This window comes from Onychomys torridus, chromosome 8 (genome assembly GCF_903995425.1).
Source record: "Onychomys torridus chromosome 8, mOncTor1.1, whole genome shotgun sequence".
Lineage (NCBI taxonomy): Eukaryota > Metazoa > Chordata > Mammalia > Rodentia > Cricetidae > Onychomys > Onychomys torridus.
Genome location: NC_050450.1, coordinates 19,036,860 through 19,098,823, shown reverse-complemented (window position 1 = coordinate 19,098,823; position 61,964 = coordinate 19,036,860). Strand labels below are relative to the sequence as shown.

At 52.3% G+C, this 61,964-nt stretch overlaps 5 protein-coding genes across 7 annotated transcripts; 2 read left to right on the top strand and 3 right to left on the bottom strand.

Moving 5' to 3' along the window:
* The first annotated feature begins 16,970 nt into the window (after positions 1-16,970).
* On the top strand, positions 16,971-22,725 carry LOC118590000 (mesothelin-like). 2 transcript variants are annotated; one of them, XM_036197780.1, is made up of 16 exons: positions 16,971-17,233; positions 17,500-17,543; positions 17,868-17,917; positions 18,207-18,327; positions 19,225-19,310; positions 19,510-19,639; positions 19,732-19,925; positions 20,155-20,245; positions 20,319-20,418; positions 20,675-20,853; positions 20,956-21,111; positions 21,192-21,334; positions 21,416-21,543; positions 21,823-21,917; positions 22,249-22,435; positions 22,506-22,725. In XM_036197780.1, the coding sequence occupies exons 1-16, from the start codon at positions 17,146-17,148 to the stop codon at positions 22,592-22,594; spliced, it is 1,881 nt and encodes a 626-aa protein (XP_036053673.1). In that variant the 5' UTR covers positions 16,971-17,145; the 3' UTR covers positions 22,595-22,725. The 2 variants fall into 2 exon arrangements, with proteins under 2 accessions (XP_036053673.1, XP_036053671.1); XM_036197778.1 differs by having other exon boundaries at positions 17,146-17,233; positions 18,195-18,327.
* Positions 22,726-23,477: 752 nt separating this feature from the next.
* LOC118588350 (mesothelin-like protein) lies at positions 23,478-34,714 on the bottom strand. Its single transcript, XM_036194612.1, has 15 exons — positions 34,672-34,714; positions 33,719-33,839; positions 32,315-32,435; positions 28,775-28,860; positions 28,502-28,628; positions 28,234-28,424; positions 27,785-27,875; positions 27,439-27,584; positions 26,806-26,989; positions 26,579-26,734; positions 26,368-26,495; positions 25,156-25,286; positions 24,929-25,023; positions 24,316-24,565; positions 23,478-23,692 (listed from the first exon to the last, which is right to left on the bottom strand). Exons 1-15 carry the CDS (start codon positions 34,712-34,714, stop codon positions 23,478-23,480), a joined length of 2,085 nt encoding a protein of 694 aa, XP_036050505.1.
* Positions 34,715-39,973: 5,259 nt separating this feature from the next.
* Rpusd1 (RNA pseudouridine synthase domain containing 1) lies at positions 39,974-44,269 on the bottom strand. The gene is given in 7 exon segments (XM_036196768.1): positions 39,974-40,752; positions 40,754-41,061; positions 42,737-42,838; positions 42,981-43,083; positions 43,262-43,385; positions 43,517-43,727; positions 44,097-44,269. Coding segments are annotated over 6 exon segments (921 nt in total). The 5' UTR covers positions 43,699-43,727; positions 44,097-44,269; the 3' UTR covers positions 39,974-40,650.
* A 69-nt stretch (positions 44,270-44,338) lies between these two features.
* Positions 44,339-53,002, top strand: Chtf18 (chromosome transmission fidelity factor 18). The gene is made up of 22 exons (XM_036196767.1): positions 44,339-44,703; positions 44,832-45,011; positions 45,106-45,253; positions 45,404-45,572; positions 45,966-46,058; positions 46,148-46,197; positions 46,319-46,457; positions 47,260-47,469; positions 47,946-48,043; positions 48,276-48,399; positions 48,485-48,633; positions 48,734-48,827; positions 49,135-49,233; positions 49,302-49,432; positions 49,830-49,977; positions 50,769-50,993; positions 51,076-51,225; positions 51,319-51,449; positions 52,021-52,165; positions 52,251-52,382; positions 52,618-52,675; positions 52,764-53,002. Exons 1-22 carry the CDS (start codon positions 44,613-44,615, stop codon positions 52,898-52,900), a joined length of 2,901 nt encoding a protein of 966 aa, XP_036052660.1. The 5' UTR covers positions 44,339-44,612; the 3' UTR covers positions 52,901-53,002.
* On the bottom strand, positions 52,943-54,918 carry Gng13 (G protein subunit gamma 13). Of its 2 annotated transcripts, none has more exons than XM_036196770.1 (3): positions 54,815-54,918; positions 53,249-53,380; positions 52,943-53,121 (listed from the first exon to the last, which is right to left on the bottom strand). In XM_036196770.1, the coding sequence occupies exons 2-3, from the start codon at positions 53,344-53,346 to the stop codon at positions 53,016-53,018; spliced, it is 204 nt and encodes a 67-aa protein (XP_036052663.1). In that variant the 5' UTR covers positions 53,347-53,380; positions 54,815-54,918; the 3' UTR covers positions 52,943-53,015. The 2 variants fall into 2 exon arrangements, with proteins under 2 accessions (XP_036052663.1, XP_036052662.1); XM_036196769.1 differs by lacking the exon at positions 54,815-54,918 and adding an exon at positions 54,498-54,605.
* Positions 54,919-61,964: the final 7,046 nt, after the last annotated feature.

The window sequence follows — 61,964 nt, the reverse complement described above, 5'->3', positions numbered from 1 at the left end:
ATGGCTTACCAGTACCTTACATCTTTCTTGTCATGGCAGCAGCTGGCGGTGTCTCCCTGCCCCAGCCTTCACTTTCCAGAATTTTCCTCCTCCTTGTCCCGCCTACCCTATCCTTCCTGCCTGGATACTGGCCAATCAGCACTTTATTTATTTCAACCAATCAGATCAACACATTTGACATGCAGAACATCCCACAGCACTTCCCCTTTTCTTTTTTTCAAAAAGCAAGGTTTTAACTTTTACATAGTAAAATTTCAGATAACAAAACAATTATCAAGCAAGAATTACAGTTATAATATTAAAGAAGATATCCTATCTATCTTATATTTGTGAGTCTAAGGTTTTATATCAAACTTATCTTTCATCGTAACTGAGAAAATGATAACTATCTAGTCTTCAACCACATCAAAGACCTCAGAAGGATATAATATTACCTGAGAACCGGGAGAAGGATGCAAGCAACTTTCGGGAGTCTTGTAGGGTAGACAGAGAGAGCTGGCAGCCTGGACAGTTTATAAGTAATATAAGTCTCTGTGTGCTTACTTGGTTGGGTCTAAGTGACTGTGGGACTGGCGGGTGAGAGAGATTTGTGCTGACTGTGGGCCGGGCGAGAAAACTCAAACTACACTCCTGGGTTTCTTGAGCGGCCCGCTCACATTCTTGAGCAGGGCACAGTAGCTCACAAACGACGCCTTTCCTGGATGATGCTCTATGAATGCTGTGGAAAGGAATGAGGTAGCTGGGGGTTGTGTGCAGCTCATCCCTACTGCAGAACTTCGAGGGCAGAGAGTGCTTGGGTTCCTCTTATCATTGTGTCTTCTGCACACCCTGAGCAGGCTGTGTGGGTCACTGGGAGAGGCACAGGGGCACCTCTGGAACCCACGGTAGATGATGCATCTTAAGCCTGCCGGGAGAGTTGCGACCTTTCCTTTGGACAGTGGACAGTAGGCAGGAGGCCCTGTGGAGGTTTCAGTCACGCTGTCAACCCCATCTACTACCACATGGTCCACCCCTCTCCCCTGTCCCTGAAGGGGTGTAGCCTGAGCACTGCTGAGAGTATGTAGCAATATATGTGTCTCTGTAGGAACAAGCAAGTCACAGGAGGGTTCCATACTGTCCCCTCACTGGTCTCCCCACATCTGGACACTGTTTCTCTACCTGGATTGTTACTAGGTAGCATGGGCCCTTCATTCACCCCTTAACCTCTCAAGGTTCTCTTTGCTGGGACTCAAGGCCTCAATCATCTGAGCCTCAGTATTATCAGGGCAGGATGGGAAAGTGGAGGGAGGGAGAAGGGGAGCCCCACTCTTCTTGTTGATCGAGACTCCCCCCGCCTTGGTCCACATGTCTGCTCTTGGGCCCTGAGAGTACAGAAGAGGTGAGACAATGGAGGTCCTATTCAGTATACAATAACCAGATGGGAAGCATTTCTTGTGACCCCAAAAAGTCAACACAGCACTCATCCTTGAAAAAGGGGCTGGTCACCATGGGGCTGGCACTGTCAGGAACTCCTCAGTAGAAAAGAAGACCCCAGAGTATTTCTCAGCCCAGAGGCCACCCGAGGACCACTGCAGGCCACTAGGACATTCCTGCCACTTTTGGGAGGACAGTATTGAGAGACCAAAGTAGATATCAGTATCCAGGCTCAGAGTGTGTTCTGCCTCTGAACGCCTGCTGCTGGCTGAAGTCTCTCATGAACCTCCGGGGGATCCTTAGATTAGCTCAGATGCATCCAAACCAACAAGCAGAAGCTTAGCTTGCCTACATCCTCAGATGGGCCCAGAGATCACCTGCCGAAGAAGAAGTCTGACCATGAGAAAAACCAATGAGCAAAATAAATGACCTCAAAGTCATTTTACGTCATCAAAGAGAAGAGAGCACTTGTGCCCAGCCTGGTAGCACACACACTTTGCAGAAGGTCTTCCATGCCTGTGGGCAGAGCTTATGGGTCCCCAACCAGAGGGGAAAAAGAGTCAACAATACCTCACTACTGTGGGCAGAAGCTGGGAGGCTGAGTTGTGTGTCCCTTCTACATGTCAGAAGATCCCATTATTCTTTGCACTTGTATATGTGCAATCTATTTATTTAGTTAGGTTTTTTTTTTTTTTTTGAAACAGGGTTTCTCTGTGCAGCCCTGGCTGTCCTTGAATTCACTCTGTAGACTAGGCTGGCCTCGAACTCACAGAGATACACCTGCCTCTGCCTCTTGAGTGTTGGGATTAAAGGTGTGCACCACCACTGCCCAGTCATAAGTGTGCAAATTTTATTTAAAAGTTCTGTGTCTACCAGGGCCAAACCTGGCCCATAAACCCATCAGCTGTTCAGTCTTCTGTGAAGAGCTACCTGGTACCTTGGCTCTGGTCCTGTTACATACTGGGCTTTTAACTCTTCAGATGATGAGAACATCTTCCCCTATTTGATGCGTGCTACCATAGCCGATTTGTCTACCGAATAACCACATTGGTGAGATTTCAACATGTCGTTTCTGCTGGGGGCTTTCTGTTCTTTCTCTATTCCTTCTCTCCTATTAATTCCCAAGCTTTATCATGCATGCCTTACAGCCCCACACCTGCAGTGGGCTGAGGCTTGAACCCGGGACCTTTTACATGCTAGGCATGATCTCTCCACTGAGGTACCCACCTTCAATGCAGTTGGTACCTGCTTTGCTTAAAATGTGAACCAGGGTCTTGCTTTATTTTTTTTCCATAATTCATCAGATTCTACAACACTGTTTGTCCAATAGGACTGTCGCTCCACAGCTTTGGAGGGTCCTCTTTCTCCTGGATGATGTTTCCACATAGACATGATATATATATGTGTGTGTGTGTGTGTGTGTGTGTGTGTGTGTGTGTGTATATATATATATATATATATATATATATATATATATATATATATATATATATAATATTAATCTCTAGTTGGTCCCATTGTTCCTGTCTTAATCACTGTAGTTTTGTCTTTTAGTATCTGGTAGCTTGCTCTTCTTTTTAGAATATGAATGGAATATTATTAGTGTGTGTGTGTAAGTGTGCGCTAGTGCACATACCTGGGGAGGCCAGAAGATGGTGTTGGATCTCCTGGAGCTGGTGGAGTTATAGGTGGTTGTGAGCCACCTGATGTGGGTGTTGGGAACTGAACTCAGGTCCTCTGGAAGAGCAGCAAGTGCTCTTAACCACGGAGCTCCAGGCATGCTTTTTACTGTGATAAAATATATTTAGTACAAAACCAACTGTTTTGAACATTTTTTGGTGCATTGTTTGGTGATATTAAGTACTTTCATTATGTCATGTGACCACTCCACCATCCATTTCCAGAAAATTGTCATTATCCCACTAGGAGACTCTGGACCCAGTAACCAACAGCCCCCCATCATTATCCTCTAGGCTCTAGTGACTTCTGCTATATTTGTTGCTCTGGATTATCCATTCTATTTAACTAGGACCATGTGATATTTGTGCCTCTGTGACTGGCGACTTTCTCTGAGCACAATGTTTCTAAGGCCATCCACACTGTAGCAGGTATAAGAACGCCAGACATCCTCAGGGCTCAGTCATGGCCTTTTGTAGGCTGTAGTCTGTTTATCCATAGTGATAGGCACTCAGATTGTTTCCAGATTCCCTGGGATACAATTCATATGCTGTATAATCCACTCTTTCAGAGTGCTCAACTCAGTGTTAGTAGTTATGTTGATATTTTCAAATAAGCATCTCCATCTGTCTGTCACCTATCTATCTATCTATCTATCTATCTATCTATCTATCTATCTATCATCTACATCTGGCTAACTCTCATTTGTTTGCTTGAGACAGAGACTCACCATGTAGCCCTGGCTAGCCTGAAATCACTATGTAACTCAGACTGTGCTTAAACTCACAAAGATCGAAGCTGGAAAGATGGTTCAGTGGTTGAGAGACCTTGCTGTTCTGCCAGGTATTCCAATTCGCAATACCCACATGGCAGCTCACAACTGTCTGTAACTCCAAGATCTGACACCCTTACACTGACATACATGAAGACAAAACATCAGTGCACATAAATTTATATTAAAAAAACAAAAACAAAAAACAAACAAAACAACTCACAAAGCTCCTCCTGCCTCTACCTCCCACGTGCTGGGATTAGGGAGGGTGCACCACCACACTCAGCCCCTTCTTCCTACTCCTGAGGCAGCACCTTAGACCATTGATTTCAGACTTCCCTTTTATTCTTTTTGAGATAAGATCTCCTGTAGACCAGCCTGGCCTTGAACTTCTTATGCTGTTGAAGCTTGTTGTCTCTACCTCCCAACTGCTAGATTCGAGGTGTACACCACCATGACCAACTATTTTTAAAGCCTTTATTACTTTATTTCTTGTGTGTGTGTGTGTGTGTGTGTGTGTGTGTGTGTGTGTGTGAGAGTATGTGCAGAGGATAACTTTTAGCAGTTGGTTCTTTCCTTCTACCAAATGGTTACAGTGCCTTAACCCACTGAGTTATCTCGATGGCCCTAATTCTTTTATTAAAAAATATTTTTTAGGGCTGGAGAGATGGCTCAGAGGTTAAGAGCACTGACTGCTCTTCCAGAGGTCCTGAGTTCAATTCCCAGCACCCACATGGTGGCTCACAAGCATCTGTAATGAGATCTGGCACCCTCTTTTGTGTACATAATAAAAAATATTTTTAAAGCCAGGTGTGGTGGTACACATCTCTAACTGAGAGGCAGAGGTAGCTGTATCTCTATGAGTTCAAGGCCAGTCTTGTCTATGCGGCAAGTTTCAGGCCACAGCTACATACTAAGACCCTATCTCAAAAACAAAAAGCAAAACAAAATGAAAAACCTATTTCCCCCTACTCTTATTAATGTAATTGGTAAATAAATAATTGCATATATTTAAGGTACACAGCATGAGGTTTGTTTCTTTATTTATTAGTTTTTGAGGCAGGGTCTCTTTATATAATCCTGGCTTTCCTGAAACTCATTCTGTAGACCAGGCTGGCTTCAAACTCACAGAGATCCATCTGCCTCTGCCTCCCAAGTACTAGGACTAAAGGCATGTGCACCACTATACCAGATCACAATGCTCATTTACATATTTACCTTTGAATAATATTTTTATATTTATTTATTTATTTGTGTTTTTTTTGATACAGGGCCTCTTAGTGTAGCCCTGGCTGTCCTGAAACTCCCTTTGTAGATCAGACTGGCCTCAAACTCAAAGATTCACCTGTTTCTGCTTCTTGAGTGCTGGGATTAAAGGCATGAGTCACTACATCTGGCTTGACTAATATTTTCAAAGGTTTATTTTAAATCATGTGCATGTGCATATAGTGCTTGTGGAGGTCAGAGGTGTTGGGCTACCCTGGGGCTGGGGTTGCAGGTGCTTGTGAGTCACTCAACATGAATGCTTAGTCCTGAATCCAGGTCCTCTGCAAGAGCAGTGTGTGCTCCTAACCTTTGAGCCATCTCTCCAGGCCCTTGAATAAATGTATATATTTTTTAAAGATTTATTTATTTATTATGTATACAGTGTTCTGTCTGCACATATCCCTGCAGGCTAGAAGAGGGCACCAGACCTCATTACAGATGGTTGTGAGCCACCATGTGGTTGCTGGGAATTGAACTTAGGACCTTTGGAAGAGCAAGCAGTGCTCTTAACCTCTGAGCCATCTCTCCAACACCTTGAATAAATATATATATTTTTAAATATTTTATTTATTTATTATGTACACTGAAGAGGGTGCCAGATCTCATTATAGATGGTTGTGAGCCACCATGTGGGTGCTGGGAATTGAACTCAGGACCTCTGGAAGAGCAGTCAGTGCTCTTAACCTCTGAGCCATCTCTCTCCAGCCCCCGAATAATTTTTTTTTTCTGGAGCTGAGGATCGAACCCAGGTCCTTGCTTGCTAGGCAGTCGCTCTACCACTGAGTTAAATCCCCAACCTCTATTTCTTTATTTCATATGTGTGAATGCTTTGCCCACATGTGTACCATTTGCATGCCAGGTGCTCACAGAGGTTAGGAGAGGGGTGTTGGATCCCCTGGAACTGGAGTTACAGATGGTTGTGAGCCACCATGTGGGTGCTGGGAATCGAACCCAGAACTTCTGCAAGAACAAGCAGTTCTCCAAACTGCTGAGCCATCTCTCCAGCCCCCGTAAATATTTTTAAGATATATATTTTTTTAATGGATGGTCTAGCTGGCTGGGAGGGCCTTAGGTCATGTGAAAGCTAGGTGCCCTAATGTGACTGTGTAATCTCAGTTTTCCTCTATTGGGGTGGGAGGTGGAGACAGGAGGAAGTTACGGGCCAACTGCTCTGGCACACAAAGCTGCAACCAACAAAGAGACCCTGTTTCCAGCAAAGCAGAAGGTGGAGACCCATACCTGAGGTTGTTTCCTGGTATCCTCGGCATGCGATCATTCACACCTGTGAGCACACATCACCCACAAGATAAACTGGCGGATGCATATTAAGTGTAGGTATTTATGGGGTTCATGTAGCCTTTCAATTTCAGTCTACAGTGTGCATGGGCCAGCTCAGAGTCTGGCCTGTCACCTCGGACGCTGATCATTGTTTGTGTTGAGAGCAGTTACAGGCAGTTTTGAAATGCAGTTAACCGTTGTCAATCATAGTTACGCAGAGTGCTCAGACCCTTCCAAGTCATTCCTCTGCCACCCACCACCCTCTCCTTCTGGCCCATCCCTCCCCTGCCCCCCTCCCCCAACTCTTCCTAGTCATCCCTGCTTTAGCTGTAGAAAACAACTCTTATTTGTTGAGATGAAATCTAATCCCCGTCTCCTTCTTCCTCCTTCCCTCTCCCAGTACCCACATTTGTCTCAAACTCCAGGGCTCGGGTAAACTTCCTGTCTCAGTCTCCCAAGAAGCTGGGATTATAATAAGTACATGGTATCAATTTACATCAAACAACTTAAAAATTTTTAGGTTATTATTTTTAATTATGTGTATGTGTCTGTGTGGGAGTTATTTACACATGATTTCAGGTTCTTGATGAGGCCAGAGACATGGGATCCCCTGTAGTTGGAGTTACAGGTGGTTGTGAGCCCTCTGATGTGGGTACTAGGAGACAGACTTAGGTTCTCTAGAAGATAAGTGTGGCTCTTAGCTACTAAACTACCTCTCCAGCCTTCTACAAACTTCCTCCTCCTCCTCCTCCTGCTCCTCCTCCTCCTCCTTCATTGTTGTTGTTGTTGTTGTTTTTCAAGACAGGGTTCTCTCTGTAGCCCTGGCTGTCCTGGAACTCACTCTGCAGACCAGGCTGCCTCGAACTCAGAGATCTGCCTGCCTCTGCCTCCTGAGTGCTGAATTAAAGGCGTGCACCACCACCGCCCACTCCTCTAACAATTTTCTATGGGTCATGGCTGTTTGTTTATTTCTATGTGATGCTGGGGACAGAGCTCCAGGCCCCACTCATGCTAGGTAAATGCTTTACCATGAGCCTCACTCCTACCCCAAGCCAGATTGAGTGGCATGTACTTTCCATGCAGAGAAATTCACCACTGTCACTTCAGTGAGGATGTGTTTCATTGTCATTCAGTGAGAAATGTCATACTTCCTGTGGAACGTTTTCTGAGACACTGTAGCCCCAGGATGGTTTAGAACTCACAGCAGCCTGTTACTTCAGCCTCCAAAGTGCCGAGATTACAGGCCTGCATCATAACTCCCTGAGGTAACTTCTCTGATTTTTGGATCATTAAATTCAAATGTTGAATTCCAAACATTTGGGATTTTTCTAGCTGGATTACTGACTTCTAATCCTGTTGTAGTCAGAGAACATGCTCTATAATTTGTTTTCTCTTTTTCTTTCTCCTTCCTTCCTTCCTTCCTTCCTTCCTTCCTTCCTTCCTTCCTTCCGCTCTTTCTTTCTTTCTTTCTTTCTTTCTTTCTTTCTTTCTTTCTTTCTTTCTTTCTTTCTTTCTTTCTTTCTTTCTTGTCTTTTGAGACAGGAATTCTCTGTTTAACAGCCCTGGCTGCCCTGGAACTCGTTTTTTAGACTAGGCTGGCCTCAAACTCACAGAGATCCATGATCCATGTGCTGGGATTAAAGGCGTGCACCACCACTGCCCAGCCACACTCTATGATTTCAATCCTTTTAAAGTATAGACTTATGTAGAGTTCTGAATGTGGTCTGTGGTGGCGAGATCAAGTGTGTGGGCTGTGCTCAGAGCAGTGTGTTTTGCCTCAGTCAGCTGTGCCCTTCTGTACCTGCTGGTAAAGGTCATCCCATGTTTTTGCTTGAGACAAGTTCTCCTTATGTAGCCCAGGCTGGTCTCAGATGTCCAGTCCTCCTGCCTCTGCTCCTGAGCCCAGAGACTACAGAACTGGACTACTGCACCCAGCCTTCTTTTACCTTTAAGCCCTGTCCTTAGATTTGAACCCTGTCCTTTATTGACAATGCATAGGTAAGCCGCCCCCCCCCCACCCCCCAATCCTGCCAGTTGATGTGTGGGTTAAAGTTTTCTTTTGGTATCTTTTGAGACAGTATCTTTTTATGTGGCCCAGGCTGGTCTCCAACTTATGATCCTTCTCTTTCAGCTTCTTGACTGGGATATCAATTTTGTTTTTTAGTTTTTGATGGTGAGGACCCAACTCATGTGCTTGAGCATGCTAAGCACACCCTTTCCCACTGAACAGCATCCTCAGCCCCCAAACATGCATGAGTGTTTGGCCTGCAGGTATGTTCCATGCACATTGTATATGCCTGTTTGTAAGCAGGGTGCAGAAAAGGGTGTTGGATCCCCCAGAACTGGGGAAATGGACAGCTGTGAGCACCACATGCATGCTAGGATTTGAACCCAGGTCCTCCGAAAGAAGAGCAAGTGCTGTTAACCACTGTACCATCTCTTCAGTCCCCTCACCCAAAAAGGATAATATTGGTGACGAATAAAAACTGTCCCTGAATATTCTTTAATTGGCACACAGTTGTGTCACCAATAAGGCTTCGCGACTCTGCTCCCACAACCATGGAGTGGAGCTGAGGGATGGGCTCTCTGTTTTTCTTGGCTGCCTGATGCCCACTGCAGGTCATGCAGAAACACAGCTTGCTGAGGCCGCATGTTCTCCATTGTGACATTCATGTTCTTTTATTCCTGAGGCTCATCACGTGTGAAGGGGAACCTGGCTTTTTGGTGGACCAGACTGGCAGCATCAGTCAGCCGTGAACACTTGCCCAGCAAACAGCAGACCCCAGGGTTCCAACCATAGAGACACAAAACAAACACAAATCAGATGGCCAAGTACTGCGTTTAGGGTAATGATGCCACAGCTGCTATCATCACAGGAAATGTTCCCAGTCCACCGGAAAGCTAGTCAGAAAAATTAGAAAGTTTAAAAATAGAACATATTACCCTAGCAGAATATCTTCACAGAAATAAAAATTAAAAAAAAAAAAAAAGAAAGAAAGAAAGAAAACAAGGCTTCAACCCAATGACATTCATTTGTAAGTCAAGCGAGAAGTCAAGCTGGATTGCAACATTTGAGGAAGTAGGTTCAGAAGAGATAGTTTTGTTTATGAATGTTTATGAAAGAGCAGCTGTTCTGAGAGAGAAGGATGTTGGGAACAACTTCAATAGTGTGTTAGAGGGAGCTGGGGAGCTGACTTGGAGAAGGTTCTGACAAGCATGTGGACCTGAGTTTGATCCCCAGAATCCAAGCAATCCCAGCCTTGGGGAGGCAGAGACAGCCAGCTGAAACAGTGAGCTCCAGGACAGTGAGAAAACCTGTCTAAAACAAAACAAACTAAACAAAAACCAAAAAAGGCGGGGTCGGCAAGACGGCTCAGCAGTTCAAGGAGTGCATGAAGCCTGATAAGGTGAATGCGATCCCTAAGAACTGGTGGCTGAAGGAGAAAGCTATCAAACAAGGTGTCCTCATTCACACGTGTGCTGTAGACCACACACACACACACACACACACACACACACACACACACACACACGAAGTGTAATTAAAAAAAAAAAATCACAGGTAGCCTAATAGCACATGCCATTAATCTCAGGCAGAGGCAGACAAGTGCTTCTCTGTGAATTCAAGGCCAGCCTGGTCTACAAAGTGAGTTCCAGGGCTGCACAGAGAAACCCTGCCTCAAAAAAACAAACAAACCAACACCCATCCTCCCAAAAGAAAGCAAGATGGAGGGCACTTGAGGTACTGCAAGGCACGTTAGGTTTTTTCTGGTACCCACATATCTACACATATATGTAAACACACACACACACACACACATACACACACACACACACAGAGTCAACTATAAAATAAGTAGGTCAGGTGTAGAGTCCACGTCTATAATCCCAGCACTCAGGAGGCTGAGGTATGAGGGTCACAAGTTTAAGGCCAGGCTGAGGGCTACAATCAGACACCGTTTCCAGAAACAAACACAAGGTAAACTCAAGGATGAGATCTGAAGTGATCTTTCTTGGCTCATAGGAATCCACTGATGTCATGAGACCATGCAGCCCATTTCCTAGGGAGTCATGGTCTCTGGGCTGAGCTGGGAGGTGACAGGGAAGGAGCCTGTCTCTAGAGTCTGGTGAGGGACATTCCCAGGGTTGTAAATGGTTCAGCGGAACCTGAGAGGGGTCTACGGCTGCGTTTTGGCTGATGTAGGAAAAAGTGTGTGGGAAGAGAGAAGAATGTGCCTGGCAGTGGTGGCGCACGCCTTTAATCCCAGCTCTCGGGAGGCAGAGCCAGGCGGATCTCTGTGAATTTGAGGCCAGCCTGGTCTACAGAGTGAGTTCCAGGATAGGCTCCAAAGCTACCCAGAGAAACCCTGCCTCAAAAAACAAGAGAGAGAGAGAGAGAGAGAGAGAGAGAGAGAGAGAGAGAGAGGGAGGAGGACTGCAAAGGACAACAGAGCTCCTTTGTTGCTCACCCTGTTAATTTTCAGCAGGTCCCCTCCCTATGGGAAGTGTTTAAGTTCCTCTGAATTGTTGAAGTCAACTGCATTTCACTTTCACCACTTCTGAGACCCTTTGTCAGAAGTAGATACTGAATAATAGCCTGCCTTGCCCTCCTAGGGAGCAGCTCAGGGCTTCACAAAGGGCCAGGTGTGCTATGGTTCTGCCATCAAGAGGAGGGACTCTCCCAACAGGAAGGACCTTCCCAGCTGTGTTATCCAACACTGAGGGGACTTGGTTACCGACAACTTCAGAATCAATGTTCCTTTTCTTTCTCGCCTTACTATGTAGTTCAGGCTGGCGTTAAACTCAGGGCAATTCTCCTGCCTCCTGCCTCCTGGTGCTGGGATTTCAAGTGTGAGCCACCACACCCAGCTTACAATGTTCCTCAATGAATTTAACATAAAATTACAAGAGAAAGTTGTACTTCCATGAGAAGCATGTACTAATTGTGGGAATTCCTTCTCTAGGGAGATGTAAACAATGTTTACTCCTTATTGATAAGGCCTAAAGGGACCCTGGCTGGCCAGGGCATGGTGGACATGGCTCTGACAGGCCTTGCCTTTCTCTGCATTCCTTCTGCCTTGATAAAAATCATTAGATTACATTCCTAAAGCTAGCTACCAAGGTCTATTCCCTTATTTGTCCACTTCCTTCTCCCGAGACTGGCTACCAAGGTCCAGCTCTCAAAGAATTGAAGTCCAGCAATCAATTGGCTCCTTTGGCTCACCTAATTACACGCCCAATCAAAATTAAACACCTCATCCTGACACAGGTTTCCGCTGTACCTTTATAAACCGCTGTGTGCTGCATCTGTGTCCTCTATCCAGAGGCATCCTTTGTCCCACTCTGGGATAATACCTCTTACCCCTCTCGCCCATTCCCTTCTCTTTCTCCCTGTCTCCTGTCTTTGTCCCTTATCCCTCTGTCCCTCTGGGGCAAATAAATCTCCTTTGTGCTGAGAACTTGGCCTTGGGCCTCTCAACCACAAACCACAAACCAAAATACCACTCTACTGTAGTTTATACTATAGGAACCAAGAACCATAAGTTTATTAGGTTCTCTCTCTTTCTCTCTCTGCCTTTGTCCCTCTGTCTCTGTTTCTCTATCTCTCTGTCTCTCTCTTTCTTTTTCTGAGGCAGGGTTTATTTGTTTAGCCCTGCTGTCCTGGAACTCAGAGATCCATCTGCTTCTGCCTCCCGAGTGCTGGGACAGCTTTCTTAAAGAGTATGGATGAGAGCTTAGGGCCGGAGCGTGGGTCACCCCAGAGCAGCTGCACTGGAGGTCTACACCCAGCATGGGTGACAGCTCCCTCATGGATGGAGTTGGTGTGTCATGCTCCCTCTGCAACCCATATTACTCTGAGGCCACATGCAGTTGGAGCAGGTTGCAAGTGAGTGGAGGAGCAGCTGGATACTCAGGTGGGGCTCCAATGACACCTCTCACACTGTCCTTCTATGAGTGAATGTCAACAGTACAGAAGCAGTTATGACTGCTCTCTGCAAGCAGGCACAGCTAATTTGATAACAATGGCAGATGCTTTATTCCTTAGAGGTGTTCTACACATCATGGAAGCATGTACCATGGAAGTGTGTACAGTGGAAGTATGTAGTTTGGGAGCATATGCCTTGGAAACATGTACCATGGAAGCATATAATGTGCTTGCCATCATTTCAGCAACCCACACTGCTGGAATTACAAAGAACATACTTTATGTCCATCCTATGTGGTCAAGGTTGACTTCTATTCCCATGCACACTTGTGACAGGCACTTCATTTAGGTTCAAACTAATTGCTCAATGCAGACACAAAAGGGCGTTTTCACATTTCAAAGTCCATTCGCCAACATGGACCGGGGAGAGATGCAGTCAAGTGATGAAGCATGTAAACTCCCATCATAGATCAGTAAGAACAAATGGGACATTTGTAATAAATTTTGATGGCAAGAAACAATAACCTCCTCTTTATTATTATTACATTTATCTATTTACTGTGCATATGTGTGCCAGCACGTGCATGTAACCTTGTGGAATCAGGGTCTATTTTTCCTCCATGTGATCCTGGGGGTTAAACTCTAGTTACCAGGTTTGGTGACAGATACCCTTACCCAAGGCATCATCTCTTTGATCTAAGCAACACCTTTTGACACCAGAGAATACTTGTAATCCCAGCACTTAAGAGGTGGAGGCAGGAGAATCAGAAGTTCAAGGTCATCTTTGGCTATTCCTTAAACTTGAGGCCAGTCTATGTTATTTGAGGTTCTGTCTCAAAAAATAAAAACAATAAAAACAAGGAGCCAAGTGTGACTGAGCACACCTTTAGTCCCAGCACTTGGGAGGCAGAGGCAGGTGAATCTCTGAGTATGAGGCCAGCCTGGTCTACAGAGTGAGTTCCAGGCCAGTCAGGGCTGTGTTAGACCCTGTCTCAAAAAACAAGCGTCAGCAAGGTAGCTCAGCAGGGAAAAGTTTGATGACTGGCAAGCTGAGTTTGATCCCAGGGGCCCACACGGTAGAAGGAGAGAACTGACTCTCAAATATGACTGTAATTTTAGAAAAATTAAAACAAAACAATAAGACAGCCAATAAAACTTATACTATATTTTGAATTTTACCAGTAAAAGGTATGGACATTATTTCTCACCTTATGACACATACTTGGTCTGGCATTTTTTAGTTGTTACATCTCTGTTGATTTTGTAAGCTGACTCTTCTTCCTGGCAGTCTTGTTGAATTCTGGGCAGATTAGGGTTGGGTCCAAGTGCGTAGAATAGAAAACCACTCCTGGAAAAAGGTCAGAGGTGGGAGCTGTGTAAACTCACTTCTGCCAACAGGTTTTTGTACCTAAGTTTGTGTGTGTGTGTGTGTGTGTGTGTGTGTGTGTGTGTGTGTACGCACGCATGCGCGCGCTGGGGAATCCAGGGCCTCCTGTGAGCATGCTGTACCAGTGGGCTACAGTCTAATTCTTTGTGTAGGTATTAAAAGTGGGCACAGACTCCATGCTGGGATTGGCATAGGAAGAGTTGAAGGGGGTCTTTTAGTTTTGAGGTCCCTCCGCTAAGTGGGGACTGAAGGCTGAGAAGGACACTGTGGCATGCATGGTGGCTCTGCCTCTGGATGCCCACCAGGCATGTTGAGTCTAGTCATCTCAGCTCCATGGATCTAGTGGGTCTGACCCTGCACTGGGTCTGGGTGTCAAAGCCTCTCACCTGCCTACTGCTTGGCCACCATGATGTCCAGAGCATGGCTTGAATCTGGAAGCATCTGAAAGGAGCTATGGCCTGGCTGTTTTTATCTCCCTGCTCCTAGAGATGAGCCATACTCGGAGGCCATACTCTGTCTTGCCCTGAAGCTCTGGCATGTGCTTTCTCAGTGTTGGCCCCCATACCCCTGAAAATGGGGCAGTAAGAAGAAAGCCCAAACCTGGCTGTCCCCCGAAGGTGAAGGCTGAGAGTAACCCTCTTTCCCCATGTAATTCAGGCCTGGCCCAAGGCTGTTGTAGCTCTATACAGGATCTGCACCCACACATTCCCAGGGCATGAGAAGCTTCTCTCCCAGATGCCTGTGCCAAGACTCATTTGTTCCGGACAGCCAGAGAGGTTGCACAATCTGTCCACACTTACATCCTAGATGAGGAACTAAGTCAGAGGAGACCAGCCCATTAGTGTTACCATGGGTAGGCCAACCACTGGGGACCCTAGGAGCCTGGGGGCTGTGGTGGGTGCTTGGACTCCACACTCAGGCAAACCGAGCTGTAAGCAGAGATAAGGCTCAGCCATCTCCCTCCTGGTCAGCTGCCTTTCCCTCTCTATGTACACAGACCATTGGCATTTGCCAGGAATGTAGACTGGCCCACACCCTGTGGCCCCAGCACACCACAGCACACTCTGCCTAACTCCATTCCAGCCTTTGGAGACCTGATAAAGGGTGGCTCTTCCTACTTTCCCTCCCTGCTAGGACCTGGAAGTCTTGGGCCTACAATGGGGCTGTATTGACTGTATATTTGTGGTAAGAACCAAAACTGCCCCCAGCCAGATTTTTTTCCTGCCAGGGGTGTGGCAGTCATGGAGCTCCAGAGTGAGGAGGGTCAGGCAGCATGCAGGCCACACACACAAGGGTCATGGGGATGCCTACCAGTATGAACAAGTCTCCTGTGAGTGACTCCTGGTCCATTTCCCATTAAGCAGCCTGCTGCTGGTTACCTGGGATGGGAACTCCAGTTCAGCTGTGGGCTCTCATAGCAGGGACCCTTAAGGGGCTCACAATGGCTTTAAGGTGGTCACAGTGAGGGGGAAGCCTATGCTAACTCAGAGGTCAGGAGCTACACATATCCAAAGTGCATTGTGGGTAGGGTGAACCTTCAGCTGCATCAATGCCACTTGGCCTCTCCGGCCCAGCTGGACAAGGGTCAGGACAGGAACATCCCAGGTTCTGGGAACTCTCAGGAGAGGGGCCAGACAACCTCGCCCACCATGGGTGTCCTTCCCTGCTGCACAAGGAGGGGGTGGCCTTCTGCCCCTGACATGCTGTGCAGCCCCAGCTGGCCTCAGAACATCTCTGTTTTAGGCAGAGCCAGGCAGCCCTGTGTTGAAGACCCACCTCTGGTTTTTGGTCTCACCCACCCTCACCTAAGTCTGACCTTTGCAAGGAATGTGGTCTGACTTCATTTCCTTTCATTCAGGGATAGACCTGGACTGGGCAGGAGGGAGGGAGGCTGTACAGGGGGCTGTGGAGATAGCTGGGCAGGTTGTCCTTCGACCCCTCACCTGCCTAGCGGGAGGGAGTTGGAGGGAGGATGGTCACTGCCTTGCCATAGACTCAGCCACTTCATCTCATACTCCATTCTGGGAGCTGCTCAGAGCCACCTGGGGAATAAGGAGTGATGTTGCCTGGCAACAAGGGAAAGCCAGGGTCAGCTTTTTCCATGGGTAGGTCCCATCTTAGAGTCCTGGACAGGATCTGAGCAAGGCCTCGCATACAGTTGGTGCTCAGCAGATGTGTGTGGGATAAATGAACAATGGATGCTGTTGATGCTGATTGTGGATGGTGAGGGGTAGGATGCATCTAAATGGCTCTCCTGTGTTCCCCCATCCTTGGGACCCCATAACACAATGCCAGTGGAACAATTGTGGGTATTTCTGTTTCACACTGAGATCCTATGTGACTGTAGGACAGTAGCCCCCATCTGTCCCTCTTAGGATGTGGGTGTGAAAGATGCAGATTCCAGGGCCCACAGCTGCCTGCAGAGCCTAGGCTCTTAAGGAGTCTCTACTAGGAATGATAGGCAGGCCCTGACTCACATAGGGCTAGGCTGTAAGCTGCATCATCTCCTGGGTTGAGGGGGGGCACTGAGACATGTTTCTTGTCAGAGCTCACCCACTCTACACATCATCTTCTGGTCCATAGAGTGTTCTACCTGCTCTGGAACATCTTAGCTACAGGAGCCTCCGACCTGTGAGACCTGGGGTGCCTTAGACATTCCCTACTGCTGGGCTGGCCAGGTAACAAACATGGGAGCATGAGGCAAAGTTGGCTAGGATCCAGCCCCACACATGTCCAGGAAGACACTTCTCCAAGGAACAGCTCCCACTCACCTGTCCACAGGGGCCCTGAACCTCACCCCAGAGGAGGCATGTGGATCCTCTGGTGCCCACTTATCCATCTGCTGTCCTAACCATGTCAGGACTTGGAAAGCGTTCGGAGAAGCATGAAACCCTAAGGGACTGATATGGGAGAGACATTGCCTTCCCCTACAGCACTGTCTGTCTGATGGGGCCCTGTATTTGTGCAAATCACAGATACCTCCAGCCCTATGCCCCAGGGAAAGGGTGGCTCAACATAACTCCCAGCCTGAACCGCTCAGTCCCCCAATACAAATGGGGACACCAGTGACATCCTGAGTGGGAGACAGCCTTGCCTCCTGGTAATAATCTTACAGTTCTTCCCTGCTCTGTGGGGATAGAGGATGGGCTCAGCTGCCCACTGGACCATAGTCAAGGTGCCCAGCTGACTCAGACACAGTGCCCCTCCCTATGAGAGGGCTGGTTTTCCTAGGGGCGGGCCTGGCAAGCGGTCAGTGTGGAGAGCCTGCCTGATAGACACTATTGCAGGTGGTTGGACACTAGATAGACAGTAGGAGGCTGGACAGGTGCTTTCCCAGGCCCAGAGGCCCCTCATTGTCCCCAAACAGTGGTGTGGGGTGAAGGTTGGAACAGTTGGGAACCTCAGAGCCATTGTTATCCACAGACCATGGCCTCGCCAACAGTTCGACTCCTGCTAGGGTCCTGTGGGAGCCCCATCTGCTGCCGATGCCTTCTACTGTTTCTCCTTAGTCTCGGTGAGTATGGGGTGCACTAATCACCCTAGAGAGGTAAGGGAGCCCAGGAAAAGGCTCTACCTGCCCCAGACTTTCTCCTTGGGCCATTGCTAGGTGGCCTGAGTTCCAGGAGGATTAGGGGCTGGGAGTACAGGCTGTATGACTTAGTGGGGTGCAGGGGCCTTAACTCTCTCTTTCTCCACCCCGTGGGGGTGTGCAGAGGGCTGGGATCAGAGAGCCCAGTTTTGCCCTGGCCTCGCCTCTAGCTGTGTACCCTCTGCCCACAGGGTGGATGCCACTTTTGCAGGTCCAGGCTACAAAGATGGGCCAGGTGAGGTGCCCTGGAGGACCCAGAAGGATTTTCTAGTCTTGGGGCTGTGGGCTACGTTGTCTCTACTCTACACATGGATACATACATCTCTGAGTACCAGTTTTCAAAGGTGGCTGTTGGTCAAAGGGCTGCTAAGCCTAGAGAGTAGCAGACTCTTGGCTACAGCTGGGCCCTGAAAGGAGCTGAGTTGGGAAGCAGAGAGACCCTTGGGAGTTAAGTCACAGGCCCCCCGAAGTAGCCAGACTCAGGTAGTACCTGGACCTCGAAAGAGTCGAGGAAGCGCCTATGTGCTTGGGGAAATGTCAGCCATGCCTTGTCCCCTAGGAGGCTGCACTCCTCCGTGCTGAACTGACCAGCACCCCTGACTTTGCCAGGTGGGTTCAGCAGCTTTTGGGGGGCTCAGGAGGCCTTGTGGGCTGAATAAGCAGGTGCCAGGTTCCCAAATTTTCATAGCTCAATGTCCTCTGTGTCTTGTCTGATCTCTCTACCTACCTCCCTCCCCACCTGGCTGGCTCAGGGCTGGGGGAAGGATCCTGCTCTGTGCCCTCCAGGCTGTTTCTTGTCTCAGGGAGGGCCTCCAGGGTCCTGAAGGGAGGGGCCTCTGGGCAGGGAAGCACTTCAAGAGGGACAGAGTTGGGTGCAGACTCCCAGCCCTGTCCACAGTCTCCCTGCCGGCCTCTTTCTTGACCTCACTTGTGGTGACATATCTGGCCTGAGCATCAAGCGCGCCCAGGAGCTGGCTATGGCTGTGAGGCGGAAGAACATCACCCTCCAAGTGAATCAGGTCGGTCCCCAACATGGTCTTTCGGTGGGGTGAGGGAGACGCACCATGGCTGGGAAGTTGGTGACTAGTTTCTATGATACCACCGCCCCCCTTCAACTCAGGATCTCATCTTGGCTCACTGGCTCCTCTCAGAGCTCCTCTGTGGGAGCCCGTTTTCAGGTTCCTTTACCCAGCAGGTCCGCATAGAGGATGATTGGGGCCACGGGCCTGAGTGCAGGTATCTGGAATGGTCTGCACTTGGCTGTGCTGGGTGAGGAGGTCTTTTGCTCCACCCCTTGGCATCTCTATAAATACCCTGGGGCAGAGCCAGTCGGGCTGTTGGAATAGGTTCCAGGCCCTCTCGAGGCTCTCCTTTATTTTCTATCTGTTTATCTCCGCACTATAAATCCTTCTATCTAATATTTCCTGATGCTCAAGAAAACTCTGGGGAGCTGTGGGGTTGGTGGGTAAACGTCCCCCACTCCTCTTGCCGCCTAAGTTGACCACTGGGTGTGTCTCTACTAGGCTGAAGACCTCTGGGTGTCTGAATGCCTTCCCCCCTCCTCTGCCCCCCCAGGGAGGGGCTGCTACCCTTTCTCAAATCTGAGATGACCTTGCTGTCCTTCTGTTGGAGACCTTACCTCCCTCATCTTTCTCTGTCCTCAAAACATGGTCAATGGTGGCATGACTCAGGATGGGGGAGAGGAAGGTCGGTCTGGCTAGTCTATATGGATTCAAGACCAAGGCAAGCCTGTCCCTGGCTCTCTAGGCAGTGGGATGTTCATGCCACAGGCTGTGTGAACAGAGTCAGGGTACAGTGTGTGGCCTGTAGGGTGGAATAGAACTGGGCTGCCCCAGGCCATCCTTGAAGGCTGTGGCTGAGAACATTCTGAGCTTCATGTCCCGGTCTCCTGGCAGCTGCGCTGTCTGGCTCGTCGCCTTCCTAAGTACCTCACCAATGAGGAACTGGATGCTCTCCCACTGGACCTGCTGCTCTTCCTTAAGTAGGTCTCAAGTTGGGGACTTGGTCTCACTTCCCATATCCTCAACCCTCACCTTGCCCTGGACAACAATTTATAGTCTCTGGGTGGCTTTGCCAGGGAGGCAGGCAATGGAGTGTGTGTGTGTGTGTGTGTGTGTGTGTGTGTGTGTGTGTGTGTGTGTGTTTACATACACAGTAATCCACATATCCCCTCTCCGTAGCCCAGCCATGTTTCCGGGGCAACAGGCCTGTGCCCACTTCTTCTCCCTCATCTCTAAAGCCAATGTAGATTTGCTCCCACAGAGATCTCTGGAGCGCCAGAGGCTGCTGCCTGCAGCTCTGGAATGCCAGGTATGGAATGCTGCCATCTGCTAGAGGCAGAGACAAAGCATGGAGTGGGCTCGGTGGTTTCCCTAAGGTACTGAGGCCGGCTGTGTGTGCAGGGCATGCATAACTTTCAAGTGAGCGAGGCAGATGTTCAGGCTCTCGGAGGCCTGGTCTGTGACCTGCCTGGGAAATTTGTGACCAAATCTTCGGAAGTCCTTCTTCCCTGGCTGGCGGGCTGCCGAGGACCCCTGGACCAGGGCCAGGAAGAGGCAGTCAGGGAAGCTCTGAGAAGTGGACGATCCCCGTATGGGTGAGTAGGAATGGCTTAGCATATGGGCAGATATGTGTGAGGATATCCATCACCACAATGGGTTTCCTAGGGCTGCATATCCCCTGCTGGATCCTGTCAGGTCTTGTTCCCTAGGAGGCTGCACTCCTTGATCTGTCAGCAGAGACACTGTCTGACCCAGTTTCTGTCTCCTGATCTCTGTCTGGGGCCACCTTCTGAGTCCCTGAGCTGGGCCCCTGTTTCTGGACAGCCCCCCATTAAAGTGGTCAGTCTCCACTCTGGACGCTCTGCAGGGCCTGCTGTCAGTGTTGGATGAGTCCATCGTCCATAGCATCCCCAAGGTAAGATCATGCTACCTGGCTTGTCATTGAAGCTCCTGGGCTTTGAGGCTCAACTACTATGCTTAATCCTCAGGATGTCATAGCTGAATGGTTGCAACACATCTCCCGGGGCCCCTCCTGGCTGGGGCCTAAGCTGACTGCCATGCTCCCAAGATTCAGGCGGGACACAGAGAGTGAGTCCAGAGCCATGTCTGTTGAGTAGCGACCTGAGACAGGACACTAGGGACAGGGATCTAGCATTGTAGAGTTTCATTTGCTTCAACCAGTGGCTCTTCCTGCCTCCTCAGCTTGGTCATTCATAACTTCACAGGGTGAATAGAATTGCACCATTTTGTCAGTGGGTAAACTGAGGTCATGTGTCATGGTAGGTGTGGGAGAAGGGAGAGTCGAGAAGAGCAAACTGCCTCTGACTCTTGCCTGCCCCTCCAGAGAAAGCCTGCCCTCCAGGGCGGGAGCCCCAAAAAGTGGATGAAAACCTCATCTTCTACCTGAATTGGGAGCTAGAGGCCTGTGTGGATGGCGTCATGCTGGCCACCCAGATGGACCTTGTGAATGAGATTCCCTTTACCTATGAGCAGCTCAACATCTTCAAGCACAAACTGGACAAGGTAACTAACTCATAATGGGCTTCTATCTGTCTGCTGGGCTCAGGACTGCTTTCCAATTGACCCCAGGAGGTGTTCTGGCCCTCATGGTCCCTTCTTCCATAGACCTACCCACAAGGCTATCCTGAGTCCCTGATCCAGCAGCTGGGTCACTTCTTCCGATACATCAGCCCTGAGGACATCCGCCAGTGGAATGTGACCTCACCAGAGACAGTGAAAACTCTCCTCAAAGACACCAAAGGACAAAAGATGGATGATCAGGTAACATCTACCCCAGAGAACATGGACAGGGGAATGCATCTTTCCCTGCCCCAAGGCGCCTTAGCGGCTTCTGTCCACAGGTGATTGCTCTGGTTGCCTGCTATCTTCGGGGAGGAGGCAGCCTGGACCAGGACATAGTAGAAGCTCTGGATGGCATCCCTGTAACCTACCTGTGTGACGTCAGCCCCCAGAATCTGCACTCGATACCCTCCAGTGTCATGTGGTGAGTTTCTGGTGTGCTCTGCAGGGCTGAATGGATACTCAGAGCTTCCTAATCACTGCCATGTCCCACAATGTTCCCCAGGCTGGTTAAACCCCACGACCTGAGCAAGTGCAGCCAGAGGCATCTGGATATCCTCTATGGAAAGGCATGCTTGGCTTTCCAGAACGTGAGTGGGCAGGAATACTTTGAGAACATCAGGACATTCCTGGGTGAGTCAAGGCACACACGGGTGGGTACAGTGGGGCACTGCAGACCCCACACTTACATCCAAGTCCTAGCCCCTCCCTGCCCCCCCCCAGGGCTTCCTAGGCGTATATGGGATCTGACACTGATGACTTTGGCTCTCCCACCCCTTCTAACCCCAGTGGTCCAGATGGTTGTTGAGCATAGAAGGGCCTGGGCATTAGGGAGAAGACAATCTCTGAGAAACTGAGTGTGCTCTCTCAAGGACGGTGCTGCGAGTTTTCATACTGCCTCGATACCTGCAGGTGGGGCCTCTGTGGAGGACCTGAGGGCTCTCAGCCAGCAGAATGTGAGCATGGACTTAGCCACTTTCAAAAAGCTGCAGATGGATGTCCTGCTGGTAAGTGGAGATGGGAACTCATGAGGGAGGGCTCAAGAGAGGCACTATAGAAAGTGGCCAGGCCTCCTGAGAAAGGCTTGTGGGTGGTTGGGGGTCCTTACACGGGATGGAGGGCCTTTTGTGGGGTAGAGCCTCAGGAGGAGGGCCTAGTGTTTAGAGAGTTAGGAGGGATAAGAAGCAGGACCTCATGAGCAGGGCGTGGTCCTTATGAGGGAGGAGTTTGGACAGGATCTGCTGGAAGAGGTGTGGCCTCACAAGGGGCCCCTTGTACATAGGGGTTGAGGTATCATGGGGGCCTAGAGACCCTGATGGTTACCTCATGCTCTGGCAGGAGCTGACTGTGCCTGAGGTCCAGAAACTTCTAGGGCCACACATTGTGGGCCTGAAGACCGAGGAGGATAAAAGCCCGGTCCGAGACTGGCTCTTTCGGCAACAGCAGGAAGAGCTGGACAGGCTGGGTTTGGGGCTTCAGGGTGGCATCCCCAATGGCTACCTGGTCCTGGACCTCAATGTCCGAGGTGAGCTGGGCTGCCCAGGGGCAGAGTGGGGGATGGAGTCAGGAGTCTGAATGACCTCCTTTCCTTGCAGAGGCGTTTTCCAGTGGAGCCCCACTCCTTGGACCAAGATTTGTACTTGCGTGCATTCCAGCTCTGCTCCCAGCTTTAATACCGAGCTGAGACTACCACTCCTAAGGCTCCTGGCTCCAGCCCTACTGTGGAGCCCCATCTTGACCAGGAGCAGGTCCCAGGGGTTATTGTCAAGGTTTGAGGACTCTTGAACTCAATAAACAGTAGCATTGCCTCCTTGAGATATCCTAAGAGCAGTCAAGAGAATGACTCTGAAGCTTCTTGTGATCACGGAATCACATAAATACAGCTCCCTGTGTTCATCCCTTCCACTCTCTTAGAAAGAAGGATGGGGGCTGGAGAGACGGCTTAGCAATTAAGAGCACTGGCTGCTCTTCTAGAGGACCCCAGTTCAATTCCCAGGACCCATATGGCAACTCACAACTGTCTATAACTCCAACTCCCGGGATTTGACAACCTCACACAGACACACATGCAGGCAAAACACCAATGTACATAAAATAAAATAAATATTAAAAAAAAAGAGGGATGAAAAGTGGACCCCCAGGCAGGTGGTAGCTATTTAAGGCCTTCCTGATAGGATTGGTGCCATCTCCAAGGTAGTGGAAATCCTGAGACCCCAGCTGAGGGATGTGGGAGGCCACCACAGTCTGGGCCCTGCCAGAAGGATTCTGTCCCCAACAAGGCCCTAGCAGAGACACAGGCTGTACTTTGTGCTTTATTCAAATCCACCAGTGAAGGCAGTAACATTGAAATGGCACCAAGTTCCACTTGTCCTGGAATAGGCCAGAAGGTCTGGATCCTGGCTCCTCCTGTCAACCTGCTCTTGTGGCTGGGCAGGTCCTATCTCCTTACAGGCCCAGGTCCTGGGAGCTGAGGTGTGTGCCAGAGCCAGTCTCCTAGGATGGGGAACACAGCAGGTCCCCTGGGGCCTGGGATATGTACTTCAGCCTAGATGGGTGTCTTGTTCCGTCTAGCAGCTCCGTTGCTTCTGTAGCTGATGTTCAGGGGTCTGACTGCCCTGGGTCAGAACCATTGGCAGTGTCCAAGGTTCTAGTGTCCTGTGAGCAGCGCCTATTGGTCCTGAAGGTGTATCAGCCACAAGTAGCTGGACACAGTACAGCCACAAGAGGCTGGAAGGCAGAGCCACAGCGAGTGACAGGTACCCCAGATGAACTGGAGGGCTTCCTGCAGGTGGAACAAGGAAGGGACCCATTAATCCTGATTAGAAGACACCCCCAGAGTCCCTTCTGTTATCCTTCCCTTTGTGATGGTGACAGCTAGGAGGGTCAGTGAGGACCCTGCTCGTAGCTGCTCTTCTGGGCTCAGCCTCATCCCTTTTTGTGGTTTGGTTTTTTTGGGGGGCATTTGTTTTGTTTCTGTGATGTTGGGGATTGAACCTGGGTCTTTGTACTTGGCCAGGCAAGTTCTTTCCACTGAGCTGCATTCCCAGCTCTCCTCGCCCCCATAAATATGTGTATGTATATAATATGCGCACACACACACACACACACACACACACACACACACACACACACACACACGTTTCCCAGGCTAGCCTTAAACTTTCTCTGAAGCTCAGGAAGGTCTTGAACCTGCAGTCATCCTGCTGTCTTGGTTTCCTGAGCTGGCCCTGGGCCACCAGGCTTGACTCTCATTGAATGGGTTTTGGAGGAGGAGGTAATTGTATCACTTGTAGATGGCTCATCAGGCAATGACCTGTGACTCATGGTAGCCCCCTCAGGAGGCAAATAAAAGGCAGGGGCAGCCAGAGGTCTGCTAAGGATGGGAACAAGGGGTGTGGACCATACCTGAGGCGGGGGCAACACCATCATTCCCAGGCAGATTCAAGGTATGGATCAAATCGGATGGGGGGTAGGCAGTGTTGGGGGGACTGTTGGTCACATAGGCCAGGGTGGGGCTGGTGTCCAGGCCCATCCCAGACAGGTCTGACATGTTGTGGTTGTGCATCCACAGGACGACATTTGGATGGTTGCGGGCCTTCTGCAGGTCCCCCACATTCTGGCCCAGCAGACTTCTCACATTGTCCACACTCAGGTTCTGTAAACGAAGCCAGGGGTTTTGGAGGGAGGTGTGAGGATCCATGGGGCTGCCTTCTTTACTCAAGGACCCAGCAAGGTGAGTGCTGCTCCTAGGACTGAGCAGGACAAGGACTGCGAGGCACAGAGGTCACATGCCCCCTGAACTCCTCAGGCTTTGGAACATATGGGTCTGAGACCTGAGGCCACCCCCACCCTGTCTGCCTACTTCAGAGGCAGACTTCGAGCCAGGCATTGTGGTGTATGTCACAAACCCCAGCACTCAAGACTCTGAGGCAGGATGATTGTGAGTTCCAGGCCAGCCTGGGCTACAGAGTGAGACCACATCTCAACAAAACAAAACAGAGGTATCCCCTGGGCCCACCTTCAACATGAAGGGGTTGAGGTTGGTGAACGTATCAATGTCCATAGAGATGTTGGCCTGGGCCAGGTATTGAAGTTCCTCCAAGGGAGCACCACCTAGAGAGAACAGTGGTGAGGGACAGAGAGGCAGAGGACTTGTGTATGTGGGGTGGCACACATGGCAAAGGTAGGGGTGTGTTGAGGAGAGGCGGAGGACTTAAGGGAGAGATGCCACAGTGCAGGGCTCACCGAGGTAGGGGCGTATTAAGTAGTAGTATTCTCCCACAGTACTGGTGTTCCTAAAGACCTCATGAGCCTTGGCGAAGAGCACATCCTTCCGACTCTGAGGGCAGGGAGAGATGTCTGGAGCCCCAGCCAGCCTGAGTAGGATGAGGCAGATGAGTAGACTGGAAGCCCCTTGACCTGGACCACTGAGCGTAGCCTCTACCCCTTGAAACACAGATTTCTTCTTGCTCCCTGTACTAGGTGAGAGTATTACCACCACCACCCCCCAAATTAAACCCATCTGGTACCTCAGAAAGTGCCTTTATTTGGAAATAAGAAACTCTTGGCAGATGAAACCAGAGTAGAAGATGAAGTTCCACTGGGTGAGGTTAGCCTAACTTCCTTACGTCCTATGACAAGCAGGGTTTTTGAATACAGACACACGGGGAAGAGCAAGAAAGGGCCTTCCTGTGAGGTTCTGAGGGACCGGGCCCCGCGGACATTCAGACTCTGCACTTCTGGCCACTAGAAGTCCTGGAGATAGTTCTCATTTCGAGTCACTCAGCTTGTGATACTTCCTTTTCTTCCTTTTATATTTTTATCATTTTTTAAAATCTTACTTATGTGTGTGCGCACATGTGTGGGGGCATCACAGCATGTGTGTGGAGGTCAGAGGAGAGCTTGAAGAAGTCAGTCCTTGCCTTCAACCGTGTGGGGCTCAGGTCGATCTAACCTGGGTTGTGAGACTTGGTGGCAAACTCCATCACCCTCTGAACTGTCTTGCTAATCCTCTTTGTGTGCATATTTGTGTGTGTGTGTGTGTGTGTGTGTGTGTGTGTGTGTGTGTGTGTGTGTAGGCCAGAGGCTGACTCCAGGTGTCTTCCTCAATATCAATCTTTTGGGACACTGGCCTGGGATTCATCATTTTGTCAGCTAGACTGGCTGACCAGCAAGCCCAGGGCTCCTCCTGTCTCTCTTTCCCCATGTTGGCATTCCAGGTGTGGCTGTTAGTGCCAGCTTTTTATGCTGTGTGCTGGAGAGCTAAACTCAGGTCCCTCCCTGTGCTTGTGTTGGAAGCACTTTACTGGTTGAGCTGTGTCCCTTGCTGTTTGTGACATCTTCACGTGGTAGTCCAACATGCCTCTGATGGCCTGGCATGGACCATTCCACCGCCTCTCCCCAGCCTCAGTTTCCCCTATGCCTCTTGCTGGGAAGGTGGTTGACAGGGAGGCTCACCGGAACTCTGAGGGCTGGATGATCTGGATCTGCTTGAGGCTCATCCAGCAGAGACGGGAGCCCCCAATGGCCACCAGAAGGGCACCAGTAACCTTGCCGTTATGGTCCAAGAACTTCTGTAGAACTGCCTAGAGGCAGGGCCAGGGTTAGTGGGTCTGGGCAAACCAGACCAGCCAGCTTCAGCCCCATTGCCAGCCCTCACCATCCTCACCTCTGTCTGGTTCTCCAGAGCTGCATCTGAGGCCAGCAGGACCATCACTGTGTCTCCAGATGTGATGTTCCACTGGCTTATTTCAGCGAGGGAGTAGAGGTAGACCAGCGAGGTAATGAGGCGCAGTTGGTCCTCGGGGATGCCATGTGGGTAGATCTGAGGCAGGTGGGCAGTTTCAGTTGTAGCTGAGCCCTCTAGCCGCCACCCCAGACTGACCATCCACACACCTGAGCGAGCTTGGCTTTGACAACACGCTGGCACTCTGCGGGCAGGGGGTGTTGTAGTAAGGGGTCCAGGTTGGCCCTGAGCACTCGTGTGCCCAGACAGGACTCCAGCTGGGTACAGTCGTAGTGCACCAGGAAGAGGTCATCGTGCAGGGTGGCTGCTGTGATGTTGCCACGGACACAGGAGCTCCCTGCAGGGTGTGCTGATGAGCAGGCTGGCAGGTGAAGGCCTGGGCTGACAACTTGCTGCCTTTGGGACCCTTCTTTGACCCTGGCCTCCACTTTTTTTTTGTTTGTTTGTTTTTGGGGGACAGAGTCTTGCTATGTATCCTAAGCTGGCCTCAAACTTAAGACCCTCCTGGCTCCGAGGTTGGGGATTTAGCTTAGTGGTAAAGCACTTGCCTAGCAAGCACAAGGCCCTGGGTTTGATCCTCAGTTCTGGGGGGGGTGGGGAGACCCTCCTGGCTTGGCCCCTTAAGCACTTCCACGCCCAGCCCTCTCTACTTCTGATTTAACCAGACCTCCTTGACTTGCTCATCATTCTTGGTGTCTAGCCAAGAGCTTGGCCTAGACTAGGCCAAAATTAGGAGGCCAGACCGAGGGAGGCATAGTGTCCCTAGTATACCCTGATCACACTGACCTGTGCGCCGCTTGAGCCTCGAAGACACTGAGTCGGCCTTGGACTCCAGGAAGTTGGTGACGAAGCGCCTGGCATCACGCCTGCTCAGCTGACCTGCCCGGTAAGCAGCCACCACGCTACGGAAGAAGTCCAAGCCCACAGCCTGGCAGGGCCAAGTGTGTCCATTCCCAGTCATAGGAAGGGCCAGCCTAGTCCCTTCCTCTGCCCACCGGCCATGGATGCTGTGATTGTGATAGGGGCACCCAGCCCCACCACTCAGGGCTCAGAGTGGCTGTGTGGCACTCATAGTCCTGGATGGACTGGTGGTGCCCACAGCCAACCCCACTCCAAGTACCTTCCTACCTCCTGCACCTTCTCCCACAGGTGGGGGCTGATGTAGGTGGCCAGAGATCCCAGGGCTTGCAGTCCCTCCAGGTTCCAGGAGCCAGGAGGCCTGGTGCATGGGAAAGGGTGCTGTGTCGGAGTCTAACATGCCACCCCATTCCCTAAAGCAAGCTGGAAGAATATTCATAGGCTCCTAACTCCTGGCCAGTGCCCATAGATTTGGGGATTTGTCCTGCTGTGAACCCCAGGTGGTGGGAAGCACCCTTAACCCTGTACCTCCATGCCTCAACCTGCAATGTCAGAGTGGGGCAGGGGTGAGGGCCAGAATTCAAATAGCAAAGACTAGGAAGGCCTCACTGCCATCCTGGGTTCAAACCTCAAGCTCCCTCCCCTCTTATCTCAAGGAAGGAAACCCCTCTAGCCTCCCTGGTCCCCCCACCCCCTGATCCCTGGAACCTTCCACCCACCCAATTTGTGTCTTCCCACTGGCCAGCAGGGTGTTGAGGGCAGTAGTCTGCATGACAGTTAGCTTTGGGCATCGAAGCAGGTTCTTCAGCACATGAGGGTCTGCAGCCACGATTTGGGGTGCCTCCATGTCGCATACCAGGACCCCGAGAAGCCCCAGGTCTGAGGCACTGAGCTGTAGGTGGGGTTTCCCCTGCAGGGACAGAAGGTCAATGCTAAACAGATGACCTTGCCTCACTGCCCAATCCTGTCCTCACTTGAGGCACCTACCAGACAGGCCAAGGCTGTGTGCTGTAGGGCAATTCTCTGGTTGGGCAAGTTGGCCAGCAGTTCTGTGTCCCCTTGGGCAGCATGGTGAATGAAGGCCCGGCAGTTGGCATCCCTCACCTGGTTCAGACTGAAGTGGAGGGATGTCAGGGAGGCAATTCTGGGCCTCCCACCAGCCTTCCCAGTGTCTCCAGGGTGGCCCAAGACCAGAGGAGGTAGCCCAACCACAACTGGCAGGCCCCGAAATGATGGGGAGACCACAGCAGGGACACTCACTTGTAGAAAAGTAGGAGGTTGGGCGGGTGGAACTGGAAGTCGTCCTGGAGGCCTTGCCGTGCAGCGAGGTTGGCCAAGCAGCTGAGCTGAGCAGGGGCAGAGGTTGGAGAGCAGGTCACCGTCTGTCCAGCGTGGACTGGGCCTGGTGGGACACCGCTCAGCCCCCCGCCCCGCTCAGCAGAAGGCACACTTTAAGAAGGAACGGGAGATAACGTGTGAGGAAAAACCTGCAGTAGCAGAGATGAGAATGCAGATGGAGGAACGGGGCCTGAGACAGGTAGTCCCGAGAGAGGCAAATGGACAGAGTGCAGTTAAAAGCCAGAGGCAAGACAGGCGCACACTTTTAATCCCAGCATTCTGGATGCAGAGGCAGGTGGATCTCTGCGAGTTGGAAGCCAGCATAGTCTATAGAGTGAGATCCAGGGCAACCAAGACTATGTAGAGGCCCATCTCAAAAAAAAAAAAAAAAAAAAAAAAATCCAGAGATGTTCAAATCAGCTCTGTAGTCACTCAACTGTGTTCACGTTACAATGCCCATCTAAGATGACGGCCCCACGGATATTAAACGTAGGTCAGTTTTGCCTAGAGACTGTTGATTCTCTTTCTTCCTTTCGTCCATCTATCCGTCCTCCCTTCCTTCCTTCCGTCCATCCTTTCTTCCCTCCCTCCCTTCATAGGGGTTTCACTGTGTAGCCTGTCTGACCGTGAACTCAAGACTCTCTTGAGTACCAAGATGACTGGTATACAACATCATGCCTGTTCTGAAGACTTGTCTCCATGTCCCTGTGTGGACGTTGACGGATTCTGCCTTTCAGGGAACTGGTTCATTTCATCCAAGTTGTCACACCCGTGGGCACAGACAGACATTTCTTTCCAATCCCTTTATTTTCAAGGAAAGTGCAACAAACGGCCCTCGCTTGGGTCACTATCAGCGGTTTGTGTCTCCCTGCTCTCCCATGGCCAGACTAGGGCTCTTCGCCTTTTCACAGAGTGAGTGGCTTGTGGCACTTCCTTCCAAATCCATTCATTCCTCCCGCAGCGGTCATCTTTCCATCTCTTCTTTTAGGTTTCTTCCTCTGGTTTCCTGATAGGAAACTACACCATTGAGTTCAGATATTTTCTTTTAACATTACATTTTTTCTTTATTGTGGTGGTGGTGGTGGGGTTGCATACACACTGTGGAGTGCATGTGGAGGTCAGGGTACAATTTGCAGGGAAACAGTTCTCTCTTTTCATCATCTGGCTTCTGGGCTCAAACTCAGGTTGTCAGACTCAGCGGCAAATTCTGCAAGAAACCCACACCTTTCTCTTTTCTAACACACACATTCAAAGCTGTAGCCAGCCACTGTTCTCATTGTACCCCATAGGTTTTGATAAATTTCCTTTTTTTTCTAGACAGGGCCTCACTCCATAGCTCAGGTGTCTCCGGAGTGCTGGGTGACAGTATGTACCAACATGGCGGCTCTATCTTTATTCTCATTTAGCTCACAATGTTTTTGACAATAGTCTTGATGCCACATGTGGTAGTGAACACCTGTAATCCAAGCACTTGGAAGGCAGAGGCAGGAAGATCAAGAGCTGAAGTTCAGGGCTGAGGGCTGGCGAGGTGGGTAAGTGGTTGGGAGTACTTGCTGCTCCTTGCAGAGAACTTGAATGGGGTTCACAGTGCTTACATGGTGGCTAACAACTGTCTGCAACTCCAGTTCCAGGTGATCCCACGCCATCTCCTGGCTCCCTCGGGTACTTCACACATACATGGTACACAGATATATGTGCAGACAAAACACCCATATATATTACACTTTAAAAGAAAAAGAGTTAAGGTCATCCATCCTTGGCTACACAGTGAGTTCAAAACCAGACTGGATACATGAGACTATAAGAAAAAAATCTTGAGAGTTATTTGGTCCAGATATTATTTAAAAGTGTGCTCATGGGCTGAAGAGATGGTTCAGTAGTTAAGAGCTGGGTGCTCTTCCAGAGGTCCTGGGTTCAATTCCCAGAACCCACATGATGGCTCACAAATATCCATGACTTTAGTTCCGGAGCATCTGACACCCTGTTCTGACCTCTTTGGGCACTAGGTTCGCATGTGGTGCACATACACACAGCAAAACAGCAATATATATAAAATCTTTTTTTTTCTAAAGAGTGTGTTGCTCAGTTTCCAAGTATTTGAAAGTCTTCCATCTACCTTTCTGTACCTGATTTCTTGTTCAAGTTCATTGTGCTCCGAGAACAGGTACCGGATGCTATCGACACTGTAAGTTTGGGGAAGGTGGATCTTAGATCCAGTGCTGCATCTGTCTTGGTAAGAAGCATGTATTCTGTTGTTGTCCACACATATCAGGTCCACAGACCTGAGATGCTAAATGAAGTCTTCGTGGTTTTGATTCTGGCTGCTGCACGTGTCCTGTCCTAACAGGCAGTGAACACCACTGACTATCACAACGGATTCACCTGTTTCTCATCAGTTCTCTCAGTTTGTGTATCTGGACACTTTGAGGTTAGGTGCACACTTGTTAAGGGTTATGTTGAAAAGAAAAATAGATGAGCCAGGTGGTAATGGCACATACCTTAATCCCAGCACTCAGGAGACAGAGGCAGGAGGATCTCTGTGAGTTTGAGGCCAGCCTGGTCTACAAGAGCATGTTCCAGGACAGGCTCCAAAGTTACACAGAGAAACCTTGTCTTGAAAAACAAAACAACAACAAAAAATAGAGGCACTTTCTACACAGTTTAGACTAACCTCTAACTTAGTCCCCCTGCCAAAGCCCCTCAAGTGCTGAGGTTAAAGGCCCATGCCACAGTGTCTCTTTCCTTCTGTTAACACGGACAGGTGATGTTGGTCAGATGTAGAGCCAAGTGGGCTCAACAGGCTCCTGCAGCCCCAGTTGGGAGAGAGGCCAATGGGGTTCAAGATTCTCCCTCATGAGTCCTGGGGCTGGACCACCCCGAGGAGGCACCACGTCCTAGATGAAGCTAGGGAGGGGCCTGAGGCAGTAGACAAACCCTCAACTATTTCAAGTCAAGGCAGAAGCACCCCGTAGACAGACTTGCTGGAACATGCTAGAACTACCCAATGTGGGTGTTCATGCAGATCACCTTATAGGGGAAGAGTCGCCTCAGAAGGGCAAGACTTCTTGTCACAGTGGGGCCACCAAAAAGTCACATTCTAGGGGCTAGAAAGATGGCTCAGTGGTTAAGAGCACTGCCTGCTGTTCCAGAGGACCCAGGTTCAATTCCCAGCACCCACTTGACTGCTCATAACTGTCTGTAACTCTAATTCCAGGGAATCCGACACCTTCACACCAATGCATATAAAATAATTTTAAATAAATCATTAAAACACAGCAACAACAAAAAGTTACATTCTAGGTGGTTTTGAGGTTGGCAGGATGACTTGGAGACAGCCCTCTGCTTCAGGGGAGCTGTGTGCCAACCCCCAAGTCCTTACATGGCTGCCCCTCTACCTGTATACGCTCTAGTGTCCTAGGGAGCCCACAACCCCTGTGCTCTCTCTACCCGGGAAGCACTCACCTGCCAGGCTTTGAGCGGGACCCTCTGCGAAGCCAGGCTTCTGATTAAAGTGGAGAGCTCTTCCCGGGGTAGCTGGCTGGCTGGCAAGCACCAAAAGTTCTGCAGGAGGGAGGTGTTGTCCCTGTGTAGAAGGAGGGGCATTGCTGGATCCAAAGGGGAAGACCCAGGAAGGAAGGCTTTGGCTATTGCAAGGGGGACTTGATCACTCAGCTTCCTCCACCGTGGAGGGAGTAAGAGGCAGGGTAAGATTATTCTCCTTCCCTTCCCTTCCTATCCCTTTCTCTCCTTTCCTTCTTCTTCTTTTCCTTTCCTTCCATCCATCCTAGAGGACCTTCCTACAGCCAGGCTGTCAGCTGGATGGGGCTTTAATATAGGTCCTTGCCATCACTTCTGGGGCTCAGGCTCAGCTGACTTTGAGCTCAGGCTTGGACTAGTTCTGAAAGCTGCTGAAGAATATGGGGTCACATGCTGGGTGACCATGGGTGAGGCCATCTTCTCAGGGTGTGACATAAAGTCTACCTATCAGGTGGGAGGGTGTCTCCGATACTAACTCAGGCTTGGCTAGATCTACTTGGGATCCTGGGCCTGCCTGACGAATCATCACATTAACTAACTGGTCCATTGATGATCATCACTCCAAGAATTGGGGAAAGCCAGGTGGTGGTGGCGCACGCCTTTAATCCCAGCACTCAGTAGGCAGAAGCAGGTGGATCTCTGTGAGTTTGAGGCCAGCCTGGGCTACAGAGTGAGTTCCAGGACAAGCTCCAAAGCCACACAGAGAAACCCTGTTGTGAAAGGCTGGAGAGCCCAGGACAGAAGGAAATAACTAAGCTAAAATGATTTGGGGAATAGTAATGGCCTTGAAGGCCCTGGGCCTGGCCCAAGAAGTAAGGAGTGATGACCTAGAGCTCCAAGTGGGAGGGGACCTGGGGGACACTGGCTGAGGTTGCAAGTCTCTGATGGTTGAGGCTTCTTCTTATTTTGGGGGTTTGGGGGGGTTTGAGACAGGGTTTCTCCGTGTAGTTTTGGTGCCTGTCCTGGATCTCGCTCTGTAAGCCAGGCTGGCCTCAAACTCAGAGAGGTCCACCTGGCTCTGCCTCCCGAGTGCTGGGATTAAGGGCATGTGCCACCATTGTCCGCCAAAGCTTCTTGTGAGTATGTCCACATATTTGGCTGGCCAGGGACTTGCCAGCATTTAACTGACACTGGACCCTGGAAGCAGGCCAGCAAGTGGTGCTGAAGTCAGGCTAGGCCCCCTAGGTCAGAGCTGGTGAACAGTGGCCCTGTCTGGACCTTATGTGCAGATTCTGGACACAGTCCCTCCCCTGGACCACCAACTGAGGACTCACTCCTCCTCTCCATGCCCCGTCACAAAAGCATTTGCTCGACTTGGGTTTTGCTCACCTGACCCATGTGTTGGCTTCACTAGCGTTCAGCCCTCCCTTGGGGAAGCCCTTCATCTGGGGTCCGGAGCAGTGGGCAGTGAGGGACAGAAGGAGGGCGAGACCGGGACTTGCCAGGGTACCTGCAACAGAACGGCAGTGAGGGCATGAGTGGGGGCTCCCTGTGACCTCCTCAGCCACAGCTCCTCCTAAAACGGAGGACCTGGAAGAGGCTTGCGGAGCTATACCAGTTTCTGTGTGCACAGCCTGGATCTGCACATGCTGTGTGTCTTCTGGTACAAGTGTGCACACATTTTCTGGTGTGTGCATGTGTGTAAGTGCCTCCTTGAGTGTTGTTCTGTGTACTCATAATCTGAACACTGAGACCCTAAAACTCAGAAACAGGGGATTGGCTCCCTAGTCTTCAAAGCCCCTTCTTTCCGTAGGGGGGTCATGAAAGAGTCTCCCAGTCCAGGAGGAGGGGGTTTGTTTCCAGGGACGCTTCTCTTGTTGCTCAGAGCAGAGGCACAGCAAAATCTCCTCCACAGCAGGATGGGGCCTATGGAAGATGGCGGCTATACGCTGATGTCCTTTGTGGACCACTCCCCTCCTTGCCTCCTTGGGGCCTGGCCTGGTTTATGCTGGGACTACCAAAGAGGACTTGGTCTATGTCCTGCTGCCTAGACCAGTGGTGGCTCCTTCAGTCACAGCCCTGCCTGGTCCTTACTAGGACTCCCCCCCCACCCCCAGGCCTGTGCTGGTAGGACTATACTTCCAACACTTTTTTGGAGCACACTTCCTGGCCCTGTGTCCAGGGGACCTCACTCTCCTCCCTTCCCTTGCAGCAGATCCTCAAGTTTGAGTTCATGTGGAGGGGGTGGCTAGAACCTGAAGAATCCCTACCTCTGCAGCAATATGATCCACAGCCACCCAAGGGCCTAGGGCATCCCCTTCTGCACAGAAGTGTTTTCTCACCCACTCTGGAGCCCAAGGCTGGCTGTCGGAGAGTCCTAATCATCCCGGCTGGACCGTCTCAGGGCAGGGAAGCCCGAAGGCTGTGAGTTGTAGGTCCAGGCCTAGCTGGAGATGAGGCAGGGAGTGACTCAGGTTAGCTTCATGGCAGATGGAAAGAGGGACAGAAAGAGAAACAGAAAGCCAGCATCAGCATCTTCCAGGGTGCCTGACCTTGTCTGGGAAGGAAAACAACCCCACAAACAAGCGTCACAACGACAGGGAGTGGCAGGGGAGGGGAGCTAGTGAACCTGGCCTTTCTTATCGCAAGTCGGGCCCCGGGGACCCACGGGTGCATTGTCTCCAATTAGCAGCTCTCACAAACAGCAAATCTCCCAGGCAGTGGGGGAGAGGTGCCCCCACACCTTGTGGCCCAAACCTCAGACATCGGCTGTCTCTGAATTCTAGAAGGCAAGAAGGGGCCCAGCCAGAGCTGTTGGGCTGCCCTGAGCCACTGACTTCCCCAGTCCTATGTGCGTACACAGTATGATGATTTTTGGGCCCCTGTGACTTTCTGACTCAGTGTAGCCCAAGAGGCACACAGGAAGGTGTGTGCCCTGTGAAGGGGGCAAAACAGGATCAGATGCCTAGCAGCCTGCAACACTGTGATCTGGTTGGTTTCTTCTGTCCTACCTTACCTGAGCAGGAATGTGGTCTCTGGTAATGGAGGTGATGTCCAGGGCCCAGGGAGGAGGCTACTCCTGGCCACACGGCCACAGGATAGAGTAGATCAAGTGTTCCAGATGCCAGTGGTCCAGGCTCAGGTTCTGTCAATCCTTGCAGCTGAACCCCAGGATGCAGGGTTGATGTAGGTAGAGCTGCTACGGTTTCTGCTCATCTGCATGCCTGGCCCAGTAGACAGCATGGGACTGCCCCGCCTAGTCAATCCACTCTGCCAGTGACACCTGCCAAGGCAGGCCTGTGGGGAGGAGACTAGACCGTGCCAGGTGATGCTTGTATCAACCTCTCGGGCCCCGGCACAGCAAGCACCTGCTCTTTAGCCCCAGGAGAAATTCAGGCTGAGCTTGGGCTGAGCTCAGGGTTGGCAGGCACCCAGCACACACCCTCCCCTTGAGGCCCAGCCTTATTCAGGGTGTGAAGGGTGGCAGCCTGACTTCATGTGTGTTTGCGTCTCTGTGCACAGAGGTGTCTCTCCTTCTGCACATTCTGTGCACCCCTAGAGCTTCCCTATTCAAGCTGTCCTCACACAGGACATTAGGCACACAAGACAAGTATGGTGGTGGCTGGGCATGGCCATTCTTTGGGTGCTAAATCATAGTGCCATGTAGATGTGTGGGCTGTGGAGTACAGTGAGCATGCAGAGAGGCGTATATTGGACACCAATTCCAGCCTCTGAATCTACTTAGGGCCTGAAAACTGCTGCCAAGACCTCAGGGACACAATCATTATCGGTACCAGTGCCAAGATGATGGCTCCACCAGGCAAGTCTCGGAAGTGACTGGGTAAGAGGGAAGTCTGCAAGGGGGATTTCCCAGCCTACCTGCTGGGAAGCTGACTCTGGGCTGAAGTGTAGGTCCTGACTGTCCCAGGCTGATCCCTGGCTCCTGGCACCGGCCATGGGCCTACTTGAAGCTCTTTTTTTTTTTTTAATTTATTAAAATTTTTTCCATTTTACATACCAACCCCAGTCCCCCCTCCCTCCCCTTCTCCCGCCTCCTCACCTCTCTCCCACTCTGCCCCCATCCACTCCTCAGAGTGGGTAAGGCCTCCCATGGTAGTCAACAAAGTCTGGCATACCAAGTTGAAGCTCTTACTTTGGAAGGGGCTGTGGAGGGCAGGAAGGCTCCTGGGCCTTGAGGTGCGGAAGTGTGGGTCTGGAGCTACATAATCACTTCACTCAAAATATCAGGTGACCAGCAAGCTGGCTTTGCAGTCCATGTGAGGCTGGCACTGTAGTAACAGCAGACCATGGCCCCTCAGGAGTCCCAGAAGACCTGCCAGGTGGGGGCCCCGATAGGTTGGAACTCAGGTGGCTTGGCTAGTTGAGAGGGATGGGTCAGGATGGGTCTCACAGGCCTCCTGGGCTCCATCTGGACCAGTGTAGCTGACATATTGGTTTCCAGCAGCTACATTGGTGGTAATGAGGGGCACTGAAGCTCAGAGACCCCCATTCTGGAGGGACAAGGTCCTGGGGATAGATTTGAGAAGGCACAGGCCTACCCTGAGCCCCAGCATTAATCTGAGGTCAAGGACAGACTGCTAACAGCACTCTGAATCCAGTGCTGACCTGGGAACAGGTTTTGGTTAAGGAGATGTTTTTGTGTTTGTATTTGGTATCCTGGTATTGTGTTGAATCTAGCATGCTAGGCAAGTGCTCTACCACTGAATTACATGCTGGCTTTGGCTTAAAAGGCTGCTCTGGACACTGAGATGCCTGTCAAGAGGAGGTGTCATGTGGTGGGGGTCTGCACCTACCTCCAGGGCCTAGGTGGGCTGGAGGAGACTTCCCACATTCCAGCTTGGGCCGAGGCTGCTCTGCTGTGGGCTTGGCCTCCAGGGCAGTCCTAGGCCCAGGATCAACAAATGATCATATAGTAGAGTCACCTTGCTGACAAGCCACATCCTACCCCTTCCTCCTGTTTATGGCTAACTGAACCCTCCCACAGCCTTGGGAGAAGAGTTCAAATCCTGGTCTTCAGATGAGAAAATGGGGACCCAGAGAGGCTGAGTGAGTAGGGCATGTTGTAAGTGCCCTGGCCAGAGTGTCCTGGGCAAGGCCTTCAGCACCCTGTTCACACTTTGCTTGACCCAGCCTGGAGTGCGGGCCAGGCTGGCCTTGTCTTAGGAGGCCCCTCTTCCAGGAAACCTTGTCTAATTGCTCTATCATCTGAACCCTGCCCACCCTTTGAACCCTGCCCACCCCACAGCCACAGGATGAGGGTAGATGTGCAAAGGTGGATACCCCACTGGGATTCTGCAGCCTCAGCCGGGGGATATCTCACCTGGGATGGGAGCAGGTGCTAGACCAAGTGGGTAGGTATGGAGAGTCCTAGGAGACCATGAGGGTCGGTTGGGATTTTCTAGGCAGATACAGCTGTGGAGAGTTTTCTGGAGCAAGCCCTTGCCCATGACTTCTGATCTAACTTATCCTGTCATCTGCCTGTCTGTCCACCTTCCCATCTCCTTGCTCCAGGGCCTCAACTTTCCACTCTGGGCCAGGCCATTTGTGATAGTTCAGAGACATCACCTACTCTGCACAATGGCAACTCGTGGCTGGTGTACTGGTGTACCTACACCACATGGCACTTGGCACTCAGGTTAAGTCTGGCAGAGCCTGTGCAGCGTGCATTCTTTTGATCCCACTGGTTTGTCCTTTGGGAGGTAGGCCGGGTCATGGAGGCTGCAGAGGAGCATCAGCCCGGTGGGGACCCATCTGCAGCTCCTGTGCCCTGGAGGGTGCTGACCATGGAATCAGTCATGGCTTTTCTTCATGCTCCAGCAGCGCCACATCTGCCATGGGGGATTTGCTTCTTGTTCTTTATAATCTCTTTCTCTTTCTGTGTGTGAGTGTGTGTGTGTGTATGTGTGTATGTATGTGAGTGCGTGTGTGTGAGTGCGTGTGTGTGTGTGTGTGTGTGTATGTGTGTATGTATGTATGTATGTGAGTGCATGTGTGTGGAGATCAGAAGACAACCTTGTCAGGGTTAGTCCTTGCCTCTTCCACCTTGTTTGAGATAGTCCCTTACAGTCCACTGTTGTATATACAGCAAGCTGGCCCATAAGCTTCTGAGGAGTCTCCTGTCCCCACCTCCCATGTCACTGTAGAAACTTGGGACTGTGAGCCACCATGTCTGGCTTTATGTGGGCTTTGGGGATCAAAGCTCAGGTCTTCACATTTGTTCAACACATTACCCAGAGTCACCTCTCCAGCTCCTTCCCCAAAATGACTTTTTATAACAGGGTCTCTTATATCAGGCTGGCCTCCAACTTATTATGTAGCTGAGGATGTCCTTGAACTTAGGATCTTCTTGCTTCCAACTCCCGAGTGCTGGGATTATAGGTGTGCACCGTGCACCACCACATGAAGGTTTTTTTGGTTTGTTTGCTTGCTTGAATGTACTGCTGGGGTTGGAACCCAGGGGTCTATGGATGCTAAGCTGAGCTGCTTCCCCAGCCTTATTTCCTCTTCATTTGCCTTTGTGGCTTACAGAAGCTGCTGGCCTGGATTCTCAGAGACAATGGCTTTCCTGTACAAAGACAGCCCCCTTATTCAGGCACTATGCTAAGGTCATTGGTGTGTGCCTATCAGTGCTGAACTTCCTGAGAGAAGCCTTTTGGGAAGTCTTGATATATCCCTACCTGAGTGAGGTCTGGCAGGGAAGGACCCTGAGAACCACAAAGGTATGAGGTTAGCCCAGTCCCACTCCCTACAGGTCACAAGCTGCTGAGTGCATGCCTAGGGGCCCAGGAGCAGACACACTGGTGACGGGACTCAGCAGTGCCTCTGTGTGGTGATGACAGGTATGACAGCCGTTGAACTGAGGGCAGGGGCTTTGGAGTTTGCTGCCAGAGAGGTGAGCTCCCAGTGCCTGGGTCTGCAGAGACATCCCTCCAGATCACCACTATGACTAGGCCTGTGCTGAGTGAGGAACATCCTGAGGCTAAGGAAACAGGAAAAGACCTGTATCTCTCCATGGAAAGACAAAGAAGCATGTGAGTGGCTATTAAGGGCTCAATGGGGGTGGGCATAGCCTCCCAATCTACTCCAAGCTCCCCTTTTGCAGACTGGGAAACTGAGGCACCGGAAGCAGAAGCTCAGGGCCTCGTGGCTCTGACTTCCATGTAGTCTTTACCAAGATCTAGTGGGCAGTAGCTTTTGGCCTGACCTATCATGGCAGCTGTAGTCCAACCCAGAGGCACAGAAAGTCCAGGAGACATATTGTTGTGGGGAGGGACTGAGCAGGAGTCACGTGACCTCAGAGGGAATGTTGGCTTTGTGATGTCCCTCCTCCAAATGAGCACTGGGACTCTGGGCACCTAGGTTGTAGGCCAACATAAAGAGTGGCTCTTCTCGGGACCCTGGTTGAAAGCTGCTATATATAGTAGTGCTCCTAACTGGGAGCGGCCTTCTGGGGACTAGGTATGTGACTCAACTTCTGGTCCCTATTAAGAGCCCCAAAGCCCTTACTACTGGTTTCTCATTGCCTATTGGGTGAGGAAGGGCAGCAGCCATAGGATCGACATCTGCCAGATGCAGCAAGGAAGGGTCAAGGGTACCCCACATCAGATATACTTGTGGTCACTCTCAAGATTGGTCACTGAACATTTATTCTTAACCCTAGACCATACCTGCAGCTAGGGTGCTGTGGCCATGGTGTGGTGGATAGGTGAGGCCCAGAAGGCTCCCAGGAAAGGAGCCAAAGGCTGACATGACAGTCTATGGCTACGTGGAAGCCAGGCAGGTGGTGACGCGGCAGAAGCTCCAGCCAGGAGCCCACAGAGCAGAAGCAGCATCCGCCTCAGTCTTAGAGAGATGGGCATGCACGGAGGGCGCCTCTGTCGATGCCCCAACACATTCCCATGCACTGGGGCCAAACACTGGATGTAGACAGAGGAGATGGGGCCCTGGTAGAGTTCAGCAAAGGCAAAGGCATATGACAGTGGCAGGGAGCAAGAGGCAGGTTGGGCGCTGCAGGTGACTGAGTCCAGCTGGGTTAGTGCCAGGATGGCCCCTCTCAGGCACTGTGGGGCCCAGGAGGATCCTGGCTCTGCCCCTCCTGGCTAAGGGCTTGGGCAAGCCTGGGGTGAAGCTTAGGAGGCAGGAAGCTGTTCCAAGAGGAAAAGCCTTAGCTTTCCCTGGAAGAATGATGAAAGACTTGCCTACTGGACATCTGTCCCACAGCCCAAGTGCCCTGTCCTCGAGCAATCATGGCTGCCTAGCTGCTGAGTCGAGCACTTTCAATCCCCAAAGCCCAGAGGCCCTCAGTTGTCTGGCTCTAGTGCCCACTCTGACAACCACTGCAGGCACGATGCTCGCTGTGCCTCAGTCTCAGGAGGGGGCCGACCTGGCCTGGGCAAGGGGGCTGGAGGGGCTGCAGGGCCTCTGCCCTCCATCCATAGGGCTGGGGTCAGGGTCAGTCTGTAGGGCTTGGATGAGCTGTTCAAGGGGCTGAACGCAGGTATGGGGACTCCAGCAGGCATCAAGGGCAGGCAGGAAGGGGTCAGGTGTACAGGCCTCCACACACTCAGCCTGTGTGGGGATGCGAAGGTAGAAGGCGTGCAGCATCATGCGGAAAGGTTGGTCCTCCTGGTCCTCAGCCTGTCCATAAGTCAGGTCGCCCACGATAGGGTGGCCAAGGGCACTGCAGTGTACTCGAAGCTGGTGTGTCCGACCTGTTGGGTCAGGGGATGAGAGGTCAGGCTGGGATAAATCATTCTTTGTCACATCCCTACCTTGTTCTTACAGTATCCAGCAAGTTTCCCTGGGAGTGTCTTTAGAGCATGATGGCAGCCCCTTGCATTGTTTTTTTTTTTTTTTACAGTGCTAGGGTTTGAATCCAAGACCTTGTTTATGCTGGGCAAATATTCTACAGCTGTACTGTACCCCTAACTCTCTTTTCTTCCCCCGCTTAGGAATGTTTTTAGGTACATTTTAATTTTGTGTGCCTCTGTTCCTGCATGATGCTGCAGTGTACACATGTAGTCAGAAGACAACTCCTAAGAACCTCTTCTCTCCTTGCACCGTGTGGGTAGGGGGCCGAACTCAGGTTGTCAGACTTGGCGGCAGGTACCTTCATCAGCTGAGCCATCTCACTGGCCCCTTTTCTTTTTTTCTTGAAACAAAAATCTCATGTAGCCCAGTGGCCTTGAACTCTTTATGTAGCCAAGGATGGGCATGAACTTCTGATCTCCCTTGCTTCCACCTTCAGCATGCTAGAATTACATTTATGCCACCACACCTTGTTTACCCCGTCTTTTTTTTTTGTTTTTGTTTTTGTTTTTGTTTTTCGAGACAGAGTTTCTCTGTAGCTTTGGAGCCTGTCCTGGACTAGGTCTGTAGACCAGGCTGGCCTCGGAGATCCACCTGCCTCTGCCTCCCGAGTGCTGGGATTATAGGCGTGCGCCACCACCGCCCAGCTTTCCGTTTTCTTTTTTAAAGCGAGAACCTCCTGCCGGATGGTGGTGGCAGCACACGCCTTTAGTCCCAGCACTCAGGAGGCAGAAGCAGGCAGATCTTTGTGAGTTCAAGGCCAGCCTGGTCTATAAAGCGAGTTCCAGGACAGCCAGGACTACACAGAGAAATCTTGTCTTGAAAAACAAAACAAAAAAAAAAAAAAAAAAAGGAAAAAAAAAGGAAAGAAACACTGTGTTGAGTAGCCACTTTACAGGACTGTGCCACCATGAAGGGTGGGGCAGGCCCTGGTACGGGATCCATCACATCCCTTCCTATAAATCAGATGTTGGGACTCAGGACTTGAGATTGGACTGGTGTGACCATTGGTGAGAACACAGCCATCAGGACACTTGGTCTAGCCAGTGAGCTCAGTTAAACCTTCAGGGTACATGCAGGAGCCAGCGAAGATTGTTGGGTCCTAACCACTGTTCCTTGGGTAACTGTTGCCTTGCTTGCTGACCTTGATCAGGTGTCCTCCCTATGCTAATTCCCTGCCGGTTTCCTTCCTCCTGAACAGCCTACGGGAGGTTCCTTGTTTGTGTATCCTGCATATTTGGTGTAAACAGCTAGGATGCAAGAATGTAAAACATCTGTAGCGAACTTCCTCCCAGGTTCTCCCACTGTGCTGTAAGCCTGTTTTTAAGGCCTCTTCCCTCCTTCAATAAACGGCATTCGGCATCTTGCTGAGACGAATGACCCACTGTCTTGTCTCTGTTTTTAATCCACAGCCCCTCACTTGGACACAGTGAATGGGTGGTAGCGTGGGCGCTACAAAACATATTGCTATTGGCTCTGCCCACACACCTGGTATAGACCCAGGCAGGCTACTATGCCTATACCTCAAGGTCCTTTCTTGTATGACCAGACTCCTGCCCTCCCCTACCCTGGACATACCTGTGAGTGGCTTCAGCAGCACTTTGGACACAGGGTCACCAGCATACAGCCCATGTTCCAGGACCAACAGCTCTGTGAGACTTGGCTTAGGGTTCTCACAACCTGAATGCAAAGGCAAATATGAGGGTCAGCTGGGCCAGCCCTAGAGCTTGAGCCAACTCCAATCCACACTTGTCTGGCTGTTCCAATCCATGCAGGGTTCAGGCGGGAGACACGCCCATGGCCCCCATCCCAACCACTATACCGTGTGTGCCCTCAATGCACATGGTGTGGGTCCGCCCCTCTGTAGTGTTCCTGCCAATGGCATAGTTGACTGTCACCTGGCTTTCCTGGATATGGCCCCGGACCTGCCAAGCAAGGACATCACATATAGCACACAGGGCCATGCTGCTACCTCTAGAGAGAAGGATGTGGCTGAGCTCTACGTAGCCACATAGGCCTGACATGGAGCTTGGATTAGGGGGACCTGCTGGAGTAGGAGCCTTGAGTCTCCATACTGTATCTTAGGAACTGGCCAGGACTTACCAGTGCCAGGTAGGCTTTGGTGACTCGCCGTTCCTTGAAGCATTTATAAGCGCTGCCCGCAGCTGCTTTATTCAGGGCCACACACAGCGCCCCACTGGTGGAGAAGTCCAATTGGTGGCAGAACCTGGGAAGGAGCAGAGGGGCAGCAGTGGCTGGACCCTGCTGTTTTCTAGCTTGCACTTTTGTGGCAGAGTCCAGCGTCCCAGAAACCTTTGGAAGGACGGTGCAATGGGGCTCTCTGTGTTGGCTGTGTACCTGAACCCATAGCAGGTGTCAGGGTCAGCCAGCTCTGGGAAGCGGTGACAAAGCTGCTTCTGTAGGGTCAGGGTCTCCCGCCAGGTCTTGCTATCAATGCGAAGATCCCAATGCTTGTTCACCACCAGGAAGTCGCTGCTCTGGTACACGATGGACAGATTTTCCATGCTGCCAGGCTCCATGGCGGGGCTGCACGCAGGTGGGAGTGAACCTGGGGTGGGAGGGTGCCTGACCTGCCTCTCAAGCACTGTGCACACTTACTGGGCGCCAGCACCTGCCGGTACCCTTTATGCCTTTCACAAGGGGCCAAGCCAGGGGTGTCAGTTCCAGAATGGGAGTCTGGCCAAGGTCAGGAGATTCTGTACTTAGGGTGAGGGAGCTCTCCTGACCCAGATCTGGAATTAACAGCCCGGTTGTCCAGCTCACCCCTACACACTCGGTTACGGACTTTCCCTGAGCAGACAAGGAAGAGGATTGGGGCTGCTGCGCCCTGATTGGCCCTGGACCACCCAGGACTGCAAGCGCTCCCTAACTTGCCTCCCACCAGCCTGTGACCACAGGCGGACACTTTAGGACTTACCTGCAAAAGGAACAAGGGGTCAGGATGTCACTTTTCACCCTTGCATTCAACCTGGTTTCCCTACAATAGAAACCAGGTCTTGGCCTGGCTAGCGTGCAGCCCCGCCTTCACCCTGCCCACTCACTTGCTGATGGACGGCCATACTAGCCAATGGCATTCTGACCTGGAGCTCCGCCCACTGAAAGATGGTGAGGCCCCTCCCGGACGGTCTGCGCACGCACCTACTTAACTCCACCTATTCCCCCCAGTCTCCCGCATGGACGGGTGGCTGTACAGGCCAATAACAAGCATTCCTGGTCCTCTGGTTCAACCACTGAACTTATTATTCCTCTCCTCCCGCCCTTTGCGTGCGAAGACCCTCCCTGCCCCGTTGGCCAATGGTGGGCGCCTCCGGGAACGCCGGCTGTTGATTGGCGGTACTGGAGGCTTACGGGGAGTGGCGCGCAGTGGCAGTGGCGCGGGAAGTTCTGAGGGTGAGCTCGCTGTAGGAGCTGTGGTCTGGCCGCACTGGAGCCCATGGAAGACTACGAGGAGCATCTGTACGGTGTGGAGGATGACTTCCACAACCAGTTCGCGGCCGAGCTCGAAGTGCTGGCGGAGCTGGAAGGTGGGTGCGGGTCCCGGGTCGCGGCTGCATCCCGCTTCAGTCCTGACCTGCGTGGATGGGGTAGGCAGTGGCTGGGAGTTCGCTTCTTGCTTGCAGTGTGCGGCTGCTGTGAACCTCTGTCTCTGCAGGGACACAGGACCTGGCGCCCTCTGGGAACCTCCAGACTCCTGCGAGCCGCCCCCCACTGACGTTTGAAGAGGCCATCGCTGGTGGGGACACTGCCCTGCGTCCCTGCCCTGTAAGGTCTCCAGGAAATGACTGCCGCAATACCAGAAAGAATGTTCGTAGGGACCAGCCTGAGTCCTCCAGTATGTCTAATTGGGTACAGGGCACTCGAAGTCGGGGGATGCTGAGGACCAGCTTTCTCTTCTCTGCCTCTTCTTCCTGCTTCTGTCTCTGCAGGCCCCATGATCAAACGGCCCAGGCTGGAGGTGGTGAAGAGGCTGAACTTTGAGCCAAATATGGAGGAGCTCCTGTACCCTGATTCCCCTCCAGGGGACATCACCCCCCCACCGAGTCCTGAGGTCTTCCCTGAGATGTGGAATGTTGGGTGTGTTGCTTGAGGGCATGTAATTTCTACCTGGGAAAGCTGCTTGTCCCTGGATGATGCCCTGGAAGTGGAAGCCTATGGGAGGACAGAGGGGTGGGTGTGGGTCCAAGTACCCCATTGAGGGTGACTGGAGATGCCTGTCCTTCTTAGGCCCTCAGATGCTGATGCTGATAAGGGCACAATGCAGGCTTTGCCAAGTCCCCGCAACCCTGTCCTGAGACGTCCCCCTGTCTTAGAGGATTACATCAATGTGACGTCCACAGGTGGAGAGCGGGCTTTTTTGGTGCTTCGGCCCGACCTCACAGGCACTGGCGTGCAGGTGTGTGACCACAGCATGGGGCTAGCCATAGCACCGGTTCCTTTATGTTGCCAATGGGCTTTCAGCAGGTTTCAATGCCAGTTTCACCTGTCTGAATTGCTAGAAATAGGCACTCCCCTGTAGTTCAATGTTGGGAACAGCAGTGTTACTTCAGGGGTATGTGGCCTTAGAGTGCCACCCTGCACCCCAGCAGTTAGCGTTCTGCTCTTCTTCTTCCCCCACCCTACAGCTGACCTCCCTTGAACCTGGCCCTTCTGAGTGAGGCATCGCCCCTCTGATTAGGCATGGTTTTGTCTCTTTCTTTCTGTCAGCCTTTTTGGGGAAGGGCATTGTGGGTGCTCCCATGACCTGGGAGGGGGAGATTTACAGAGCTGACAAATCTGTCTCACCCAGAACCCTCTTCCGGATGTCCAGTGGCGAGGCCGTGGCCAGCTGGACCTGCTGGGTGTCCCCTTCACTTCCCTGAAGGAGCAGGTTGACAATAAGGTCAGTTTAGTGGAGTGTGCGCAAGTGTGTGTGTTGAGTCCGGGTGCTGGCTGGACTTGTCCTGACCCCCGCCTATCCTGTTTGTGCAGCGACGGCAGCACCTGCTTGAGGCCCAGCAGCTCTCAGACATGCTACATAGGTGACTTGCATACTCCCCACCCCAGGAACTCCTCTTCGTTCTTGGGCTGACCTCCTGGCATGAATGGTGGACATGGTCACGGTGGCCCCTGTGTGGTGAATCAGGACTTGATTCTCTGCAGCCTCGGGTCTGAAAGGGAGGAGGATCTACTTGAGGGGACCCCTGAGGAGGAGCCAGCCCCTGGCCAGGACACTGCTCAGCACTGCCTCTGGGTGGATGAGTTTGCTCCCCAGCACTACACGGAACTGCTCAGTGATGATGTGAGTTCTTACTCTCACTTAGGTGTGGCTAGCTGGCCTTATCAGCATGAGGAGAGGGCCAGGGCCTGATATTTGTGTTGCTGGGCCCCTGGGTGCTAAGGATGATGGGGGGACTCTGAGTGGTGAGTGGGGAAACAGAGTCGGCACAAAACTAGTTTGCTGTTAGTTGACTGTGACCTGCTGTGGCCGTTGTTAGAGTTCTAGACGTCCTAGCCCCATGGTTCTCAACCTTCCTAATGCTGTGACCCTTTAATGCAGTTCTTCATGTTGTGGTAACCCCAACCATAAAATTATTATTATTATTATTATTATTATTATTATTATTATTATTATTTTGTTTTTTTTCGAGATAGGGTTTCTCTGTGTAGCTTTGAGCCTTTCCTGGAACTCACTTGGTAGCCCAGGCTGGTCTCGAACTCACAGAGATCCGCCTGGCTCTGCCTCCCGAGTGCTGGGATTAAAGGCATGCGCCACCGCCGCCCGGCTCATAAAATTATTTTTGTTGCTACTTCATAACTATAATTTTGCTGCTGTTATGACTTGTAATGTAAATACCTGTGTTTTCCAAAAGGGGTCATGACCCACAGATTGAGAATCACTGTCCTGACCTGTCCTTTTGCTCACCCTCAGCAAGTGGTGCTAGGTTGTCCTGGGGTGAGCATGGAGTCCCAGAGGTTGGGCCAGGGCTAAGAGATGGAGGCTTCAGTGAGCCTGGGCCTTCCTTCTGAGCCTCAGCATCCTTGTCTTTTTTGAGTATGTGGGTTTGGCAGGGGCCCTTCCCTTAGGCTTTTCTTCTTAACAGTTCACTAACCGCTGCCTCCTCAAGTGGCTGAAGCTATGGGACCTTGTGGTGTTTGGCCAGGAGAGGCCTGCTCGGAAGGCCAGGCCCAGTGTAGAGCCATCCCGGGTTGGGAAGGAAGCCACGGCCCCTGGCAAGTGGAAAAGCCATGAGCAGGTGCTGGAGGAGATGCTAGAAGCTGAGCTGGACCCCAGTCGGAGACCCCGGCAGAAGGTAAACCCCACTTGGACCTGTGTGAACACAGCTCAGCTTGGGGCTTTGCCCTCAGGTAGCTGGTGCTATTGCAATAGTCTTTTGGGGGTCCACGAGGCATCTTTAACTTTTCTAGAGTCTGTGGGTATGATAACATCAGGGTTGGCATCAGTGCCAATGTTGTGAACTTGAAGTTGAATCCATTCTCCTAAGGGTTTAGATAAAGCCAGCACTCCTTGAAGGCTCCCCTCCCTCGACAACAGGATGGTGGCCGGTGGGGAAAAGGAATGGGCCCACTGGGTGGCTCTTGGGTTTCCTGTCAAGTGTCAACATAACTTGCCTCCTCGGGGTTTTCTCTTACTCTGAGTGTCCTGGGTGTTCTCATTTGATGGCGGGTGTGGGGAGCAGTGATCAACCTTGTTTCTAGTCCTTGGCTACTGGCCAGGGGCTCCCTGGAGGCTAAGGGATCAGCAGTCTGTCCTCTACTTTGACTATAGGTGGCACTGCTCTGTGGCCCTCCAGGGCTAGGCAAGACCACACTGGCACATGTGGTTGCCCGGCACGCAGGGTATTGCGTGGTTGAGATGAATGCAAGGTGAGTGGAAGAGAAGGCCCATGTCAGGGGCTTCTGTGAGACTGAGCCTCTGGTGCAGCTCTAAAACCCTGGCTGGTGGGTGGGGCTAGGGTCTTGGATATGTATGCTGGGGTTGGGACATGTCCTTCATTGCTCACTGAGCTTGGTGGTAGCTAAATCCAGTGGGAGCCTCACGGCGTCCTGCTGGGATGCTGGCTGCTACCCGTAACTCGTCTTGGCCTTGCTGTTCCAGCGATGACCGTAGTCCTGAGGCCTTCCGTACACGCATTGAAGCAGCTACGCAAATGGAGTCGGTGCTGGGTGCGGGTGGGAGGCCCAACTGCCTGGTTATTGACGAAATCGACGGGGCTCCCACGGTAGGCCTCCCTGCCGCTGGGGTGGGTAGAAAGGTTGGGTGCAGCAGGGCTTTGGCTCACTGACCTCTTCCGTGTCTCCCTGAAGGCCGCCATCAATGTTCTCTTGAGTATCTTGAATCGCAAGGGTCCACAGGAGGCAGAGCAAGGGGGCCCCACTGTACCTACAGGGGGTCGGCGACGCAGGGCCGAGGGGGGCCTCCTAACAAGGCCCATCATCTGCATCTGCAATGACCAGTGAGTGCAGTGGTGGGACTGGGCCTTCCTGGGCAGAGGGTCCCCTGGCTTGGCTCCTGTGCCTGTCCCTGGTGTGGTGACGGCAGGTCCTGTCCTACAGGTTTACACCTTCCTTGAGGCAGCTGAAGCAGCAGGCTTTCCTGCTCCACGTTCCGCCAACTCTGCCCTCCAGGCTGGTGCAGCGGCTGCAGGAGGTCAGCAGGGCAGGGAGGAAGCCAGCTTCCAGTGCGAGATGCAGCCTCTCTCCTGACCTCCCTTCCCACGTTCCTTCCCCTGGGCACCCTGGTGTTCTCACATTGGCTGTGGCGTTGATCTGTCAGGTGGTAGCATAGGCCTGTTGTAGGAACTGTACTGCACTCTGGCTGCCCCAGCACAGGACTGTTTACCTGTGTCCAGGGAGCCGGGCTGTGGCCACAGGGTTGGCTTTGAGGATGTGCTAGCTAGACTGGGCATGGGTCCTCTCGGCAGTGGTAGACACTCTGGTGCTCACCCCGCCTCTAGATCTCCCTGCAACATGGCATGCGGTCTGACCCGGGTGCACTAGCCGCCCTCTGTGAGAAGACTGAAAACGACATCCGTGCCTGTATCAATACCCTCCAGGTGGGTACACGGCTTGGGTGAGGCAGGGTGGGGTGAGGTGGCTGCTGCTCACTCCACCCTTTGTCCAGTTTCTGTATGGGAGGGGCCGGCGGGAGCTGAGCGTGAGGGATGTGCAGACCACCCACGTTGGCCTGAAGGACCAGCGCAAGGGGCTATTCTCTGTGTGGCAAGAGGTGTTCCAGTTGCCCAGGGCTCAAAGGTAGGTAGTCCAGGAGGTATGAGTGGGCCAGCCTTGTTCTGGATGCTCCTGGTGCCTAGAGCCAAGACACAACCCGATCGTGCCAGGGCTCGGGGTAGCCGTTTGGTCTCAATTGTGTCCTGTGGGTTGGGGCCCAGTTAATTTCCCAAGGGGAGTTGCCTAGAGCCTCCTAAATCTGTGGCCCCAGAGGGTGACCTTCCCTGACCTTCCTTTAGTTAGTCAGAGCAGAGTCTTTTGCTTCAAGATGGCTCTGCATAGAGATTCTTGTTCCTTCAGAGTGAGGTAAGACAGGCCAGCCAAGGCTTCACTCTGAACATACAGGATGTGGCTGGGATGGCTGGTGGCATCTTTGCCTTCAGCTGGGCTTGGCCCCAGCCTCAGCGCCCTCTACTTGTAGGCGACTCGTGGGCCAGGACCTGATCCTACCAACTCAAGCTCTCCTGCTCAGTGACGGGGACAAGGGCTCCCTGACCCTTGCCTCCCAGCGCTTCTACCATCTCCTCCGTGTGACTACCTCTGCAGGCGAGCATGAGAAGGTTGTCCAGGTACTGGTGCTCATTCCAGCTCTTATGAGTCTGGTTCTAACAGAAGATGCCCTGGGTCTACTCCAAAGTAAGGGGTGGATGGGTGTCCCGCATCCAAGGGGATGGGAGGACTAAGGACAGGGGCCGCAAGGAAGGATCCTCAGACCCAGGAGGGTAACTACAGGAATAAATTTGGAGGTGACAGGAGGCAGAGAGCTTAGGCATTTAAGGGTAAATTTTAGGGATCCCTGTGAGGACCCCATGTTGGGGTCTGGGGCTTAGAGACACTAAATTCTAGATGGAGGGTGCACGTGGTGTGGAAAGCAGGTAGGGAGAGGTTTGGATTTGAGCAGATGACATCGCCTCCATCACTCCCCAGAAGCCTGGCTTAAGCTGCTTTCAACTCTAAGCAGCTTTGGATTAGCAGTTGGGAATCCGCCGACAATCTGGAAATCTGCAGTTTGGAGGGGCTATGTGGTGTGGCCAGTGGGAACTGGACTCCCCTGGGCCAAGTGGGGGCTGCTGTGCCCTGGCTTCTGAGGACGTAGCTTTCTGCCACTTCAGGGGACAGGGGACCTTGTGAGCCTCTAGAGGCAGGGGGTGGGCCATCCTCTCCCCCTGAGTCAGGATCTTTCTTAGACAAGTAGATCCTTCCCTGGATAGGCAGCTGATCCTTACACCTTGGACTTGACAGAGCAGGAACTAGAGAAAGGATCCTGAGGCTGATCCTCATGCAGCGGGGGGATGAGGGGGTCAGAGGCTCTGGGCCTACCCGCTCCTGCAGGGATTCATGGCCTGCTCGCTACCCTCAGGGCCTGTTTGACAACTTTCTACGCCTTCGGCTTCGGGACTCCAGCCTAGGCACCGTGTGCTGTGCCCTTGACTGGCTGGCCTTTGATGACCTGCTGGAGCAGGCTGCCCACCATGGCCAGAGCTTCCAGCTGCTGCGCTACCTGCCCTTCCTGCCTGCCGCCTTCCACGTGCTCTTTGCCTCCAGCCACGTGCCACGCATCACTTTCCCCAGCAGCCAGCAGGAGGTGTGTCATTGGCTGCATTTGTACTTAGGGTCGGGCGCAGGGGGGTTCTACTCACCTGGCCCTAGCTAACTTTCTGTCCTAGGCCCAGACCCGGATGAGCCAGACGAAGAACCACATCCAGACCTTGGTGGCAGGTATGGCACCAGCCACCCGTAGCAGGGCCACACCTCAGGCTCTTGTTCTGGATACCCTCTGCCTGCTCCTGGATGTCCTGGCACCCAAGCTGCGCCCCGTGAGTGTCAGATTTGGAGGAAAGGATGGAGTTTGTGGCTGAGGTGGCTCCTGGCATTGCTCACTTGCCCCTTCTGTGCCCGCTTGAGCCTAGGTGAGCACACAGCTGTACAGTGCCCGTGAGAAGCAGCAGTTGTCCAGCCTTGTGGGTACCATGCTTGCCTACAGTCTCACCTACCACCAGGAGCGCACACCTGATGGGCAGTACTTCTACAGGCTGGAGCCGTGAGTGCCCTTGTGCCTGGGGCAGGGGGACACCTGGAGACTTGCAATGGAAGTGCCAGAGCCAGTGTGGTCTTGGTGAGGCGTCCAAGGGGTTGTTAGTTACAGTATAGGTTTGGCACAACTGTGGCTGGCACTGTGCCCCACCCCAGGTCAGACATAGTTCTTAGATCCAAATTTCAGTGTAGGGTTCATAGAACCTCTGTCCATCCAAGGTGGATAGTCTTCCATGTCTTTGTGTCTGCTGCTCCTTGGGGCTTCAGAGGGCTAGAGTGGCCTGAGGCACAACAGCAGTGACCCTGGCGTCCTGCAGTTCCAGTGAGGCCCCCAGTGTTCCCACCTGGTCTTACTTCCTCCCTGCAGCCCTCTGCATGTTCTGTGTCATCCCACTTATAGTTGGGGGGACTGAGGTTCAAAGTAGTTAGTCTTCAGCCACCACTGGATCAGGATGTAGTAGTACCAGGATCTCCCCCTACACCCAGGGTCTCAAACTTGGTTTGTGGGGTTGGTGTAACAGGTGGACCCTGGCACTGCTGACCGGTACCCTGATATCTTGCCTCACCCACCTGGTTAGGAATGTGGAAGAGGTCTGCCGCTTCCCTGAGCTGCCTGCCCGCAAGCCCCTCACCTACCAGGCTAAGCAGCTTATTGCCCGGGAGATTGAAATGGAGAAGATGCGGCGCGCAGAGGCTTTGGTCTGGGCTGGAGGCCGCCCTCAGGTAAGCTTGTCCCCTGGTGCTGAGAGAGCATATTCTATCAGTGGTTTGGCCCTGACCAGCCAGCGCTCATCACTCTTCCCTTCAGGTGGACGAGGGTCCCTCAGGGCCTGCATGTCTGCAGACGGACCGTGGGGAGAAAGGGGTGAGGCAGCCTGCCCCACGTAACCATGAGCAACGGCTAGAACACATCATGAAGAAAGCAGTCGTGCAGGAGCAGGTGTGTGTGTGGGGTTGGGGGGGGTAGGGCTGGGGCAAAATAGTGAATGGTGGGTAGGGCTTTCTCCAAGTCCCAAGGACCCACCTGTTGCTCCCAGACAGTGGGCAGTGGGCTAGGAGAGGCACTCCTAGCTACAGGCCTTGCTCTGAGGCATTGAAGTCTCCTCTCCCATGGGAAAGGCCTGGGTGTGCCCACTTGCCCACCTACCAGTCTGATGGCCCCTCTTCTCTGATAGCCCGAGAGGGACTTCTTTGGACGTGTGGTCATCAGGAGAGTGGCAGTCCCACGCAGAGGTGTGTATGGCTCACAGAAGGAAGGGGGGTGGGGTGGGGACATGGTCTGGGGTCTGTCTGCTGAGGTGCAACCCTTTGGTCCCTGCAGAGGCGGAGGCCCCAGAGAAGGACACAGATGATTGGCGCATGGGTGTGGCAGTGGGCAGGAGTGAGGTGTGGTTCCGGTTCAACGAGGGTGTCTCCAATGCTGTGCGGCGCAGCCTGTACATCAGGGACCTTCTGTAGCCCCACTGCCCCAGGACATCAGATCACACTGACTCCCACAGGGAATGTACAAAAGCCAAGACACCTGGAGACGTCTGTTTATAAAGTCACGCCTTACACAGAGCGTGGGTCAGGCTCATAAGATGGTACACTTGGCCTTCTCTACCCAAGGGTTGTTCTTCATCAGGTCAGGGTTCAGGAAGGGGTCCTTGGGGATCCCATCCTCGATCCACTTGAGAAGCCTGTGAGCAGGGAGTTTCAGTGAATGTCGGTCATTCCCATGGCACCTGCCCACTGGGGTGTGAGGCCCGGGTTAACACAAGGGACAGTGGCAGGGCAGGCAAACGACACACATCACAGAGCACTCACTCGGGGATCGTCTTGGAGGACATCTCCCTCTTGAAGGCCAGCTGGTACTTGAGGCTCTCCACCTCCTTCTTCATCTGGGGCACATCCCACTCCTCCATCGCGTCGGGGGCGTCGGAGGTAGCCAGCCTGAGGCTGGTGGGCAAGAGAAGCAAAAGAGCTTGGTCTGCAACCCCAACCCCAGGACAGAGGAGAGAGAGTCCATCTGCTCCTGGGGACTGCTACCCATTGGACAATACCACCCACTGGCCTTTCCTGAGGTCTGCAGTGATGATGTTGGGGAGCTAGGCCTGGACAGTGCCACAGGGACCTAGTAACGAGGCCCCTGGGCCTTCTCTTCCCAGTGGAGCTGATTAGCTGTAGAGCAAACTTTCCGTTCTTGGCAGGGCGAATGAGCCTGACAAGGCCCAGACCTGGATTTGTAGGACAGCCTCATCCCTGCCTAGGGAGACAGCAAGATGGACTCCTGAGTATCCAGAGCAGTTCCCCACCTCCATCTTCATTCTGGTCCCACTTCTAACTCAGACCCTGAGTAGGGTGTAAGGGTGGGATGAGGGCCCTGAGAGGCTGGGTGCTGCCTGGCCCTCCTGGGTGCCTGTTTTGCATGGATAAAGAGGCCAAGTTAATCTTGGGGCTGGGAGGATTTGGCTGCAATTTGCATGTAGGGTGGAGTATGTGCAGAAGGTCTGGGGATACAGGCCCTTCAGTAAGCCCAGGACTTGGGAGGTGGGTAGCTTCCTGAGACCACTGTTTCCAGACAGACAGCAGTCAGTGACCTGACTGGGGAGAACTGTCAGTTTGGGCACAAAAATGGGCCTGCCTTTACCCCTCCTTATCTCGGTGCACTCCAGAAGACCAAGTCACCGGTTCTCCCTCCAATCACAGCTTCCTCGACCTTGAGAGGGGTCTGGCACCTTGTGCCTGGCAAAGCCTCTACCACGGGATACTGCAGCTAAGCCGGCCTTGGGGAGAGTCTAGGACCCGGTGATGGTACAGTCTCTAGAGTTGCCCATCATAAGGGGGTACTGGGAGGGCTCCTAAGGAATGGGTGAGAGGTTGGATGGGCTAGTATCTCCGGGTGTATGCGGCCGCCTTCAGAGTACCTTTCCCAGAGACCCCAAGTTACAGTGCCCCACCCTGCCAGGTTCTCCCGGGCCACACATGCCGACAGCCACGTGGGCGGAGGACCAGCTGCGGGTCCTCCACGAATGGGAGCATCTGGGCTGGGGGCATGGCCCACCACTGGCCCTACCTGCGCTGCTGCAGCCGCCGGAGCCCGGCCGCCGGTGCACCCCGAGACGCCCCCGGCCAGGCGCACGGCGGCGCACACGGGCACTGCGGGCGGCGCGCACGGCGCAGGACACACGCGCCCCCGCCGCGCAGCGATCGCTCCTGCGCCGCTGGACTCGATCTGTCGGCCGCCCCGCCCCTGAGGCCCCGAGGCAGTTGCCCTAGTCCCCAGGAGTTAGGATTAGACCGGGGGTGGGTATCCACTTAGTCAAGACCTAGAGCCCTGGGGTCTGTCGTCCCCCCCCCCCCCAGTGTGAGGGTTCTGTTCATTGGACTTACTTTTGAAGGAGACAGCAAAAGCAGAGATGACAAGGGCCGAGGGATGTGTGGAGTGAGGCTGGGTTGTCCGAGCCAGGGGAGCCCAGGCAGGCGCCCCGCCCACTCTTGCCACCTGGGGCCTTGGCACCGCCTTCACAGGGCTGGGCTGACCCCAAGAGCTCCCTGGGCTGCGCTCTCAGCCTCTACAGGCCTCCCCTGGGGTGGGACATGCAGCGGTGGGGCCAGTCTTTCCTTGGTCAGATAGGACTGCCCACTGGCTGGGTTCTTGGACTGTCCTGTGACGCTGGGACCAGGGCCCTAGTGGGCAAAATATACCCTACCCATTGAGGCTTCTCTGGTCAGGACCCTCTTATGCTACCAGCCGGCTGGAAGAGGGGCAGGGGCCGAACACTGACGCACCATGGCCTTTGCAGCCCACTGGGTGCTGGTGACCTTCAGTGTTGTCCACTTATGGTAGGCTAGGAAACGTCCTGCAGAATCCCAGGACATGAGCCTCTCCTGCAGGGGCTCAGGACTCCATAGCGCCCCTTCCTTCATTCCAAACAGCTACCCTTTAATCTGCTCAGGACTGGACATGAGTGACTCCCACACTGCAAAACCTGATGCTCTGGGAAGTGGGTAGGCCAGTTTCTTAGCTGATGCTGGATGGCCTCTGGGACCCCTGAGGAGGAAGAGTACTTCCTTAGCTACAGGACTGAGCCCTGTGCCCATCAGCCAGCTGCCTACTCCTCAGAGACTGTAATAGGGCTGCAGTAGGCTAGTCCTGCCTTCAGCTTCGAAGGGTAGCTCCTCCCTTCCCAGGGTCACTCTTGTCAGAGTTACACTTCACAAGCTCTTGGGGAAGCTCTACCCTGGGGACCTTCTTGTGACGAATGCTGCAGGCTGCAACCTGGACAGGGGGCCCCAGGCAGCAACAACAGCCTCCGGGGGAGGGGCAGACCAGGTTGGAGCTCGGGAAAGGCAAGCCTGCCCTGCCAAGTACTCTGGTTCCTCTGTGGGCTGGAGGTCTATTGAACGGCCATTCTGCCCTTTACCTGGACAACAGGATCGGTCAGGGTTAGAGGGACTGAAACAGTTCAGAAGCCCCCACTGCTCAGCCTGCCCAGGAGATGGCCTGGAACCTTGCAACTATGATCAAGGGTCGGAGAAGGTCCCTGTGCCTCGGACTCCCAGGACCATCACATCAGTCACACAGCAGGTTTTCCTTGTGTGTCCCGCGAAATGGGGGTAACCGTGCTTCCCTGGCCCCTGACGAGCATCAACATGTGGCATCTCTGGAACTGGGGCATGCTAGGGAGCAGATTATTTATCATGGATTTTAGGGGTGGGGAGCTTAAGGCTAATGGTACCAGGTCTCAGGCAGATGGCAGCTCTTCCTGGCAGGGTGGAAGGCAGTCATATATCCTGGGACCTGTGTGTATCCTCCCTCCTTGGACCTTTTGTGTGCTCCTGTAACTGGGTGAGCATCCTAACATTTAGGTTACTGTGGGTGTCTCCTTGTGGCAGGAGAGAGTCTGGGAGAGCCACCAGAGAGTACAGTGACAATGGGGAGAAAAAAGGGGGCTAGCCACTCCAGGGCTGCAGGACAAGGTCACCTCCAGAAGGCTCCATGGTGCCTACATTCACTGGGATGAGGTAATGTTTCTGACTGGGCTCCAGTGGGACAATCTGAACCCTCAGGTGAGTCCCAGGCCATTGGGGAGTTCCTGTTGCTGAGGACAGCAGGCAGTGGGCCCAACCTGCCTTAGTGTCTCCTAACCAGTTCTAGGGCTCTGGACTCTGGCTTTATGCAAATCTATAATGAGATTTGATGCCCTCTTCTGGCACGCAGGCAGACATACAGACAGAACACTGTGTATATAATAAATAAATAAATCTTTAGAAACAAACAAACAAACAAAAACCAGACACCATCTATTCTAAACCTGAGTCCCTGTCTAGGCTACAACAGAGGCCTTCTGATTCCTTAGTTCCAACCCTCCTGCCCAAGCTGGACTTGAAACTTCCTGAATGTCCAGCCCAGCTCTCTAAAGCAGGATGCAGCCTGGAGGGGGGTTGATGCTAGGCCACAGTAGTGACATGCTATGAAAGTTTTGTGAAAGACGCTGGGTGCCGTGGCACATACCTTCACTCCCAGTCCTTGGGAGGCAGGAGGGTCTCTCAGTTTGAGAGCATCGTGGTCTAGATAGCGAGTTCCAGGCCAGCCAGGGCTCTATAGTGAAACTCTCTGACTCAAAAGAAAAACACCCCCCCCCCAAAAAAAAAAGTCTGGTGGAAAGAGGACTTTCAAAAAGGAATGTGGTATTCTGCTAACCAACAAGTGTTATCAGCTATCCCTTGGGCTCTTTATGAAATTGGGGCATTAACTGGGCCGTTGGGCGAGCATACACAGGGTTCCTTCCACTGGCCTAGAAATGGCCTCCCCAGGCTAGAATGCTCCTAATAGGAGCTGAGCCATAGCCAGGCCTTGGCCAATTTGTCCTGGCCCAGCCAAATGTGGAGGCCATTGTGATGATTCTGGTGTAGCCAGGGCTGAGCCGATTGCTTTATCGTTAAGTCCCCAGGTGGTGGTGGTGGTGGTGGTGGTTGTGACGGTGGTGGTGGTGAATAAACCGGACAGGGAAGCATTTCAGAAGCTCCATGCAGAGGACAGCCCCTAACCCCCACCTGGTTGATTCTTTCAGAAATAAAAGTAAAAGGTCCAAGTAAAATGTCCAAGCCAAGAGGAAAGAACTCAGGTTGGCCATTCTCCATCCACTGAGAAGGCTGAGCATGTGACCTGTGACCCTACAGGCTATCAGGATCTGTGAAGCCCCTTTATGGGGGACATGGTAACAGAAGCTGAGCCAGAGTCAGGCCTTTCAGTTAACCTTGTCCGTATCCCTGCAGGTCACAGAGGCCAACACAGGGATTGGGGAAATGCTGCTTCATGTTAAACAGCTCTTAACAGACTAGACGGCTTTTTATAGCATCTTAGAAACCATAGAAGTGAGTTTCAGAAATAATCTAGACAGCTACAAGAGGCACTGTCATGTTGAGGAGATGGCCCAGTGATTAAAACTCACCTTGGGTGAGGATGGGGATTTGGATCCCCAGTTCCCTCATAAATGCAGGTGAGTGTAGTAGCTGTTCAGTAATTCCAGCACTCATAAGGTAGAGACAAAGTGTGCTGGTTTGAATAAGAAAGACTCTCATAAACTCATATATTTGCATGCTTGGTCTCCAGTTGATGAACTGTTTGGAAAGGATTAGAAGGTGTGGCTTTGGAGGAGGTATGTCACTGAGAGTGGGCTTTGAAGTTTCAAAAGCCCACTCCAGGGCCAGTCTCTCTCTCTGTTTCTCTGTCTCTCTGTCTCTCTGTCTCTCTCTCTGCTGTCTTTGGATCAGCTACTGCTCCAGCACCATGCCTGTCTGTTTCCTGCCATGATGATTGTGGACTAACTCTCTGAAACTATAAGCAAACCCCTGCTTAATAGCTTTCTTGGTCATGATGTCTCTTCACAGCGATAGAACAGTTACTAAAACAGAGGATTCCTGCAGCAAGCTTGCTAGCCGGGCTAGTTGTATTGGTGAACTCTGGGTTCAACTGAGAGACCCTGCCTCGATGAACTATTGGAGAGCCTTTAAGGAGACTCCCAATGTCAACCTTGGGTCTCCATAAAAATATGCACACACATATACAAACACATGTGCCTACACACCACACATACAGACACACAATAGGGAAGGGAATGTAATGTTATTCCAAGGAAGACACACATGGGCAGCTCTTGTCCAATTCTACCCCTGGAGACAGCTAACAGTAGCTTAGGGACACAGACTCCACACCCCTGTCTTGGGAAGCATACCTCTTAGCTGACTGAAGTCTTGGACACCATAGTAATTATAGTGAACTGACACTCCTGCTTCAGAGAAAGGCCTGCTGAAGACATGGGTATCCCTGTGCTAACAAGTCTGCAAGTTGTGCATGCCGGTGCCTGGGTGCAGCCTGGAACTTGGGAGGCTGAGGCAGGATCACTTGACGTTTAAGGCTAGCATAAGCTACACTGTCAGACCCTATGGGTGGACAGAGAGGGGGGGGGGCGTTCTACCTAATATGGGGGCAGGAGTAGGCATTGGGAGGCTGCAAGGACAAGACCCACACCCAGTGGTGGCACCATATGCATCTCTCTGACACTGTGGTTCCTGCCCAAGGACTGGGGTCACTATCCCCAGAAGAGCTGCAACTGCCACTCCATATGATTGCTCTTTGTGGAGGCCCTGATCCCCAAACCTCACACTGAGGGGAATGGCAGACATTGACTAAGACAAGCTTCCTGAACAGGCAGTGTTGCTCAGCTGAAAGCAGTGCAGTTTACGGAGCAGGGAAGATGTTTCTGTGTTTTGCACCTCCCCTGACACCCGGCCACTGAGGCTGGGGGCGGTCCATGGGCACGGTCTCTTCCTGAAGATAAGGATAGTGTCTAGCAGCTGTGTTGCGCCCTGGGCAGCACAGGGTATGCAGGTGAGGTCATGTGTGGAGCCACATGAGTAGGAATGGTCCACATGACATCCTGGGGCGAGGGTGGCTAGGTGAGATCTACTGTACCTGCTCCGTCAGGACAACCTTGTTTCCACCTGGACTGTTTCTACAGGTGCCTGCAGAGTTGCTTCAGGACAGAGAGCAGCTGCAGCACCTGCCTGCATGACAGCACTCAGCTGTAGCCGTGGGCCTCACCTGCTGCTACCATGAGAGCAGTGACATGCAGCCACACCCTGAACCAAAAATCTGGAGCCCAGCCTGGGAATTGTAGGGCCCCTTTCCTGCTGTCATGTGGAGGCCCACTTCTTTTGTCCCCAGGAGTGTCTCAAGACAAAGTCTGCGCACATCCATCTTCTGTCCCTTCTGGAAGTCCGTCCTACTCCAGTGGGAGGGTGTCTCTACAGTCACCCTCATGTGTCCCTCTAGCCCTGGGTCTGTGCCTGAACCAGGGATGAGGCTCAAGAGATGCCTCTCATGTTCAGCTGCTGCTGAGCATGTGAAGAGGGTCCAGGCCCCAGATCCCTGGGTGGCTAGAGTGTCTTCAGGGGTGGCAGTGAGCCTGTGTGCTTGTCATCTGGCTTGTTTAGTTTTTAACCTTGAGCTGTCTGATGCTCCTACATGGGGACCTTGTCTTGTACCTGGAGCCAGAGCTGGCCAGTGATTGTTCCAAAATAGCCTAACACTAACCCTAGAACCTGCCCCTGTCTATGTCCTCTCCTCATGCCTGCCCTCTCTCTTAGATGTTTGGTGGTTTAGGTATCATGAGAACTCATATTCCTTTCCTACCTCATGTGCAGACATAATCTCTCTGCTTTGTTGTTGGAGCCCACCAAGGTTTCCTAGTGGCTTTACTCAGCTGGACTGCATAAGAGGATGATTGGACCACAGCCCTGGGTACCAGGTTTTGGAAGGGTCTACACTTGGTTGTATCTAGCAGGGGCAGGCCTTTTAGTCCTCGCCCCCTGTCATTGTTATAAAAAGCCCTTTTGAATAAATTGCAGGGCTGGTGGATTTTGACTCAGGCCCTCCCAAGGCCATCCTGTGTTTCTGTCTTTCCTCTCATTGTCTAGGTATCTCTTTCTATCTAAATATTTCCCACTTCTCCCTGCTCAAGAGTACCCTGGTTGTAAAGGTGGGGGCTGGCCCCCCACACTTTGTGAAAGCTTCACTGTGGAAACATAGCTGGGGAGGGAAGCTGACTGACCATGCCACATGGCCATGACTGAGTTCAGGGGCAGTTGTGTAATCATTCCTAATTTTGCAAATGAAAGCTTTGTGGCTCACAGCAAGTATCCAAAGACAAGACACGTGGGACGCAAGTCCATCCTGTGTGTGGTGTACCCGTGGTCTGCTTAAGCTTCAGGCAGGGTCTCCCGTCTATGAGTTGGGTCTCCCTAGTATCATCAGTGCACTGTGTGCCTGCAGATTGCCTGACCTGTCTACCACCTGTTGGTTCACGCCAGTCACTTCCCAAACTACTCAGAGCTGACAGGTGGGTAGTCAGCCCAGGAGAGAGGACCTCAGGGCATTGTGTGTGCAAAGAAGTGACCACAGGTGACTCTGCCCACATCCTGTACAAGGGACCTTGGACTGAGTGGGCTGAGGCATCTTATTTGCTGAACCTTCGGGATCTTGTCTGCTCAGGTGGCCTGCTGTGTGCTTCTAGCTCTTCCTGCAGAGGCCCAGTTTGATATAGGCCCTGATGAAGTACTGGGTCCTCGTGGAAACAGACATGTCACTAAGAGCAAAGCTGTCAGGGGCTGACAGACGAAGGCCCTAAAGGACTGACTGGCAGAGAATCTGCCCTTCACTGGTCCGCACTCTCTAGCCTGTCAGCTCTGATACTGACCACTTAAACCACCAGTGAAATCTCCACTTTCCACCCTATCAGGCAACCAGTTGTGGGCTCCTCAATGTGATCAATAGACTGTGATCACTCAGGATAGCATCAGGCCACAGGGTGGATGGATACAATGAGATTTTGTGGACTGGTTTCCATCTTGTGTGTCTGTGACAGATGTACCCTGGCCAGTCAGCCTTGAGCTCAGCACCCACCCAGGGGGTCTCAGACTTGAGAAGGCCCCAGCCCTGCTGACCTCGGAGTCACCTGGATTTCCTCATGTCCAGGACTTGGTGTCCTGGTAATACTGTGTGGGTGGAGCAGGCCCCTCTGGAGGATCCCTGGGCCTCCTTGCTATGATGTGCTGAGGACCATTGCCTCATTTCAACAACCAATAGGGGTTTAATTGTCCATTTCTGAAACTGGATCAAGACAGGGAGAGTGAAGGCAATGCCCAAAAGCACACACAAAGAGTCAGTGGGGAGGGCAAGTTGCCATGGAGGGCCTCCTCGGCCCATGATCTACTCAGGGCTTCTCTGTGGAGCAGCCATTAGTCTCGGCGCGGACCCAAGCGATGACTCAACACACAGCAAAAGAGACTGCAGAGGCTGGGAGGCCATCTTTGTGAGAGCTTCCGAGGGCATCCTGTGTGTGTGTGTGTGTGTGTGTGTGTGTGTGTGTGTGTGTAGCTCACCTGCGAACATTCCTGTGTGTGGCCCCTCCCTGCACAAGAACACATGGGATGAGAAAGGGTGTGATGTTGACAAAAGCTGGTAGAGGAATGGTAA

Bases quoted from the DNA above. Each gene is read 5' to 3' on its own strand.
- LOC118590000 (XM_036197778.1), top strand. From the start codon at position 17,146: ATGGCCTCGCCAACAGTTCGACTCCTGCTAGGGTCCTGTGGGAGCCCC. The intron at 19,311-19,509 runs GTAGGTCTCAAG...CCCTCTCCGTAG, and splicing joins GACCTGCTGCTCTTCCTTAA to CCCAGCCATGTTTCCGGGGC. The intron at 22,436-22,505 runs GTGAGCTGGGCT...CTTTCCTTGCAG, and splicing joins CCTGGACCTCAATGTCCGAG to AGGCGTTTTCCAGTGGAGCC.
- LOC118588350 (XM_036194612.1), bottom strand. From the start codon at position 34,714: ATGATTAGGACTCTCCGACAGCCAGCCTTGGGCTCCAGAGTGG. The intron at 26,735-26,805 runs GTGTGTGGATGG...CACCTGCCTCAG, and splicing joins TCAAAGCCAAGCTCGCTCAG to ATCTACCCACATGGCATCCC. The intron at 25,287-26,367 runs GTGAGCCTCCCT...CATCCTACTCAG, and splicing joins ATCCAGCCCTCAGAGTTCCG to GCTGGCTGGGGCTCCAGACA.
- Chtf18 (XM_036196767.1), top strand. From the start codon at position 44,613: ATGGAAGACTACGAGGAGCATCTGTACGGTGTGGAGGATGACTTCCAC. The intron at 44,704-44,831 runs GTGGGTGCGGGT...CTGTCTCTGCAG, and splicing joins AGTGCTGGCGGAGCTGGAAG to GGACACAGGACCTGGCGCCC. The intron at 47,470-47,945 runs GTAAACCCCACT...CTTTGACTATAG, and splicing joins GTCGGAGACCCCGGCAGAAG to GTGGCACTGCTCTGTGGCCC.
- Gng13 (XM_036196770.1), bottom strand. From the start codon at position 53,346: ATGGAGGAGTGGGATGTGCCCCAGATGAAGAAGGAGGTGGAGAGCCTC. The intron at 53,122-53,248 runs GTGAGTGCTCTG...CCCTGCTCACAG, and splicing joins TCCTCCAAGACGATCCCCGA to GCTTCTCAAGTGGATCGAGG.